This window comes from Silene latifolia, chromosome 1 (assembly GCF_048544455.1).
Source record: "Silene latifolia isolate original U9 population chromosome 1, ASM4854445v1, whole genome shotgun sequence".
Classification (NCBI taxonomy): Eukaryota; Viridiplantae; Streptophyta; class Magnoliopsida; order Caryophyllales; family Caryophyllaceae; genus Silene; species Silene latifolia.
The window spans coordinates 28142168-28202078 of record NC_133526.1 but is presented as its reverse complement, the minus strand read 5'-3'; the positions used below and the strand labels follow the sequence as shown (position 1 = coordinate 28202078).

General features: G+C 38.0%; 2 protein-coding genes, 1 long non-coding RNA gene and 1 pseudogene across 3 annotated transcripts; 3 read left to right on the top strand and 1 right to left on the bottom strand.

Annotated features, from left to right (window-relative positions):
• Positions 1–29767: 29767 nt before the first annotated feature.
• Positions 29768–30639, top strand: LOC141642773 (11-beta-hydroxysteroid dehydrogenase A-like; annotated as a pseudogene).
• A 3072-nt stretch (positions 30640–33711) lies between these two features.
• Positions 33712–39516, top strand: LOC141657417 (uncharacterized). Its single transcript, XR_012548760.1, has 6 exons — positions 33712–33781; positions 33873–34004; positions 34183–34235; positions 36442–36552; positions 37333–37419; positions 39189–39516. It is a non-coding gene; the product is annotated as an uncharacterized LOC141657417 (long non-coding RNA).
• A 1199-nt stretch (positions 39517–40715) lies between these two features.
• Positions 40716–47402, top strand: LOC141601962 (dual specificity protein phosphatase PHS1-like). The gene is made up of 11 exons (XM_074422271.1): positions 40716–40919; positions 41171–41269; positions 41354–41499; positions 42096–42300; positions 42962–43138; positions 43239–43399; positions 44149–45214; positions 45629–45775; positions 45975–46202; positions 46454–46611; positions 46825–47402. Exons 1-11 carry the CDS (start codon positions 40869–40871, stop codon positions 47174–47176), a joined length of 2790 nt encoding a protein of 929 aa, XP_074278372.1. The 5' UTR covers positions 40716–40868; the 3' UTR covers positions 47177–47402.
• LOC141601967 (ATP-dependent Clp protease ATP-binding subunit ClpA homolog, chloroplastic-like) lies at positions 47381–52518 on the bottom strand. The gene is made up of 10 exons (XM_074422275.1): positions 52446–52518; positions 51384–51984; positions 50942–51057; positions 50709–50813; positions 50436–50621; positions 49750–49965; positions 49455–49672; positions 49274–49349; positions 49107–49196; positions 47381–48673 (listed from the first exon to the last, which is right to left on the bottom strand). Exons 2-10 carry the CDS (start codon positions 51961–51963, stop codon positions 47501–47503), a joined length of 2760 nt encoding a protein of 919 aa, XP_074278376.1. The 5' UTR covers positions 51964–51984; positions 52446–52518; the 3' UTR covers positions 47381–47500.
• Positions 52519–59911: the final 7393 nt, after the last annotated feature.

Below are 59911 nucleotides of genomic sequence, written 5' to 3'. Positions count from 1 at the left end.
TTCAGGTCATTCGTCCTTCAAAGAAATCAAATACTACTCCTGTCGCAGAGATGGTGGTTGGCAAGAATGGAAGAGTCAGGCCTCGAGAAAGACCGTTGGTGATTAGGTCTGAAGTGGTGCACGAGCGCCCAGCTCGAGGTCGTGACAAGAAGTATGACAAGAATGACAAGGGCAAAGGGAAGATGGAAGAATAGCCCGAGTCTTTATTTATTATTTGATTATTATTATTATTGTTGTAATAAAAAGGAGGGATTTTTAGAATCCTAGCCTATTCTATTTTTATTATGTAACGTACTATTATTATTAGAAAGCGAATGGAATAAAAAAGGTTAAATGGTTATGAAACCGTTGTGATTTTCTTTTATTATTCTTGTCGAATTTCAAATGCAATGCAAATGTCCTTCTATTTACATTTTAGATATAATGGGTTGAATCCTGTGAAGGATTGCCTACGTATTCACTTAAAAAAAGCGAAATCAAACCCTTGCGCGTAGTTCGAGTAAATGTAAAAGAATAATTGTTCTAAGCAAGAGCTTGTAATGAACATAGAAAATAAGCATGAGCTTTTGCTTGTTCTCAAGGTGCGAATTTAGTTTATTTGATGATATGAGGATGACAAATTTGTCAAAATGCAAGAGCACAGTGACACTTAGCTTATTTCAGCCCGGCCAGGGGCCGTTTATTTAGTGCCACAAGAGCGACACATGGGTTTACGCGAGGCGCGTGTGTGGTCCTATTCTAGGCATAGTATCGTTTCAGTTGGTCAAGGTTTGTGGGGTTTGAAAACTCATTCCCATCTAGGTCTGTGATTCTAACCGCACCCCCTGGGAGTATGGATTTGACTAGATATGGTCCGGCCCAATTAGGTTTGAATTTTCCCCTTGGGTCGACAGGTAAAAGAGCTCTAACCGATTTGAGTACTAAGTCTCCTTCTTTGATGTTTCTTGGCCTAACCCTTTTGTTGAAAGCTCGTTTGATACGTGCTTGATATGTTTGGACATTATGCAAGGCGCGTAGCCGACGTTCATCCAGGAGGATGAGTTCTTCATATCTATCCCTCTTCCAATCGGCCTCAGGGATTTGTCTTTCGAGTAGAATACGCAAGGATGGTATTTCTAGTTCGACTGGTTGTACGGCTTCCATGCCGTAGGTCAAATAGAAAGGAGTAGCCCCAGTGGGCGTCCTAACTGATGTACGATACCCCCATAAAGCAAAGGGTATCTTGCTTGGCCAATCTCTGTAGTTGTCAGTCATTTTCTTGAGAATTGTGACAACATTTTTGTTTGCTACCTCTACCGCGCCGTTAGTCTGTGGTCTATAGGGCGAAGAGTGGTGATGCTTAATCTTATATTTGGCTAGCAATTGCTCGGTTTCAGCTTGGAAGTATGACCCATTATCACTAATGATCTCATGTGGGCAACCATATCGACAGATGATGTTGTTTTGTATGAACTTGGCCACATTTTTAGCCGTAAGACCAGTGTAGGAAGCCGCTTCTACCCATTTGGTGAAGTAGTCAATTGCTACTAGAATGAAACAGTGACCTCCTGTTAAATTTGGGGTTATCTTTCCGATTATGTCAATTCCCCATGCAGAAAATGGCCAAGGAGATGTCATCGTATAGAGCAATGAAGGAGGGACATGTTGTACATTCCCGAAGATTTGACAATTGTGGCAATGTCTTACGTATTTGATGCAATCAGATTCCATTGTGGTCCAGTAATATCCCAAACGTGTGATTTTCTTTGCCATCATAGGCCCACTCATGTGGGGACCGCATTCTCCATCATGGACTTCTTCCATCACCTTTCGTGCCTGTGAATGATCAAGGCAACGTAGGACTACACCAAGAGGTGTTCTTTTGTATAATTCTCCTTGCATCAGAATGTATTGGGAAGCTAATAGGCGTATAGCACGTTGTCCCCTCTTGTCCATATCCGGTGGATAGGTACCATTGAGCTTAAAGTTCAAGATTGCTTGGAACCAGGGTTCCTGCGCGATTTCCTCTTCATCGGTGATTTGGTGGACATAAGCCGGTTCTGACCGTCGTTCGATGCACAAAGGCATGTCCATCATGTGGTCTGGCATATTTATCAAAGATGCAAGTTTCGCAAGAGCGTCTGCAAATTGATTTTCCTCTCGAGGTAGGTGTAGGTATGTTACGTGATCAAAGAATTGAGCGACTTGGTCTATCCTAGCCTGATAGGGTGCGAGGCTTTCACTTCGGATTTTCCAAGATCATGTAACTTGGTTGATGATCAGTGATGAATCCCCATGTACTCGGAGGTTTTTGATTCCTAAGCTTACTGCCGCCTGTAGTCCGATGAGACAAGCTTCATACTCTGCAGCGTTGTTTGTCACCTCGAAGTCGAGTTTGACAGCAATCGGTGTATGCTCACCTTCAGGAGAAATGAGCAACACTCCTATTCCGAACACTCTGAAGTTTGATTCTCCGTCAAAGTATAGATCCCAGGAGTCTACATCTGTTTGAAGTATATCCTCGTCGGGAAATGACCAAGTATCTATGGTTTGTGCGTCGTTGATAGGATTTTCCGCGAAGAATTCGGCGACGGCGCGAACTTTTATGACTTTCGGTGGCACATATTTGAGGTCGAATTCTGAGAGCATCAGAGTCCATCTTGCCAGACGTCCGTTGAGGACGGGTTTTTCGAAGAGGTATTTGACTGGATCCATTTTGGAGTATATCTTGATGGAGTAGCTAAGCATGTAGTGACGTAGCTTCTTCGTTGCCCACACAAGAGCGAGGCATGTCTTTTCGAGTTGTGAGTATTTGCACTCATATTCCAAGAACTTCTTACTTAGATAGTAAATTGCTCTTTCTTCACTTCCTACAGTTTGAGCCAGCATAGCACCCATGGCAGTTTCGGTTACCGTGAGATATAAACCAAGAGGTTGATCTCGTTGTGGCGGCATGAGCACTGGTGGTTTAGCCAATATCTCCTTGATTCGGTCAAACGCCTTTTGACAATCATCATCCCACATGGTGTGGTCTGTTTTCTTGAGTTTCTTGAAGATAGGCTCACAAATCATCGTAAGTTTCGATATGAATCGACTTATGTATTGTACCTTTCCCAGGAATCCTCTGACTTCTTTTTTTGTTTGGGGTTGTGGCATTTCGATCAGAGCTTTGACTTTAGAAGGATCTATTTCTATTCCTCTTTGACTAACCACGTATCCCAGGAGTTTGCCAGATGTTACCCCAAACGTGCATTTCTGAGGATTGAGCCTCATGTTGTACTTCCGTAGCCTTGCGAAGAATTTGCGAAGGTTCGCAATATGTCCCTCTCTTTCTTTGGATTTGACGATCATGTCATCTACGTATACCTCAACTTCTTTGTGCATCATGTCATGTAAGAGTGTAGTTGCGGTGCGTTGGTATGTAGCTCCGGCGTTGATTAATCCAAAGCGGCATTCGTATAGCAATAGGTTCCCCATTGGGTGACGAATGCGGTCTTATGCATATCTTCCATGGCCATCTTGATTTGGTTATAACCCGCATATCCATCCATGAAGGATAGTAATGTGTGGTGTGCAGTATTGTCCACTAATATGTCGATGTGAGGTAGAGGAAAGTCATCTTTTGGACTCGCTTTGTTCAAGTCCCTAAAGTCAACACAAACACGGATTCTCCCATCCTTTTTGGGTACGGGTACTATGTTAGCTACCCAGTCAGAATACTCGGAAACTTTGATGAACCCGGCTTTGAATTGCTTATCAACTTCTTCTTTAATCTTTAGAGCCCATTCTGTTCTCATTCGTCGAAGCTTCTGTTTCACAGGTTTGAAACCTGGTTTAATCGGAATCCTATGTTCGGCAATATCCCTGTCGATCCCTGGCATGTCTTTGTAGGACCAAGCGAAAACGTCTTTGAATTCATTTAGGAGGTCTATGAAATCGGCCCTTTCGGTAGAGCTCAAGGTAGTCCCTATCCTAAGTTCTTGGGGTTCTAGTTCGGTTCCTACGTTGATGGGTTCGGTATCCTCTATTACTGGTCCCCCTTCCCCTTCCTGTAATATTTCTTTGGCTACGTAGGGAGGTATTTCGGTTAAGTCTGGGTCTTGGTCATCCTCAGTATCATCATAAACAGAATTGCACTCGAAAGAACACAGAGAGTAAGCAGAACCTGATTTATTCATATTAAGATTTGAGTAAAGTTGAAACAAAGAAGCCAACTGATCCATGGTCAGTGGCGGCAAAGGGACAGTGGTTGGGGCATTTCCCGAACTACTGTGACTACTCGAGGCTAAGCTAGGAGGAACGAAGGGAGTGGGGATGACAACAGGAGTAGACTCTCTAATGACTTCTCTAGACTCCGACTCCGACTCTGACTCCGACTCCGACTCGAACTCATCGCCTTCTGGTTCTCCTTTGAACATCTCTCCTTCTCCAGTGGTGAGCTTGAAGAGTCTTCCTTGGTTGTTGGTCCATTTGATTGACTTTCTCCATCCTTTCTGCTGCTTTGTGTCGGTTTCTGTGATCAACGCGGTGGGGTTGAAGCGATCGTCCTGAAGTATCATGGTAATGATCTCATCCTGCGCGGCCCTAATGAATATGTCTTCTCCAAACAACAGATTAATGATGGAATAGTTCCCTTTATTCTCGGTTGCATGGATTTCATTTTCGATGGGAGAAATGAGGTGTGAGCAATCTAAGGTAGATTCATCACTTGTAATCACTAGAACTCCAAGAGGATTCTGAGTGTTGTTGGGTTTACCTCCTGGTGGTATTGGGAGTCGACCATCTTCGATCATATCTTGAAGCACGTGTTTCAACTTGTAGCATTTTTCCGTGTCGTGCCCTTTGCCCCTATGGTATTCACAGTAGGAATTTTCATCCCAGAACTTGGATTTCCTTTCGGGTTCGGGAGTAGGTCCAATGGGTTGGAGTTTACCTTGCTTCATTAGCCTCTTTAGAGCGTTGGAGTAAGTATCCCCAAGGTTTGTGAACTTCCTTGGTGGGGTAGTTTTCTTGGATGGCTCGAGAAGGTTAACCTCATCGGTCTTGCTAGTAGAGCCGTATGAACGACTTGTGGACCCTTGATATCCTCTACCTACCGTTTTGGACAAGAGTCCTTTACGGATGTCATCTTCAATTCGTGTTCCTAGTACAGTTAAGTCCTTGAAAGTCTTGATGTTTTGATATCTCAAATGGTTGGCATATATGGGCTTGAGATTATCCACAAACTTTTCCACAAGAGTAGCCTCATCCGGGCGTTCAACTAGTTGAGTACTAGTCTTCCTCCACCTACTTAGGAAGTCGGTGAATCCTTCTTTGTCATTTTGGGTAAGAACCTCTAGAGTACGCATGTTGACTTGGATCTCGGCATTATCCGCATATTGTTTCGAGAACTCGATTGCGGCGTCTTCCCAAGTAGCGACCTTCTTGTGATCTAAAGTGTAGAACCATTGCTTCGGGATGGTGTCAAGAGATGAAGGAAAGATCCTTAAGAACATCTCGGGTTTGATGCCTTTGATAGACATGTAATCCTTGAAGGCACGGATGTGGTTCAAAGGGTTCTCATGTCCCTTGAATTTAGGGATATCCGTCATGCTAAAGTTAGTTGGTAATTTGGAATTGACGGCTTCATACTTGCGATTGTTTTCCCAATAAATGTCATCCCCCTTAAGGTACATCAATTGCTCCTCTAGGTATTGGAGTCTTTTCTCAGCTGCAGTCGTCCCTATGATAGGATTCTCATCTTTAGACTCGTCATCGGAAAAACGTAGTACATCACCTTTAGGGGGAGGCAACCTTCCCTCTACATCAAAGATACGGCCTTCGATAAGTTCAAGGCGGTCATAGGTTTGTTCTTGAGTGATTTGCATTTGGGCTAGCGCGGCTAGGATTCGATCATTACTCTCTTGAATTTGCTGGAGGTTTGTTTCATCACTTGATCCGGGCATCTTGGAAACTGGATAAGAGATCGGCGACGAATCAAAACACGATCGACCATTCTATCACACTTGCTAAAAGAAGAAAAGTTTTGACTCATGAAGTGGGTGTGTGCCACTTGTGTTGAGTGAGTTTTGAAGAAAGACAAGGTCTTTAAAAATGTGTATCCTAGTCAACTGTAGTGTAGTTGTAGGAGTGGACTCGAAGTGAGGTTTTGAAATGGGCTTGTGGCCCGAATTTTGACGCGACAAACGGACGGAGTTTTGACCGGATTTTGCGCTAATTAAAGGCCTATTTCGAAATTCTTGTTTGAAAAAAGGATTTTGATTTTTTGAAAATTCGTCATGGTTTTGTTTAGAAGTGGTGATCACGTAGGGTTTACACATTTATACAGGCATTATAACGGGATGCTGAGTGCATTTAGAAGGGTTTTGGTTTAAAGGGTAGGTTGCCATACCGAACCATCAAACCCGAAGTCTGTGGAGAGGCTCGTGCCAAACAAGAGTAAGGCCGATTCCTAGTCCATTTCCTCAAGTAGTGAAAGTCCTTGACACAAACAAGAGTAAGCATCATGGTATGGATGACGTCAATCGCTATCCATCCTTAGGCCCAAATAAGAATTAGGACCGTTTAGACGGGACGATTGGTCGAATGGGTTGGGTTGGGCCTAGGAAGGCCGAATTACACGATCTAGGAAGACCGAGTTATGAAAACCGACAATTGTCTTGTACAAACTATTCCCTAACCTTGTTCGAGTTTCACCCTAGCTACACGTAAGTGTATGATCCCCAGCGGAGTCGCCAAACTGTGGACAGCGGGCCGCCCACGGGGGCGCTTGGTGAGAAGCGGAAACAAGCGTTTGCATTTTGTATAGAGTCGCCACCAATTTTTATGGGAAATTGGAACCGTTCGAATACCTCATGTCATGTCAAGACATAAAGTAGTGACATGAACACTAAGCAATCGTTACCCTTAGCATTCTATGTCTAGAATGACTCTCGTGGATGCCAATGAACACGGGTGCTCACGGAGATCTGGAGTAAGGGGTGAGGGTACGTATTAGGAAGCTCTTTTGATCGAACACCTAATCCCGCCCGCCTCGATAGCGGCCTCTACTAATGATTAGGGAAGTTATTCGTACTCGATATATCGTCGATTGTATGCATGCAATGCAACATCCAAGTTTTAATCCTAACATGTGAAGAATTAACTAAGTCGGTGAACAATTAATTAGCATACAATTGGGTCAAAGTTGGAATTTAAGTTCATTTACATGTGAGAACATACAAGAAATAGGATAAATACAATAAAAGAAAATTACAATAATGGAAATTACATTAATTACATTGGAATAGGCGATTTATGTCGAAAATACCTTTAAAACGGATGATTTGATAAAAAGAAATAAAAGAATGAAAATTAAAAGAACGAACAGGAATTAGCGATATTACGGATATTAGTAGATTAATACGTAAACTAATTAAACTAAGTCAAGGCAAAAACGGAATTCAGAGACAGAAATCATCCTGGAACAGGCGCAGCAGAGCTGCGTCCTTTGGAATAGGCGCAGCAGTTGCTGCGTCTGTTCCAAGGGTGAGTTCTGGCTGTGAAGCCGGAACTGCAAATCGTTAATGTTAATTGGTTAAATTTAACGATTGATTAAATTATTTGACTCGGATGGAAGTGATTAATGGATTATTTATCATATGAATGGGTCATAAAAGCAATAAAACATGAGTGAGACGGATGCAAACGGATTAATTTACATGAATTAACGAGAATTATTAACAAACAAGTTAACAAACTAAATCAATTAATTAGGTTAGATACAACGGATTAATGACGAACATATGATAGTGACGATAAATAACAGATGCAAATATATCAATGACGAATTCCAGAGACTCAATATTGATGAATTGAATCTCTACAACCCGGAATTGAATTAATGACGAAAACCCGCAAATATGAATTACTTGGGATTTAAGTCGGATTAGATGATGAATTATATGCTAATGAATGATGAACAATATATACATGTGAATTTATTATGTGAACGAAGAGTTAATCAAACGAACAAAATAAATAAAAGCAAGACGGAATTACAGAGGACGAAGAAGAAGAAAAGAAGCGAGGCTGCGGCGGCCTCACGAAAAGGCGCAGCAGGCTGCGCTCCTTCGAAAGAGCGCAGCGATTCTTTGCGTCTTTTCTCGATTGTCGATCTTCGAAAATCCGTGAAAAAAGGTTTTAAAGACGGTTTTAGAAATCGGTTTTAATGGTATCTTCGACGTAAACCTTACAATGAGTGATACGATAAATAAATACAATAAATAAAAGAGAGATTTACACCCTCAGACTTACATGTTGACGAAACGAGAAGGACTAAGATATCGATTAGTGATGCTCGACGCGAATGCAAAGAGAGTGCCCTCGTAAGAGGAAAACGATTAAGTTGATTGATTAATTAGATTGATTATTGTGGAGTTGGTCAAATTGGTCGGTCATGCAACGGAGAGAGGTGGTACCGGAAGGATCCGAGCTTACGTGGTCGAATGTTCAAGCACGTAGGCGCCAATTAGTAAGAACAAAGTCTAGAATGCAAAGGGAGAAGAGAAGGGCGGACACTCGCGTGAGAAATATGAGGAGCGAAGGCTCCTATTTATACTAATCACGTGACGGAATAGGGTTTCGGAGACTCTTTGGAAGTGAATCTCGGAAAGATATGAAAAAGATACGTGGAACATGCGAGAGAAGGGCTCGGGAAGAGGCGCAGCAGCCCACTGCGTCTCTTGGAAGAGGCGCAAAGACTGCTGCGTCTATTCCCAGGAGGTTTCCTCTCTTTGAAGAAAGATTTCCGCGTTTGAGTTATGGTAGGACGGAAATAATCCGATCTTCCTTAATATTTAACATGAATATTACGGGATATTATTTGCCAAAAGATAAGACTTGTAAAATATGGAATAGAAATATCCGGAACATTCCAGAACATTCTGACTCGGGATTTAACAGTTATCAGAAAATGGAGACGGTTTTTGACCCGGACTCCGAATGTACTCTAATTACTGCCAAAACGACCGTATCAGGACGTAAATGACAACTAAGAGGTCGACATTAATATTTGAGCAATCACTTGACGATAATCTTACGAACTGTCACAAATCGTTCCGCGAATCAAACATGCGGCCCAATCATCACCGGGTGGTTTGCGGGAGGTGCAGAAATGAGGTATCTACAAACGGTGATAGGTTACTCGACAAAATGTCGAAATTGCTTGTTATTATGTCGTTTTGTGTGCTAAATTTGTGTGCTGAATGTTTAGTTGCGGTAAAGTTTTACTCTTTATGAGATTTCAACATTATTTTCGTATGAAAACGGTAATTTAGTTGTGTTAATTTCAGCTTGTTCTTGTCTTAAATGTCGTCTTAAAATGACTCGGTCTTGGACCGTTTTGGGCGTGTAAGTGTGGTGTTTGTGGTGCTGTTTTTGGGACGGATATGCAGTGGCTTAAGACTTGATTAGTAGTCGTGGCCTCATCTCAGTCACGGTGCTACATTGACAGGGTAAATTTGGCAGTCTCCTGGCAATTTTTTTCATTTTGCGACTGGAGTAAAATGTTGGAATTAGCAGTTTACTATCTGCAAATTATATGGACACTTGAGGATACTTTGCGTCTGATTTTTGAAACCTTAGAAGACTATTGGTACAATTGGATGATACTTTGAGGGTAGGGTTCTGTGTGTGGTATTTGCAATTTGTTGTAGGAGTCTTTTCTTTTGTGCGTAGTGTTAGGTTCACAACAAATAAAATTAGAAACTGAGAGTACAATCTTGGGAGTACGGTTTGTATGGGCTGTTTTAAGGACAGTCGAGTACGGTTTAGGTGGTTGTTTGGGACTGAATTAGGTCATAAGGATAAGTGCTTGGGGCGGGTTTATGAGAACATAAAACTGGACATAAACTCGGTAAGTTTCGGGACTGTTTTGGGGCTTAGGAATGAGTGTCATTAGACAGTTTCTACTGTGTATTTTGGGACTGTTTTGAGTCAGTTTGGCAGGCTTTCTGGACAGGTTTTCTGGCTGGTCCGACATGTTTCATTTTGGGCAGCAATGCGGACTGTTTGGGACGGTGAAAGGGTAGTAGAAATGGACTGTTTTGGGAATGTCAAGCAGGGGATCGTGGCTGGCCACCAGCCTATCTGGCCTGGGCAGTGGCACGGCTGGGCATGGTTGTGGCCTGGCAGCCGCTGCCAAGGCTGGCTGGATGCGTGTTTAGGGCTGTCCAAATGACACCCTTGAGTCGTGTTTGGGTGCTGTCCAAAGGGAACTTTGAGTCGTGTTTAAGGATTGTCTCGGCATAAGTCGGTTATTTAAATTATTAAAACCCCGCCTCGTGTTTTATATAATGTAATTCGTTAAATATCATTTATTTTTATATTATTCTCACATTAATCATAAATGTAGAATTTATTATTTATTCAAGTCAAAATCCGATGAAATGTCTCATTTACCTATAATATGAATTTTTAATCCGTTCATTCTCATTTATTTATCGTATCTCAAATATGAGTGAATTATTCTACTTGTTTAATTAAATTGAGTCATTTATAATCGGATGCTTGTTTTGCTTATTATCAATGATTCATCTCCGTTTGTTTACATTTTTATTGAAGTGACAAATATTGAAGAAAGGGGTTACTTATTCATATTCATGATTATGATTTGGAATGAAATGTCTCACTTGGATTATCATCGGTTCATTACATGTAGTAGTCTCTTTCCAAGTTGATTCGTATCGCTTGGTTGAGTCGTATTCGTTTGATAATGCCTTTATGCTATACCGTATTGCTTGACTTATCTTTACGCCTCTTTCGGACTGTCCTGCCGATTGTGGGTTTAGCTCATATCTTCCGCCTCTTTCGGACTGTCCTGCCGATTGTGGGTTCTCGATTTCCGATCTGTCTTCGAGTCTTGGATGCGGAATGTTCTGCCGCATGTCGAATCGGGGACCGTTCTCGCGCCCGAGAGTCTCGGCGATTTAGACTAGGACTGAGTCTTGGGAGTACCATTGTCGTCCTACCAGGGGAATTATATTTTGATATATGAGTAGTAAAGGTCTTGCTTGGTTATAGATATTGGTATTTGTCTTTCAAGGTAAGAGTTATGCCTTGTGTTGTTTGTCTTGGTCCTATCGGATACTAGGGGTGAGCTATAAGCCCTCTAGTTGCGATATGATCGTCGGGATTGATGTTCCCATCCGTTCTTATGGTGAGATGCAAGCCATAAGTATGAATGTGACATTAGTAGCCACGTCCCGTGCAATGTTTGCTAAGTGGTTTTCTAAATAATGGCTGCGGTTTCTATTCTTGTAATTTGCATTGGTTGATCTCTTACTTATCTGTTTCACACGATTCGTATTCCAATCTCATATCTATGTTGTATTTCCTTGAAATGCGTGCTTTTGTATAAATGACCGTATTCTTGTCTTTCATATTATTTAATTGTCCCACATGATCAGTTGAATCTTTATTATGCTAATGTTGGCCTATCTTGTTCCATCTCAATTATTTGCCATGTTTACATATAAACTTGACATTCTTACCTTTTGTATGCATCTTATATGACTTACCTGTTTTAGTTCTTTGTTATGTTCGTTTTGACATTTTGTGGCTGGGAGAACCTTGAGTTACTCCCCACTGACTGTGGCGTTCATGTTTACATGAATGACAGGTATTAGTTGGTGCATTCGTGGGGTGAAGACATGTGTGAGCTAGCGAGTACTTTGGCCTTTTAGTCGGTTTATTAGGATTGTTTAGACTCCCCTTTTATTGTATTGTCATTCGAGGGATATCTTTTCCCTCACCTTGACTATCACGTTTGTATAATTTAAACTTTATTTCCGCATTCTTTATTTATGTTTTAGATTTTGGTGAACCCGCGCTTTAAATTTTAAAAGTTTTTTTTAAAATTCCTTAAAATTCCGCATTTTATCAGTTATATTTTCCGCCTTATCGCGGGGTGTCACAGTTAATCTCAATCATATGAATATAAGATGACATACCAACAGGAACGACGCGGCCTGCTTTGATGTCCTCACGGTAGACGGGACAGTTCCTCCTCCAATGTCCAGTCTTGTGACAATGGTGGCACTCTATGTCACCGCCCTTGCTCTTTGTCTTGCCCTGTGAGCCACTAGTCTCACCAGGCGCACTCTTACCGTTTCCTGGCTTCTTAAACTTTGGCTTACCTACAGCTAGGTCGCCATGAGCCTTGCCCTTACCTTTACCTTTGTTGTAAATCGTGAGAACATCCTGCTTCACGCTCCCACTCAATTTCATATCCTTCTCGGTCTGTACGAGAAGGGAGTGTAGCTCATGAGGACTCTTTTTCAAGTCATTCATATAGTAGTTTGCCCTGAAAAGGGCAAAACCATCGTGAAGAGAATGAAGCATTCGGTCAATGATAATGCTCTCACTGATTCTACAATTCAGTGTCTCCAGCTTCTCGACATTCTCAATCATGTGAAGAATGTGTGGGCTAACTGGTTGGCCCTTCTGGAGTTTCGCATCAAAGAAGCGACAGGTATGCTCATATGTAACGATTCTCGGTGCGTTTGAGAACTCGTTAGTGAGCGTGGTGAAAATCTTGTTTGCACCTTGGGCAATGAAGCGTCTCTGCAAATTGGTTTCCATTGCAAAGATGAGCACGTTCTTTATCGCACCCGCTTCCATAACGAAATCACTATAAGCGAGTGACTCGTTGACTCCTGCATTCGGGCCTGGGTTGACCGGTATTGGCTCAGTTAAATACCTGAGCTTACCGCCAGGAATGGCAGCAATCCGTAGTGCCGCCTCCCAGTCCGCAAAGTTGGACCCATCATTCTTCAGTCGCGTGGACTGATTCATTTGGTCCATGAATACTTTTAGCCAGGACGAACGATCTAGTGTGGCACTAGGCATTGGGATTGCGTTATTTCCAGTCATTTGTTGTAACAGTATTTATCGAAAATAATCGTGTTCTACACTGCGAAAGAAGAATAAAAATAATAACCATGTGCATCGTTTTGATTTTAAGTCTAATGAACTAATGTCATAACACGAAGACTCAAAACATTTATACAATTGACCTCCCTCAAGAATTATATAAATGATCCCAAGACTCAATTCTCTGTAAATTGATAAGCTAACCTTTTAGCTAATTCTACCGTTAGAATTCTTGGTCGATAAATTTCTGTAAATACTATATTTAGTCCATCATAATCACGAGAAACTCTTCGGACTATGATGTTGAGGTAAACTAAGTCAACACAACTACTTACCCAACGTAGAAGGGGTCATATTAGGCCTAACGACGAAGAAGGGATTCATAGATGTTTGCCCTTATAAAGACTAATCTCAATTTCCGTTTTAGAGGAAGATCCCATCAACTTTATTTTAATTCATTTTAAGTGAACTATAATCTAGCATGCAAGAATGAATAAACTAAGGTGATGGCTTATAGACTGTGACATCTGCATGTCCATGAAAACTAACATACAACCTATATGAGTCAATTTTCATGCATTTTAGTAGTAGGTGGTTTGATTTTAGGCGGAATATGATGCATAAAACTAACATGTGAATGAAAAAACGTAAAAACAGTAAAAGTCCTAGTGTGGCCTATCCTATCAAAATGAACAATAAATACAAGTTTGGAATCCATCCTTGGACCCGAGTTTATTACATTCTAATTTCAAAACCCAAAACTAAAATAAAATAAAGGAGATAAGGAGTATATTCTCCTTATTTTTGGTCTTTCCAAAAATATATAAAGTGTGTTAAATTGTCATCTAGTGAGGATCGAACCCATGACCTCTTGGCTTGTGTACCCTCACTATTACCACTATGACACATTCAACTTGTTGATATTAAATATAACTGATTATATTTAATTACGAATTAACAGATTAATTCGTCCAAGCTAACATTATATACATTTAATTAAATATAACTTATTATATTTAATTTACGAATTGACAGTTAATTCGTCTCAACTAATATTATTTAATTTTTATTAAATAATTATCTCATCAACACATTGACTAACTTTTTAGTCATATTGGGCATCAATGTGATTATATTTCTATAACCACATTTCTCAAACACATCATATAGGTGTGACCTTTAGGGACCAGTTGATCACCGCCATCTGTATGATAATAACGTCAAACTTTCTAGCAAGCCAACCGTTATTAGGTAAACGTTAATCAACTGATTAAATATACGAAGTATACCCTTGTGAACCTGTAAGAGATTTACAAATGTTATCACACTAATTTGTGGAGGACACAAGCTCCAACATTATTATTATTATTATTATGGGGATGCGCGCAACTTTCAATAAAAGAAAAATAAAAGTTTACATGAAATTATTATTATTATTATTATTATTATTATTATTATTATTATTATTATTATTATTATTATTAGAACTTAATTAGACATGAGATATTGTAGCATATTAGGAGGTTTTTGAGAGTTGTCACATGACAATTAAATACTACTCAAGTTAGTCTTTTAATGGTATTTTATAGATGATTTGACTAGTCATTTAACTATATTGTATAGATATAAATATATTTCAACGCGGATATCAGCAAGTCAAACGCATTTTGGCAAAAAATTGGGGAAGTTGATATTTTGAAAATTGTATATGTAGTTGATTCATATGTGGGTGGAGTAAAAGAACAGGGATTACTAATCCAATTTTGTTTTTTTTTTCTTAAAGAAGGAAAAAAGAGTGGATTAAAAAATAATTTATTGCTATGTGGCTTTTAGTCGATGTCTACATGACATTTATAATCCTAGGTGGCTTTTAGTCGATGTCTACGTGATATTTAATAGGTGTTTCAAGTAGCCTTTTAATAAAATTTTATAGGTTAGAGTGACACGCGGATTAAGATGTGACATTGCAAATGCATACGTGGCTTTTCCCCGCGAATTTCCCATTTTGACAATTATAATTTATTTAACCGTTTAATTACTTTATTTGATATTTTTGAATTATTCAATTTAATTAATTTTAGTTCAAACACGATTTTTATAAAAGTAATATATAAAAGCTTCTTTATATAAAAATACATATTTTTAGTCGGACAGTAATAATAGTGACAATAATAATAATAGTTCCCGTCTTAATTTCCGGCTAGCTATAGACCGTCACATTTTCACTTGTGAGACTAATCTTTTCTCGACCTATCCCATACCGACAACACACCACTTACCTTTTTCACCTAACTAGTCTAATAATTATCCACTCATACACTCACTCTACACACTACATTATTATTATTATTATTATTATTATTATTATTATTATTATTATTATTATTATTATTATTATTATTATTATTATTATTATTATTATTACTATTATTATTAGGGTTTTTTTGTCAAAAACTACCTTTTATTTAGGGTCATTTGTGAACAACTACCTTTCATTTTATTTCTGGCTTTCAACTACCTTTCATTTCTTCATTTTGCGAAAGACTACCAATAATCCACTTCCGCCGATAAAAAGTCAACTTTTCGGCGTTGACTTACCATTTCATGTTATTGAATATAACTCTTTAATTCATAACCCTAATAATAGATGATAAAGATTGATTAAACTCAACATTAATCACCTTAATTTGTCTATCTCTTACCCAAATCAAAGTCCTAATCACCGAAACAAAATCATCATTGATATTAATCTCAACATGATAAATAATTCTTCAACAATAATGATCTATTATGGCCATGTTGGCAAAATTAACTCCTAGTGTTAACTATTCGAAAATAATCATGGATTCACTCTTAGGATCAGTTATGTGCTACTATCTCATTAGTTTTCGTATACCCACCATCTTACCATAAAGAGAGAAAGAATGTACTTTAATATGACTTAGATGAATAGTAGGTTGATGAATCATGAGTAGTCTATAAGGTTGTTGAAATGTAAGGGTGAAGGTGAAAGTGGTAGTAAAGGTGACGACGGAGATGGAGATAGAGATTGAGATGATTGATGCGTTGGTATTGTTTTGAACAAACTTTTGATAAGGTGTTAGACATGGAGATGAGCTTTTTCGGATTTTGTTGGGTGAACAAAGGGAGAAATATGGGTTATATGTGTGAAAAAGGGCGAAAAGAGCAAGTCAACGCCGAAAAATTGACTTTTTTTTTTGCGGAAGTAGAATTTTGGTAGTCTTTCGCAAAATGATGAAATGAAAGGTAGTTGAAAACCAAAAATAAAATGAAAGGTAGTTGTTCACAAATGACCCTAAATAAAAGGTAGTTTCTGACAAAAAACCCTTATTATTATTATTATTATTTATTGTTGTTGATTGCGTGCCCCCATCCCCACACTTTCCTTCTTCCTTCTTTTCGAAACCACACAACAGCATCAGCAAACATAACAGAGCCGTACAAGCTCCATTTCCGTCCTCTTTCGAACTCCGATCCCGACTCCATTTCTCAACCAAATTCCCTAACTTTTACACCATTAGCTTCCCCTTCCTCCCTCATTCTTTTAAGGTAAGAAAGCTTCGACTTTGTTGAGGTTTTGAAAAGGCCGTCTTAAATGACAACTCGGTTTCTTGTCTTAATCGACTCGTTTTCCTCCTTTTAGCTGAAGACTGAAGAAAGGCTCATGCTTATGGACGTTTTCGCTCTGAAATTCGTGAGGTTATAAGGTAACGGTGATAGGTTACTCGACAAAATGTCGATATTTCCGTCTTATTTGTCGTTTTCATGCTCTTGTTTAATAAAGTTCAATTCTTTACATTTCTCTTTCATTTGTTTGGTAATTTTTGTCTCGTATTGGCGTTGGATTGGGACTTTTTTGAGCCCCGGACTCTATTGTGAGCTTCGTCTGTTTGAGCTCGGTTGATAGCTCTCAATGACGGGTAAAATGGTTGCTTTCACGGTTGTCTTGGGTATCTCTGGGGTGAAGTTAAGGGTGCGTGTTCATATTTTAGTTGTGCTAGGTTCCCGTCGCAGATTAATGTTTGAAACGGACTAGTTTGAGGCGGTGTAGTGCTCTGTTTCAGGCTGGCTCTAGGCGGTCTGTTAGGAGGTCATTTGGGGCTGAGTTGAGTCGTAAAGATGCGTACTTGGGAAGGGTTTTGAGGACGTGAAAACTGGACATGAACCGTGTAAGTGTCGAGATTGATTTGGGGCGTAGGAATGAGTGTTATTAGGACAGCTTTCTGGGGCATTTTAGGACTGTTTTGGAATGGGTGTGTATGAATGGTTATTGGAGGGTGTTTATCGCAAATGTTGGCTGAGTTTGGGTCGTAATGGTGGCCTGTTTTGGTCGGATTGGGGACGGGACAGAGAGTAGTAAAGGTTGGTTAGTTCGTATGGGAAATGAGCATATGAATGAGTGTATATATATAGCCGTCTTGAGCATGCTCATATTTCCGTCTTATGGTTTACATGCTTGTTGATTCGGGTGAGTTTTGGTCGTGTTTGTTAGGCTGACCGTGGGCCTGGCTATGGCCTGGCAGTGGCCTGTTGTTGACCTAGCAGAGGCCTGGCCGTGGCCTGGCAGTAGCCTGGCAGCAGCCTAGCAGTGGCTTGCAGTGGCCTGGTTGTGGCCTGGTCGTGGCCTAGGCAGTGGCCTAGCTAGTCACGGGTTTGAGGCCATGTGTAGTTGGTTGTTAGGCCGAGTTTGAGGTTGCCATAATAGCTTTTGAGCCGTGTCTATAAATTGTTGGGCGCTAGTTTGGTTTATGTAAAATACTATTAATTCCCGCCTCGTGCTTTATATAACGTAATCCGTTAAATATTGTTCTTTATATATATGTATTTCTCTCACATGATTATATGTTTGAATTTCACATGAGCATTAAGTTGGGTCTAACATATCTTGTTTGTTGGGCTTAATGTGATTTAATTGTTGGGCTCCTTATAATTTGTTTATTGGGCTCATAAATGAGTCACTTGGACTTGGTCACATTTTATACCGTATATTTTATATAACGTAAATTATTCATTATCACTCATTATATCTTATTTAACTGGCATGTTAAATTATAAAATGGAATGTTTAGTAATATAACACAAGTATGAGATATTTATTAAAAGTACTGGTAAGAGTCATATTCTTGATAATGTCTTGTATTTTTCGGTTGTGAGAGTCTTGGTCCTATCGGATATTAGGGGTGAGCTATAAGCCCTCTAGTTGCGATATGATCGTTAGGATTGATGTTCCCATCTGTACTTATGGTGAGATGCAAGCCATAAGTATGAATGTGACATTAGTGATCCCGTGTCATATGACATTCTATCGTGTTTATATTTGCAGTATCATTCCTACTCTTATTGTGACTCAAGTGTGACGCTTTCCATTGTGTGACGACTTGACATTCCTTATTTACCCTTTCGGACCTTTGGTTACGGATATGTGTGCCATGTTTCCGGATTGGGTTATCCTTCCGCCTCTTCGGACCTTTTGTGACACCCCCATACTCCAAGTGCCTTACCACGACCACTTAAGGTATGAGAACGTCACCATCTCGGTTACCCGAGGCAATGATAATCAAATGACAATGAAGAAACATAATTTAAATAACAATATAGTTTAAAGTGATTACATGTTAAACTGAAATACAAGGTTCTCAGACGGTCTACTGATAAAACTATCAAAGCTATAAAACAGCGTCTGACACAGCGGAAGACTTCTATATGCCACGTGATGACTCGTCCATGCTATCTCATACGCGTCATATCATACCTGCTCAATAACTGCTCACCATACCCGAATGAATCACCACAGTTTTTAAAACATTTAAACGGGGTCAGTACTAATTACACAATCAAAGCCACACTGAAACAATCATACAAACAGCTCACACACAATCCCAGTCTCCATCTCCAATCACCTCATAACTGACTACACACTAAAGTGTGTAGGCCCGCTGCAGTACCCATCGTAACGAGATACTCCTCGCCGCCGGTGGGGACCGCGCGGCCGTTCCCACCTAAGCCCCGCTCATCTCCATCGAGCGATAAACCCATGTTCATTAATGTGCACATCCCTTTTGTGGCGGGTTCCACAGAAGGCGAATCAAGGGCGTGAAGCCACTCCCGCAAGTGACTCCACTCAGCCAGGGACGCACCCCGAAGAACACAGACAGATAAACAGCAACCATAATACAACATCAACAACCGTCTGAATCAATCAACAATATGAAATCAAAACCGTCTGAATCAATCAACAATCGCTAACTACAGCACAATCACCACACACATCATGTAACTAATACTGAGTAGCGAAACCCTACCTGGAATGCAACCACCACAGACGGTCTAGCAGCTAATCAAAATCGTTCTTCAATACAATCACCTCCTATCAAACATACAACCATACAATCAACATCTAATAAACACAATACTCCCAAAACCCCCAAATTACCCAATTAGGGTTTCAACTAAAATCAATGAAACAACATAAAAATTGTACTAGGACCTTACCCACAATACGACGGTCTCAACGGCATAAAGAACACAACGATCCGATGACTCTAGCCCTTAGGATTTTCCAACAACGCGACGAGAGAGAACTACCTAACTTCTTTTTCTTTTGAAAGGTTTAGAAAGGTGAAAAATGATTAAAGAAAATGACGGAGCCTTTTATATTAATCTCGCGTTATTAGCAAAACCCGTCAAAAAAAACCCATAAAACACACTTACTCGATCGAGTAAGTGACTTACTCGATCGAGTGCCCCCTACTCGATCGAGTACCCAACTTACTCGATCGAGTACCCTACAGGCAGACTACTGATTTGCGTCAAAAACTACTTACTCGAAAGAGTAAGCCCTACTCGATAGAGTACCCAAAGACTCATAAAACCGTAGTATTACACCTTTGGTTACGGACTGTGTGCCATGTTTCCGATTTGGGGTTACTCGACCTTTGGTTACGGTCTGTGTGCCATGTTTCGAGTCTTGGATGCGGATAGGTCACCGCATGTCGAATCGGGTGACGTCCATCCCGAGAGTCTGGATCCAGGTTTAGACTAGGACCGTATTATTATCGTCGTCCTACTAGGAGGTTGGAGTATAGGATGTAGTCTTGTGTGTGGTATCTCGGACATGCTTTAAAGGTAGCCTCTGAGCCGGATACTCCGTCTACACTTTGTGTTGGTCTTATAACACTTGTGAGTCGTGTCAATATGAGTTGGTTGACTTGGTTGTTCTATGCCCTTGATTGCATATTTATTCTAATATATCATGCCTATTCTATTAAGAAAGTATTATGCATGTCTCATCATGATTATCAATTGTATCCCCCTCGTTCTTTATTGTTCACATATGTTGCATGATCAATATGTTTAATTAAGTGTTTGTTTACTTGCATTTCGACATATTGTGGCTGGGAGAACCTTGAGTTACTCCCCACTGACTGTGGCGTTCATGTTTACATGAATGACAGGTGGTGAAGATGCTTACGTGGGGAAGACGTGTGGGCTAGCGAGAACTAAACCCTTGGACCTTAGTTTGCTAGTTAAAAACCCTTTATCTGTTTATTCGTGGGATATCTTTTCCCCGCTCTCTAGACTTGGGTTGTAATAACCTAAGTTCGCCTATTATTGTATTTGTTTCACTTCATTTGTGGCACCCGCGTGTTAGTCTTTAACTAATAATAAAATGTTTTTAAAATAGAACAAATTTCCGCTTTAATTTATTAGTTATATTTCCGCGTTATCGCGGGGTGTCATATACGTGGCATTGTCTGCGTGGCCTTTTGAGGCTAGCCTTTTAATAAGATTTTATAGATTATAGAAAGAAAACCAACAAATAAACATGAGTTAAAAATAATCCGTACTACATGGAGTAATAGCTAACTGATTAATGGAAAAAGGATAAGAACAAACCAAAGCAGCATGCAATTGACGAAACATATATATACACTACAATTGTTAGGCGCGAATTTGATTTAGACTCGACTTCTAGAGGAATTTGATCTTTGATCATCACTATGTATTATGATTATATTCTTATAAATTATTAGATCTACTCTTATTAGGATAATAATAACAATAGTATTAAAATTTGTTTGTTTATAAATATTTAGAAGTTCATAAAAGTTGTACTCTCTAATATCGCTCGGAAAGTTTATGCTTTATATATATGTATTGATTTCGATTCATGAGTAGCTAAATTACTATCCCTTTTCTTTATTTTTAGTTATGCATTCAATTATTATTTTTACTTGTTTATTTCGATTCATGAGTAACTAAATTATTATCTAGGGGAATGTTCCTAAGCATTCATTCATTTTCTGGGTCAGCCAACACTGCAAACTCCTCACTCTAGATAGAATGGCGAGAATGGGACTGGGATCTATCTCAACCTGTTTCATTTGTGGTCTGGAGGATGAAAGTCATGCCCATTTGTTTTATAACTGTGTGTATAGCAAGAAATGTGTTGGTCTTCTGCAGGATAAACTTCAGATGATATTCCCTGCAGTTAATATGGTCAAGTGGTATTCACTAGGAAGGGGTCGAAGTGGTTTACAAAGGATCTTCACTGGTGCTTGTTTCGTTGGTCTTACTTATGCCATATGGAATGCTAGGAATCATGCTCGTCTTTACTCTCATATTGTTGCTCCCTGGGTGCTCGTGAATCAGATTTGCAAGGATATCAAGTTGAGGTTTGAGCTAAGGAATAAGAGTCCTCTCAAGCAATATGACAAGGATTGGATAGATAATATGTCTAAGGCGCTTATTTGATTTTTGTTCAATTCTCATTATTTTGTAACAGTTGAAACTCATACTCTTGTACTCGATTCTTTTAATTAATATATACTTACCCTTCACCAAAAAACAAAAAAATTATTATCTAGGGTAGGGGGATCTAGGTTGTTAGCTTTTTTTTAAAGAAAAGAACAATTCATTAATAGAATGTCATACGACACTTACAAAAGATAAGGGGTCGTTTGGTTCGCTGCTTAGGAATGAAATGGATTGAAATGAGAAAATATGGAAGTATGAGGTTCTAACTCCATACCTTTCAAAACTTGTTTGGTTCATTGGAAAAATAAATATAAAGGGATGGAGTTTGAATCCATGAGGGGGAGCTGGGTATGAGATTCTAAGGGGTTGGAATGGAGTTAGAATCCATTTAACTCCATTCCAAAATGTTCCAACCAAACATTAGAATGAATCAAATCCATTCCAATGATGCCAACCAAACACCCCCTAAGTATAATCGAAAACAAATCTAATGGAAACCAAAGAAAAATAATTTTCTTAAAAACTAGGGATCTCAAAACAGCATCTAACAATTCGGCTCGTCCTATTATCACTAACTTCATGTAACTTTCGAGGGGATCATTCGTTTGATTTATGACCTAAAATTTACCTCCGCCTGATTACAAAGATCGTTGACAAATCACTTGTATCCTTTGAAAGAACACGCAACGAACCATCAACGAACTGCTACTCTTGACTATATTACTGATGAAACTAAAACCATGAATAAATGGAAAAACCCCGAAATAAAGGACTGAAAAACGATTCTCACCAAAAGGGAGACTTTTATTGAATAATAGAAGATAGATCTGCATACTATTGATTGAAATATGAAATAATTTTGGGGCTTACCATCGATTGATAATCAATGGAAGCCTCGCGTATAACTGGTGAATGATAGGTTTTTTAGAGAGTTTTTCTAGAGAGAGAACAAGATGTGAAGTTTATATCACTGATATTGTTAAACTGCTTTTACTTGTTGTTCAATTGTTATCCCGAATCTAATTGATTAATTATTGGCCAGGATTACTTAATTAGTCTTGCAAATTAGGATTATCGCCGACCAGGTTAAGACTAATATAGGCTGCGACAATTGAACAGACTTGACTTAATTATAGCGTAAGTTTAGATCTAAAGGGCATATTAAAGTCGACCAATCATATGACCTTAAACAACTTAATTGCTCTTTTAACTAGTTAAATCACACTCCCGGATAACTGCCCTAGTGAACCCAATCCCTATACTCTTTTAATATATTTGAATTCGTCTTTATTTATCTCGCAATTAGTTTGTTTTAGAAATCAACCAACCTTCAAGAAAATTGTTACCCTTAAGATGGATTAAAGAATTAGCAAACTAGATTATTACCGCCTCCCCGTGAATACGATACCCTTTGATGGGTGCATTTTATATAGTCTTTCTAAGCCTTATTTGCACACATTTCTATGTAATTTACGTAGTATTATGCTACAAATGTCCCCCGAATAGCCTACTTTGGTTTGTTTGGCTTTTATGGCAGGAATGTACCAAAGAAGGCAGAATCATGCCTTTTACTGCCCCTTTAGCTTACATTTTTGGAGATGGAAGAATTGGAGCAAGATTGCCTTTGCCTCGGGAAGCGTGAAGATGTTTTGTATGCCAAATCAACGGGCCATAGCTGACTTCAGTGCAGTATACTCAATCGAGAGGTTTTGCTGACCTATCTGTTCGATCGAGTACTTATGGATGCATAGAAGACCTCGATCGAGACCCTGCTGTTCTCGATCGAGAAGTGGTATTTTGGAGGTCCTCGATCGAGTATATTAAGTACTCGATCGAGAGGTTTTGCTGGAAGAGTGTTCGATATAGGAGTCTGGAAGTACTCGATCGAGCACTTTGCTATCTAATGCGAGATTTTCTCGTGTAATCTTATTTACATAATATCCTAGTTGCGTTTTTAGGTTAAATAAGTATCTCGCCTATATAAAGAGGGGACTTAATTAGGTTAAGCGCACTTCATTATCTCATACTTTACTCTTAATCATTCAGTAGATATTTCTCTTGCGGCGTTACTTTGCTCTCTATTTTCCGGATCTCAACTTTTGTAATTTCTTTACTCTCTTTAACTCAATTTAATTTCCTATGCTCCTTTAATCCTTTTGTCTTTTATTACTGTTAGTTTGTTAGAATCGTTATTCAGTTTATGCAACTTCGTTTAATTCATTGTTTTACCATGTTTACCATTACTTATTCTACCGTTGTTAGTTTCATCATGAATATGCGTAGCTAAATCCTTTTTTCTAGGATTAGGGGAGCCATGATAGTAAAGCAATGATGTTATAATTAGATTAGGAGGTTTACATGTGAGAATTGTTTCATAGCAATATAATTGTAATTGTTTAGTTGAGTGCACGCTTCTAAATTAATTAACCCGGTTAAGTTCAGACCTAGATCGGAAGATTGGAATGAATAGACCTGTTATGAACAATCACTACTACAGATACTGGCTATAACAACGGTTAAAAACCGTTGTTATATAAAAAAGCGGACGTTGTTAAAGGTTTTAACAACGGTTGGTTTTCTTAAGGAACCCGTTGTAAAATGTTTTAACAACGGTTTTAAGTATAAAAACCCGTTGTGGAAAGTGTGACTCAATTTTGGAGGGAAAGTTATAACAACGGTTGTAATATACAAAACCGTTGTTATAACTAAAGACAACGGTTTTTTATTAAATAACCGTTGTTGTTTGTTCTTAAAAAATAAAAAAAAATTAAATTAAATATTACTAGATGCATGCATAATTACGGCCCGTTATAATTCCGATGCATGCATGCATTATTACATACTGGCATCACTCTGCATATGAACGGACAATATGGAATGAGAAGGGTTAGTAATAAGATTTGAAGCAGCATTATTGAGAGAAATGATGATGATTATGGCACAACTTCCTAACATATATATTAATTAAAAAACAACTCAACCCACACATTGCTAAGTATATATACATTGCATTATCTCAACTAACATTTCCATTATCTCAATATATACATCCTCCAAACCCTAACTGCTAAAACAAATAAACTCCAAATAAATTAACCCTACTTAATCTTTCAAAACAAACTACAAACTCCAACAAAATGAATGATATCATCCTTAAGACTCTTACTATGATCGAGAACAACAACAGTTTCATCCGCCGGTTGCTCCATATTGAGGAAAGTTTCAGGAGCTACCTTGCGGATGCTCGATCCGTACTGAAGGACGCCAAAGAAGATGGCTTGACGGGAGCGAAGCGATTGCGGCTATATGACGATATAATAGAGATCTTTGAACGGAACCTCCAAATAGCCAAGGAGGAGAGGACGGATATGATAGAGGAGAATAAGATCCTCTATGAAAATATAAGAATTGCATTTTTATTAATGTAAATTTTTTTTTTAATTTATGTATTTATAAATATATTATATATATTAATTATGTTTATCTTGCTTCTTCATCTTGCTTCTTCTTTATTATGCGAACAATATATACTTAAAGAAATAACATAATGGTCGATAAAAACACATACATGCAAATGAAATAATTAGAAAAAGAAAATAATAACGGCGAGATTTACCTGATAATTACCGAACGTAAGAGACGATGAAATCAACAGTGACGGCGAGAAGATAAAGAGACGATGAGAAAGAGACGATGATAAAGTGTGTTTTGTGTTTGTGTTTGCTGGGTTTGTGTTTGATGGGTATGTGTTTGTGTATTAAGGTTTGTGTTTTGTGGCTGTAGCAGACTTGTGTTTGTGTGGTTTATAGTATGGAAGGTATTAACAACGGTTATTAAAGAACAACCGTTGTCAAATAAGTTTTAACAACGGGTTCCAAAAGAAACCGTTGTGATTACTTTTCAATAACTTTGCGTCAAATTTGCGCCATATTATTAACAACGGTTGTTCATGTGTAACCCGTTGTTAAAACTAATAACAACGGTTTTTATAACCATACCCGTTGTAATTAATTTTAGTAAAATTCGCGCCTACATTCTACAACGTCTATTGTGATTTTCGTGAATAAGCGTTGTTAAACGGGCGTTGTGGTTGCCTGGATTTGTAGTAGTGAATAGACTACTTTAACGAGGGTGGAAGCTAAGTTAGTAGTATTTTAGGGCGGATAGCGGACCGGAAGGACCTTTCCTTTACCCTTCTCACATCAGACCGACTGACCTACCTTTAACTGAATTGCGTAATATCATGGTGAACCGACATCCTGGCATGTTTCTCTCTATTTTAATTATTCCCTCTTTTATTGCTTTTAATATTGCTCATTAGTTTAGTTCAAATAAATCAAAACACCCCAATTTGTTACCGTAACAGACTAGAATAACAAGTAGATACAATAGCTTCCATGTGGAGTACGATACCCGACTTACCTCTGCTGCATTAGTTAGCGCCGCTTGGTTTTATTTTTGATAGGGTTGCGACAGCCGTGTCACCCTTACTTACCATTAACTATCGTTAACTATTAGTTGGTTCTGAGTTAGGTTTACTTTGATTTAGGAGATACGACTTTAGCCTTATCAAATTTCAAATTTGATAAGGCTAAAGTCGTATCACCTCAATCAAAGTAATCCCAAACGGACACTAAAAATGCAGATAGTGAAGTCAGGGGTCGAACCACAAGGAAACGTGACATACTGCTTATTACCTATGAGTAGATTCTAGATTATTGGGTCACAAAGTTGATTTATTTAGTTTATAGTAACTAAACGATTATAAATTAAGACGATATCAAATATATAAAACAAATCTAGGGATTCCGGTTCACAATGAATATCAATTAGGGTATTTAGGGTCAATTAACTAACATGAATTGACTATCTAACGCTATATGTCCAGTCGGTACTATATATCTTTTAGATTTGCACTTAGTATGCGGTCGCTATAACTAAGTCATTCTACCTAATTATTATAAGCCTTTCTTAGTATTAATCCGGTCGGTGATAATACTGTTGGACCGTGTCCTAGTTACGTTTTATGTTTTGATGATGACAAGTATATAACAATTGTTATATAAGTTTGCACGTAATTGTTTGTTTAGTCTTTATAGATTAACGAGGTTACAAATTGCAAAATGACGATTTGATAATTCGGTTTGAGTTCGTGATCAAGATGATGAAAGGAACTTACAACTGAAGAACTTTTTAAGGAAGATTAATTCAAGAAAGATTAGTCAGTAGTTAGTTCGTCTCTCCGTTACGATATTTAATAATTGTTTTGAGTTCGTCTCAAGTTATAATTGTAACGATTATAACTTGACACACTCATACTCTAAGTTATAGTCGATTGTACTATAACATGGGGTGACTACGTAACACGATATTTTCGGGAGAAAATTTATTTTATATTTTACAATTGCTAATTTGGATTTTATGAAATAAAATTTGATTTGTTTTTAAATAATAAAAACGTTTTCCTATTTTGAGTCAAAGTTGTATTTTTAAATATAAAGTAAGTTATCATATAAGATAGTCCTAATTTATAACAACCTATGAGTTGTAACAATATGTAATTATCTTAAGATGATAGTATATCATTCTACGTCCAATTGGCTGTGTAACAAACAATTGTCTTTGACTCAAACACATATACTCCGTAACTTTATCCTATTATTGTTGTTTTACATCAATACAAGTTGTCATAAAATCAATCTCTTTTGTAAAACAAATCTCACGTGTAGTTTGCCATTATAGGTAACAATTCTCATTTGTCTAGAATTCTTACTTTATGGTTGATTGGTTGTAGTATTTCAGAAGTGGTAATTATACTATGATACAAATTATTGATACCTTGTGAAAACTCTATCCTAACGTGAACGTTAACAAGTATAGCGATACTACAACTCTTATTTTACTTTTAGTATAAATAGGAGGTAATCAAAGGAATAAAAATTACTTTTCCAAATCTCTAATTTGTGAGCATAACTTTGTCTTTGTTTTAAAGAGCTTTTAATTGCAAGATTTATTTTCTTTTTGGAAAGTCGTGTTACTCAAGTCAACAATTGTTAAGTATCGTTCTGGAGAATAGTGGTCATAGATTTATCTGTTATTCGTTCAATTGTGTGAACAATCTTTGAGATACTCTTATTACTTTCTTTATAACGAGAGGAAGTCGAGTGTTTAGCGATACTCATTATTACAACTATAGTTAGTTGTAAAAGGGGTTGATTATTTTGTAATCCGTGGAAAGGTACTAAAATAATTAATCGAGAATAGTGGACGTAGGCTTCGGGGTGTGAAGCTGAACCACTTCAAAAATCCGCTGTGCAAGTTTATTTATTGCTTATTTTATTGTTTTTAATATTGTGTGATATTTGTATTAGTTGAATTTAATCGATAAATTCAAAGTATAAATATCATACAAATACAGATTCGATCAAAGTCGAAAAAGTGGTAGATACTCAATTCACCCCCCTCTTGAGTATTTCATAGGGATCCATAGACTCTTCAAATACTAATTCGCGACACTAACTAATTAACTCCGGCCGGTAATTAATCAATTAGATTGATAAACAAATAATAGGCGATAGTCGATCTAAGCAACTAATAAATTCATTAACCCCAATTAATATTCATCGATCCCCTTCAACCCTAGAAGGAGAATTAGCTATGCATAACAATAGAAAGAACGATAAACATAATTAAAGAAAACATAAGAATAGAGATTAAAAATACCGAACAATGATTAATTGGAAGATTAAAGGTATGAACGATCTCCGTAGCTAATAACATAAAAGAGTATTTGAGAAAAGTTCTAAACTAAACGAAACTAAGGTTTTAGAATAGTGAAAAGCATAACCTAATTATTGGTTAGGAGTTTCCTATATACTCCCTCCTATTCTAGATAACCCTCCTTATTCATGGGGGACACTAAAATTAAGGAGATGAAATTAAATAAGGTAAATTATTGTAGTGGGTTAGGTAACTGGAGAGAGGGAAGGTATTATGAGGTATTATTGTGGGTGAAGTGATTAAAATAAGTATTGTTGTGAGCTAAAGTGATTAAAATAAATATTGTCGTGTGATGAGATGATTAAAATAAGTATAAACTTTTAATAAATAAGGAAAGGGGGGAGGTATTCTGAATAAATAAAAAAGGAAAGGAGGAAGATTATTTAAAATAGGAGGGAGTATAATAAAACATAATCCCTACCCTTTAAAAAGAGCCAACTTCCTCCAACTGTAGCAATGAATAGTAGGGAAACAAGTGACCTCCCACCGTTGGATCCTCCCTAGCGATCTCCTCCGTCCACTTCTCCTTTAACTCACAACCACAAATCCACAATCTAACCTCTTTCTCCTGTCGTTCCACTTTACCCTTATTCTCATCCGTCTTTTGTTTCTCGCACACCGGTCGACCTCCCTCAGCAAAACCTAGGTATTTACTTCTAATACCAATTTTCTATTCTTTGTTTATATCAGATTTATCTCATTCCTTTCCCGTTATTGTTATGTTGTTAACGTGTTGTTGCCTCTGGTCTACTGTGATTTCCGTCTTCATAGTTTAGTTTAGAAATTAGGATTTGTGAATTAAATCATTTCGTGTGCAGTCTGGTTGTTGTGCTACCCTATCTGTCGCCGTGTGGGTTTTATTACTGTTGTTATTATTGTGGTTATTATTAGTTTTGTCGTTGCCACTATATCACTATTGCGATTGTCTTTGTTGTTATTACCGTTATTATTATTACGATTACGATTACTATTGTTAATATATAGGCTCGGTGTTGAATTTGATTTTAGAACACCGTATGGTTTACGAGGTATGCCCAGCGTTTGATTCTCATTTGAGTAAGGTTGCCTTTTGCTTGAAATGATGTACTTAGTAGTCAGCCTTATATCCTTCTCACTTCAACAGCCATCCAGTTGACCATATTATTCTATCATCTTATTACTATGTTTTCCCTTTTCTCATTAACGAGTACACCTGGGCTTTAATGCGAGATTGTGCTAATTAATTTATGCATTTGATTGTGCTCAAAGTAGCTACTGGACATGATCAATATTTTCAATTTGGTTGCAGTGTCACTAACATCAAGGTCCTTGATGCAAGATGGCCTCCTGGACTGCATGTGGGAAAGAGTTTACAAACTTCTGGAGATCAGTTTACGCTGCACACCATGCAATTCCGTATCTCTGAAGTAGCAGAGGCAAGATATTAGTCACGGTATCTGTTGGGGCTTGGTTACCTGTACCGCGATTAGCAATCTATACAGTATACAAACACGCGTCTCTTTTTAATTTACTACGACTCATAGCATTAATTCAACCACCCTTGGCTTATCATCTGTTGGCTTAATGGATCATTGGTTCTTATAGGCTGGCAAGGTAGCGGTGATCAGCTTCTTTGAGACATTGCGAACCGAGCTTGGAGGAGACATTGGGATTACAATTATGACTCCAGGGTTGACTGAATCTGAAATGCCCAAGGGCAAATTTCTCTCCGAGAAAGGCGAAATGGTTTTCAATCGGGAGATAAGAGATGTAATTCCTTATTTTTCCTCTCGTCGTGATCGAGTACTCCCTCTGTCACCTTATATAGTTTCTCATAGCTTTGGCTTGCTTGTTGACTATTGACGACAGTACAAATTAGTATAGCCCCGATCTTTAGGTGGGAAAAGGTGCAAAGGCAATTGTGATAGCGCTTGTCGTGGTGATGCATACTTGACAGTCCCGTCTTGGATAAGAGTCACGTTGTTGTGGAAGGTAGCTATGCGTGAGGTGCTCGAGTGGTGCAATTGAATGTTGTTAATAACGGACCGGCACGCCACCAACGGAAGCACCAACAAAAAGCTTCTGGATTACACTGGAGCGAAGAGTGTGATACTGTGATGTGGCCACCATCTATTCAGTAAGTTCCCATCTGTTAAGGCAATGTGTGTATACAAAATCCCCAAATGTGTGTGTTGGGATTGAATAGTTCTTGTTTCCGCTGTCAGTTAAAATACAATTTAATAGTTGGTTGTGGCCTGTGGGTGGGTCGTGTTGGATATGGCTATTTTTTAAAAACTTGGTCGTATTTTAGTGTCATGTCAGAACAAGTGTCATGACTACATGCAGGATATGTGGTACTGTGGTAGTGAAATGTCTAAATGACATAAAGACGAGTGACAATTATCAACCAACATTAGTTTCATTAAATTGATGCTGGAATCAAAGAAATCAATTATCAGAAAGAAAATGACATGGAAATATGTATTGACAATTGTTCACAACATGAAGGCTTCCTCGATCAACTTGTTGGGGCGGTCTTAGAACTCGCGAGTTCTAAAGTCCGAACTGGTATCCGATTGTACAGTCGAGAACGATACTAACTACGTTGTATAAGCTTATATCCCTACTAACTCAAAATGTCGAATCAAACGAACTCAAATAGAATGAAAAGTAAACCCACAACAAAAAACAACTATGTGAGTATGTAACACAAGCACGTACATACATTTTCCTAAACATTATACCATGTTGTTTTGTTCCTAATTTCAAGCCATAGTAGCATAAATAGAATCAATAAATACCCCTAATATCTAAGCAATACATACACACAAACTTTCGAATTACAATACGGAGAATCAATTGTTAACGTTATATGGATTTGACAAATTAAATAAGGTAAACTAAAAGAAAAGAATGTATGGAGGAGAGTGAAGTCATGATATTGGCACGGCTCAATCAAGATAAAAGGACTCAAATTAGCCCAAGTACTAAGACTCTTTAATTTGGTTGAGCGTATACGACCAAGTTTTAAAAAAATATAATTTTGGTTGGGATTGAATAGTTTGATATGCCTATTCTTTAATTTTCTTGAGTCGTGTTTATTTGATTGTGTGCTCAGTGAATCTGGGTTCTTCCTGTGAGGTGGCGGTGGCTCAACAGTTGTTGGTGAGTTCTCTTGCTTAATCAGATTATTACTTTAATGGAGTAACTTTGGTTTAATTGCGTGTAGTCGCTGTAGAGGCGGTTTCTAATTATTCATCTGTTGTTGTGGATGGTTAATATGTAGCTCGTGTTCTTTTTTTCTTATAGTGTGTTCAGAGTTTCTGGGTGATTACCGTGAGCCTGTAGTGGGTGAACAGCTGATGGTAAGCTTTGTTGCTTATTAGGACTTGTTAATTAGTAATTTCAGGTGCATTCTGGTTGTTGTGTTACCCTCTCTGGCGCCATCTTGATTTTGTTATTGTTGTTATTATTATGTGGTTATTAGTTTTGCGGTTGCCACTATATCGCTGTTGTGATTGCTAAGAAAGGTTAGGAGTACCATAGAGGTTTTTAAAAGTAAAGGGGCACTACGTAGAAAACCTGAAAACACAGGGGTACTATATAAAGAAAACCTTGATAATTTTATGCCTCACCAAAGGCAACAAAATATTCTTTATTATTTATTTATTGATTAAAAATTTGTTTGTTACTAAAGTCATTTATTAATTTCTTTATACCAGTGGCCTTTGTATATGATAGTAGTCTATTACTAAAGTCATGTTAATGCGTCTTTATTAATTTAATTTTCATTTATATTACGTGGTTTTACTAACGTGTGGCCTAAGGGAAAAATGAGCACCAAATGCTCGAGAACAGAGAAAAAAAAAAGCGTTTCAGCAACTTAGTTTCCCTTAAGGGTAAAAGGGACACATTAATGTTCACAAGAATATATCATGAAAAATTTCGTTTTTTCTCACCTATATTAAGAAATATTCACCAAAAAATACACATTAATGTTCTCATGTCTTTATGTTGAAAGAAGGAAGCATATAAAGGTGCCAGCTTAAATGGAGAGCATCTTCTTCTCGAGGCCCGGGTTGCCAGTGTGGCTTTGGATCTTCAGTGTCCTGTACCTGCCCGTCCATTACTAGGGTATTGTCTCATCCCCTACTTTATCCCTTTCATTTCCTGCTATAGTTTACACATTTAAAGTTGGTGTCAACAGTCTTTGTTAAAGTGAGCTCCTGTTTGATTTGACCCATTATTTTGACCAATGAGTTAAACATGTTGTAGTGTTTATTGGGCTTGTTTTATTTTTTCCTGCGATGGGGTTGCCGTTGGTCGAAGGACTGGGAACGAAATTACATGTTGAATTCCTCAGCATCCTTTTGTTATTGTCATGTGATCAGAGTTGTGGTCGTCCCTTTATTGCTTTTATATTCAGATTGTCGTTGTCGTGAGCTACGGAGATCGGGAGTATAAGGTGATGACGGGCCCTGATTTGAATTCCTGGAACAATTCTTGCTTGGAACTTGACTCGAAAATTTGGAGCTGCTGCAATTCATTTTTGACAAATCCCAGGGTGAACGCGATAATGTTCTAAATCGGTTTCGTAGTGGAAGTTCTCCTTTGCTGGTTGCAAGTTGGTGGACTTGATGTCCAAGAGAACAAGTTATTTCTTTTTAACATTACTTAAACTAGCATTGTCACTGGTGATTCGTGTTGAGCTCGGAGTTCTAATTCATGTCTCGCTATCTTCACTTGTGACTACTCACTATGAATTTGGTTAGGAGTCCGTGTGTTGTTGCTTTGGCTTGTGGATTGCTGGTTTATACAAAAAAAATAAAAAAGAATTTGATATCTATCTATACCTCTTAAAATGTGAGAAGTTACAGAATATTGCTTAGGATCTCAGTCAGAGGCTATGGTTATCGAATGGCTGAGAAGGTGGTTCGGGATGCAAGGGTTATGTGGTGGTGCTGAGCGGAGCCTGAGTCTCGGAGCCAGTAGTGCCGAGTAGTTGATGTTTTCGAGCTGGACCATGGTATTAGGAATTGCTAACGATGATGTAAAGGTATTCTTGCATTCCAATTAGGTTTACATATTGATTGTCATCTTCCTTTCAAAGAAACTCTATTTCATTGTACTACTTAAAATGTCAATGTTGTCCAACAAGGTTTCTATTTTCTATCACTTTTAACAATTCAAGATTCATCGTATTCAACTTCGTTTTTACGCCATCGCCTACTAAATTTAGACTTTCGTATAGCTAAATCAAATATTTCCCTCTTTCTTTGTAGTATATCCTTTGCTCCAGGTGAATTTCTGAATTTCATGTTGAGTTATGCTGAACTCTGATCCAGTTGGCCACGTAAGTGATGCAGTTTATTCATTCCATATTGGTTCCCTACTTTCAGTAGTACTCGGTATTATTTAGTTAACACCCCAATATTATTTTGTAGCTCGGTAAATATTTGTTGGCGTTGGTGCCTGGGTATCGGAGGTAGGAGAAGGAGATATCTAAGCCAAAGGCCGCAAGTGGTGCCCGAGAGTGCAAGAGATTTAGGGTTGCACATTGTGGTATTCCAGTTACGGTAATATTGCTGCCAGTTTAGGTTTATATATTTATTGTCCATTAGCTTCTGCAAAAAAACTTTCCGTAGTGTTGATTTTTACTGATTAATCATTAGCTTTATAAGCTAATGGTGCATTCCAGTGAGAAGAAATTGATTGAAATATCTATAATAAATGGGGTGAACATGATTGTTGCAGGTTTTTTATGGATTCGAGTGGCGCATCAGACCTCGGGGTGAAAAAAACACAAGGTTAGTCGGCAAAGAATGTAGTAAATTCGATTGTTTTAGATTATAATATAAGGTTTTTTGTCAAAAACTACCTTACATTTAGGTGTCTTTGTAAAATAACTACCTTTATTTTTTTTGTCAATTGCTACCTTTTGTATTTTTAGTACCTATTCTAACTTTCCGGCCAAAAAAAGTCAATACTCAGACATTGACTTAAGTTCACACATGAGAGCTTATGTTTATGTTCTTGTTTTCTTTATATCCCTCGTTCCCCTGCTTTTCTACCTCATATCTCCCCTCTTTTTTTACTTTCCTTTTTCTCACTCCTATTTTATTTTCCCTTCTTCTCTTTAAGATAAAAAAGCTTTTGAGGAGAATTTGTGAAGACTTGAATCCAAGTACAATGACACTTATAAAGACTTGAAGATATTGAAAAAGAAGATGAAGTACGAATTACTTAGTGTTAAAAGTAGGGTTTTTCTTAAAAATTAATACCGTTCAAATGCTAGAAGTTAACTCGAGTAGCTGAGAACATGGATGATGATGATGATCAAGACAAATGCAAGTACTTGATGAATTATTAACAAAGGTTTATACTTGTTTTGTTGAGAGAGAGGTAAGATGAGGGCAGTGTATAAGTTAGAGGAGGCACTGAAAGAGTGAAAGGTTGACTAGGGTTAAAAGGTAAAAATGTAAAACAAACACACAAGCTCTCACGTGTTGACAAGTCAATGCCTGAGATTTGACTTTTTTGGCCGGAAAGTTAGAATAGGTAAAGTAAGGTAGTTATTTTACAAAGACCCCTAAATGTAAGGTAGTTTTTGACAAAAAAAAACCTATAATATATGAGTGAATTTAATACACGGTGACATTCTTTGAGAGGGTGCTGAAGAGGAGCAAATTAGGAAAATTAACTTGCAGGATGTTTCAACAGAAAATCCTCCAATCCATCCATTGGCACATGACTTGTCGTGGATGTTGCCACGCCTTCTGAAATTATGTTCAGTTATTCACTCACATGAATTACCATGCTGTTAAATTTCAGACTGAAACTTGATCTAGGATTAGGCATCTGGGCTGATCGTGACTGTTGAGCCACAACTGTGAAAGAAATTACGCTAAATTTCAGTTCCAGTAACCTATAAGACCTTGATATAACTCGAGTGTGATTCATGTTGCATCTATGACGTAAATACTTTATATCACCTACTCCTTGTCGTGCAGAATCTTAAAATATGTCCATTTGGAGGCACTTAGCTTTGTATATTGTTGTAAACTTTATATTTAGTTATATAAACGTTCATATTGTCTTCGAATTTGCCATTCTTACTTCAGTGAGGCTAGCTGGATACCTATCACTGTCAACACAGAACCAGGATAGAGAGAAAGAGCCTAAGAGAGGGAGAGGGAGAGGGATCTATGTTTTGTTTTTGATCGAATTGCCTTCGCATTTGTAATTACTACTTATATGGACTACCTACATACCTATCGAAAGGGGGAAGGGGAAGAAGGAAAGGGAGTGGGAGTGGGATAGGGGGTTGGTGCCTTGGTCAAGGATAACATTGGTTTTGTTCAGCATTTCAGATTAGTTTTGCATGTGTAATGTACCCGTCATTTATTGAAGTTGACATTTAATTTGGAGAGTAGCTTTATGACTTACAAAGTGAGCAACTATATTCATTCTAATTAGATGTTGGACATTTATATGTGACATTTATGTGTGGTGGTATCACATTTTCAATAATTCTTGTCTGTTTAAAATATTTGCAGTTTTTTTATTTTTGCCAGATATGAAACTCATAGATTGGCTTTACATTATGGCATCAAGTTGAGAGAAGTGCATTCGGCATTAGAGCATTTCAAAGCATGTGTTCTGTATTTCAGTTAATCTACTTTGACATTGTAAACTAACAAGCTATTAATACCTGTGATTTGGCTACATTTCTTTATCTGATTGATTGGTAATTGGGCTCGACTTTGATGACCTTGGCGCATAGATATGCACTATATTATGTACAGCTTCCACATTTCTTGATCTGCTCTTTGTTTGTTTGTCTTTTAACTTGTTCTGGGGTCATTATGCTGGCTGAAAGCGTTTCAGGTTTGTTACAAGCGGGTTAATCTTTTTTCTCTGGTCTTTTGTTGAGAAAGATCTAATGATATCTCTGAAATTAGTGTACTGCTTCAGCATAGTGTCCTGAATCTCCTGATCTTAATTGTTTTGCAGAAGTGGTCACCTGGAATGAACCTCCTTTTAAATCATGTTACTAGAAATCTGAAATATCTTCCATCTAAGCAGAAACACTTTGATTAGGCTACTTTTCGTCAATATTACCAGGTGTGATTTTATGTTTTAAGTCGCTTTCCGTCACATTACTTAGAATTAAAGCTTAGTAGTTTTATAAAAAAAATCAACACAGGCATTTGAATATGCTTGTTTTACATTTTGTTTCACGCAAGTAACCAAAATTCTATTAAGTGCAGTCTTTGTGATGTCGTAGTTCCTAAATCAGAAACGGTTTATTGTTTAGATATCTGACAAGATTTGTGAATCAGGAGAAGTGTTGGGGAAGGAGGGAAAGGAGAAAAGGAAACAGAATGGGCAGGAGAGGGAGGAGATGGCTGAAACACCCATTGACTTTGACATGATTTAAAGTAAGATTTTTCTGAACTTTTCCTAATTTCCTATAAAATTCCCCAGATTAAAGCATCTATTAGCGTAGCAGCACTGGCTATTCACAATTAAACTATTTTTAGCCCAGTTTTCAAGGGTGGCATTGTCGTAGGGAAGGATGAGGGGAAGGGAAAGGGCAAGGGGATGAGGAGGGTTCATCTTAATTTTAGGATGACATGTGTATGATTACTCGCTGCTCTTAGACTCATAAAGATTGATTTGTATGCATTTAGTTAGTCACCTAATTTTGTGATTTATGAATTGCTGTGTTTAAGTAAGTAATTTATTAGTTCGAGCAAATTTAGTCCATAGTTCGAGTTGAGGGGTACTGTTACGCTTTCATGGACCAAGTTATAGAGCTTAATTGAACTTTCAGCTTCTAAAATGTTTGCTTACAGTGGCGCTGTTACGATTTCATGGTGTACGAATATTCGAAATCTGCAGGTTTACAAGCCTTCACTTTTTGAGGTCAGTCCCTTGTTTTCCTTCAAGACCGACGTGACCTTAAGCTCAGGATCTCTTGGCTTCAAGGTTATTCATCTTACCCTCTCTTTTTTCTTTAATACTTAGTGTTTTGGTTTCTTCACTTGATTTAAACTGATTAAATCATGTTCCATTCATGCATTCTTATTGTCTCGGTACTTTTGAAATCATTGTTAAGGTGTAGACGAAGGGGAAAAAGGAACAACTGGTAATTCTCTTAGGGCAATACTATCTTTAAGAATAGAATAGTAAACTCAATCAACTTTACTGAAAAAAAAAATTGATTTATTGACTATTAACTTTTTTCTATAGATTTTTATTTTAACAACTATAATTTACAGGTTAAAGAAGACTATATAGGTATGTTTTGTTGTGTAAATTCGGTTCGGTGTTAGCTTTGCACCATCTCACCACATAATAAATTCTCACATTTATTTTTCAAAGAATGTTAAGAGGATCGATAGAGGAGCAAGGAGTCACTATTGACCGTCAAAGTAGCGACTAATTTTCGTAAAATACCCATCAATGTCTAAGCTTTCTGTCTCCATTGCTAATTCATCCCCATATTTTTTTAGTTATTATAGGGCTTCAAGAGGGATTATAAGCTTGTAACCCATGCAAAAAAATGAGTAACGTCACATAGTCACATAAGTAACTCACTCATATTGTGTCCTAACTTCAAATAACCATATAAATATAGTATCTTTTATAACATCATCCATGGAGATCATAGGTAAACCACAAGAGAATCAGTGAGTTACCATAAACCAAGTTTCGTTGGAAGGACGTCGAGTGTCTTTTGAGTGCGCATTGTTATTTTTGTGGCGGTCTTGGGAAGGTGCAGTTGAGTCTGAAAGTGAATCCTTTTGTGAATGCTAAGTCAATATATTTTGTTAGAGCACATGGATTTGAATTGGATATGACTGAGTTGATATATTTTAATTTCACATAGGGATTCTCAGTTGGTGTGGTGTTAATTCCGTATGATATGACGAAGGGATATAGTGGGGGGGAGGTAGAGCATCTGTGTTTAATCTTGTTCAAATAGCTTTCTGTAATTAAATCTTGCTTACATGGGGACTAGGTGCATACCTATCGCATAGTCACAAAAACAAGAATGTTTGTTTGGCTTCGGTTCAGTTTGAGAAGGAAAAAGCGGAGAGAGTTCGAGAGAGGAAGGGAGAAACGCTATCTTTTTTATTGTTCAGATTGGAGAGAGGGAATAAGAGAGGGAAGGAAAGAGGGAGAGGTTGGTTTCGCCATGGCTCAGTTTGAGAGTTTGAGAGGGAAATGAGGAGAGTGTTGGGAATGAAACTCTATTTGGTTTTGTTTATATTGAGAGAGTGAGGGAGATAGGGAGAGGACAAGTGCCATATCATTATATAGGATAGGCTATATATCCTTATTTTTTTTAAAAATGTTTTTTTTTTCTTACCAAGACTTATTATATGGTTGATGAGGATGAGCCTATCTAGAAAAAGGCAATACGGTGCGCTGATTACCACTTTAAACTATATCCCAAATTTTCAATACCCACACCTACTTCATTTATCTTATTAGTTTTGTTACTTTGTAAGACGGAAAACGAATGTCTTCAGGGGTGGCTCCTACAATTAGAAAAACCCTAAAAAGTGTTTAAGAATGGCAAACCAATTGAACAATGTGAAATTTCTTGGAACTTTTTGAAACCTCAACATATTTCAAATGACGAATATATTAGTGATAATTTAGTCCCGATTGATTGAAAAGTTACTGATTTGAAACTTGACAGGCCGAGGATTATCCCAACGCTTCTGAGTTTATCTGTTCATATGCAGGATGGCAGCTTCTTTGATGCAAAATACGGGGTTTTACTTAAAATGGTTGAATAATCAACCGTCAATCTTATAGTGAAGGACGCTTGTGAGATTGTGTTATAGTAATTATTTTATTGCATTATATTTTTTTAGGTAGGCTATAACACTTCATTTTTTCGTGAATGCGTAAGTTATACCGCGGTAAAACTGTGGGTTCTACATTGTTCTATTTATAATCTCAAAAAATTGAATTTTGTAAGGCATTCTGATGCTTTAGCTACTCCGCATATTTTGTACGGAGTACTTTTTTTAAAAGTATTACAACAAGTTTGTAAGGAGTCGGATTATGTAAGGTATTCTAATCATATTGCTTAATGTGTTTCGGAAAGAGAATTTGTTCTCAAATACACCCCTATTACTTCACAATACTATTTAGCTAAATTGGGGGCATCTTGCTCGTTAAGGAGCTTTTTTAGGCAAGATTGCTAATTGTGTTGATCATCCTAATTAACTTGTTCTTTATTTCAATTTGCACCGATACCTTTTAAAAAAATTGTGTACCTTACTCGCAGAGGTGTTTCGCTTAATATTTTACGACTATTGTGTCTCGGGTATTTTGCATTACCGTCGTTTTTTAGCATGTATAATGTATAGTGCTTATTATGATCCATCGGCGTTTTTGGCTAGATGATGGACAACATCCTTTTCTATTCCATTCATCCTCTTGCGGTTAGATAAACAATTTGACAAATTGGGGCACCGCGCCCGGGAGGGCGCGGAGCAACGACTAGTAATAAAATAAACCGACTTAAAAGGAAAGTTTCATAAAAAGTGTGTCAGGCCAGGATACTCGTTCGAGTATTGACACACTTGATCGAGTGATTTCAGCAACTTTGGCTTTCTTCGTGTTTCTTCTCTTCTTTTCTTCCATTCTTTCTTGATCCTTGATTCTTGTGTAATTTTTCTCGTACTCCGTCTTGCCGATTCCGCGGTGCTCTATATTATCCAATTGCTCCATAAATGCACCCAATCTGCATTAAAACACCAAAAGGCGGAAGTATCGACATTTCTAATATAAACGGCATATAATTAACATATTATTACACAAAACCGCATCAAAAGCAACTAAGAGAAGACATAAAAATGTATATAAATATGACTCATCACTAACCATATACCGGATATAACTCTAACCAGAAGGAAGGTGCTCTCGGTCCTCAACCCCATTTGCCCCTTTCTGCCATTAGTCGTGAACTCGTAATCCAACCGAAACTAATTGGAGTAACCCGTCCAATGATCGCATGCTCAACAAGTATCTCACTTGTCCACATTCCCACCAAATTTTCCGCTTAGAAATGATCATATGAAAATCTGTGTTTTTCGCTTTATTTTGGATATTCATCAAACATTTTCTACACATAGAAATCCGGGTTTAATAAGGCAAACTTACCAAAAAGTATGCTAACGGATTTATTAATAACTAACTTTTCAATTAAATGGCTTATGATATTTACATTAATATAAGACGGTTTTGCATAAGATGGTTTTGAACAAGAGTAGCTGTTCACTTGTTGTTCAAATAGTCCATCAGATCTCTCAAAAAGCGGGAAATGTAACATGATTAACTACTTTTCAATCCACTTTCCAAATTAATATGGAAAAAGAACCGTTGCCTGAATTTCAGTTACATTTGAATCCAAAATGAGAAATGAAGAGCAAAATAAACAACCAAACATCATTCCCATGCTCCAGGTTTTCCTCTTTCTCTTTTAAAAATTATCTATTTTTTTCATTATTATTATTTTCCCCTAAAAAAAGCAATGTTCTTTCAATTAGGGTTTCTCTTTTGCTTTGATGGGTATCATGTGTTTCGAAGAATTTATCAAATCCCCAACTGGGTTTGATCTTAAGTGATCTGATTTCATCTGGGTTGTTTTTATTTTGTTGATTTTTCGTCGTTATTTTGAGAAAGAATTGAAATTGTATATATGCCGAAAACACAGGAAAAAGAAGAGGAAGAACAGCAACAAATTGAGAGAAAACTGTTTGATCCTGGATCTGATGAGCCTGGAACTCCATTGCCACTTACTGTTACCTCCAGGGTTTGAATTTTGTTGCTTTTTTACGAATTCAGGTCGACTTTTTATGGGAAATGTTGAATGTTTAAATGATTTGAGTAAATGCAGGTGCTTTACATGTTGGGGGACTTGACAGCAGGACCAGCTTTTAGGTTCACACAATGGTTGGAGTTGGTTCGTAAAAGAACGGCTCAATATCGTTCCTCTGGCTTCCCTCATCGCCCTCCCAGACTTTATGTTGATATGCCCTTGAGGTACTTTTAAGGTGGCGAAACGTTAGGGTATAAATGTATAATGGCAATATTATGAGGCATCTTCACCTTGAATTGTCGAGTATTTTATTAACTCGTTGATCTTGTGTGAAGGATGACAATGTGATTAACTATTGCGAGTGCTGTGACCTTTTTATTTGTGTTTATATTGTAGCGGATGTCAGTTAATCTAGCTAGTAAAGTTATGAGCATTTGTACTAGTAACATGTATTCGAATCCCGTCAGCATCAAAATTACCCGTGTGCTCCTTTAATGCCAAAAAAAAATTGTAGCATCCTGAAATTGTAATCCTTATGAATTTGATGATGATCCTATGATGAGTTTTAATGTAATCCGAAATGATCTGTTTTAATGTGAATAATTAGGCATTGTATTCAGAAAATTTACAGCATTATATTTTCCTGTATGCTACCTGCTGTTCCGAGAATACTGAATTTTTTTTCTTGCGTATTTAATATTATTTCTGACCTTAATCTTCTTCCATTGTACATAGTTGCAGTGTCGTAGGTGTAGTTAGTGTAGTGAAGTTAAATTATTTCATAGTTTATGTATTGGCAACCTGTAAATTGATTTTATAGTGCAGGGGAATCAGATTTTGGACTAGAATACTCGACAGCCTCTGAAAAACCCACTGAAGTCAGTCTTTGGCAGAGACTTGGTAAAGCCGCAATGTTGGACATTGAATCGAACTTCTTATGTTGGGACAGCCTTTCCTCACTTCATCATACAGAACACAGTGGCAGCGCTGAACAATCTGATGATGATATGTGCAAAGCCCTTGAGGTATGAGAATATAAATACAAGATCACTGGATATTGGATATGATAAGATACGAACATAAGTTGATATATTGGTACATACTAATGTGGACATGGTGATCTACTGATATCCTTACCATCTATATTGGTTGCACACGTCTTTCCCCCTACCACATGCTTTGTTCCCTAAATTATATAGGAGTACTTTTTGCTGCTCTTGTTTCTTATTTAACATTCATTGCCTTGTGTGTAGAGTTCAACCAAGTTGGCTGGTTTAGTCATTAAGGGTTGGTAGCCATAGCTTAGGTTTGAAACCCTTGAGCATCGAATTACCCTTGTGTCTCCCTTTACACCGAAAAGGCCATTTATTTTCCTTGTGTTTATTTCACCCAAGTGCCTTAATTTTGTTGTGTTTTGACTGTTCATCTTTCTAAGGAAGTCACGATTAGGGCTGTAAATTATCCGAAATAGCTCATAGAGCCCTCGGAATCAGTCCAGCCAAAGGGATGGGATTTGGTCAAATCTTGTGGCATTTTATAAGTTGGCCTAAAAAAGAATGTAAGAATACCATATTTTGCATATACTCCTTATATAAGTTGTAGATTCACTAAATTTCACTTTAAATGGGTTAATTATTCCGTTATCTGTCATTTTCAATTTAGTGTTGTTTCCAAACTTCATTACAGGTCACTGTTAATTCAGGCGGAGTTGTTTTCTTTGCCTTGTTCAATCAACCTGTAATCACCGATTGCAAATTTAATGAAGCGGCTGCTGTGATCAAGTTTTCGTCTTCAAGAATGGCCACCCAATCAGAACGCCTTGGCTATGAATTTGCTAAGTGGCTTGGGGTTAGAATTCCACAGGTTGTATTTTGGTTATAAAAAATCTGGATCTCACTATTAGTGTCTGTAATGTTTAGTGTCAGTATATGATTCTTTTATCAGTTTTTCCATACAAATTCAGGCTCGAGTCATCCACAATACCAGTGCAGAGTGGCTCCGGATTAAAGATGCTGCAGAAAAAGCCAAGAGTGCAGCTGTTTTAGAGGGGGATGAAGTCGGTGAAATGACATGTTCTGAACTTCTGGAAGCTCTTGAGTTAAGCCGATGCCTTTTTTTAATGAGGTATGCATTTTTTTAAGCCCCATTTGTAATCCTGGTATAAATGTATGATGTAAAATGGCTCACTAAACCGTATTCACTTCTTTATTGTTAAGTAGCAATTGATTCATGCAAAGTTTGACAGAATTATTGTTACAAGTCAGGTAATGATAAGGTTGCATACATTAGACCTTGTACCACACCATAGTCAAAAAATCTTTGAGGCACTGGCTTAATCTTGTTGTTGAAGTCTGGTAGGCGAAAAATTCTGCATGTGTATTTGTGTAGTGTAAATTTATTCACTTTAACCACCAACTTTAGACATTTCCCTTTAAAGTCTGGTTGTTGCTGAACTTCTCTTTGAAGTTTGAACTCTACCTAATACTCTAATAGGCAAGAGAGAGGGAGATGTCTAATCAAGTTTAACCAGTGAATTCAGAAGAGTTTCCAGGTAGGTCGTGTTTTTCCGTTCAATTAGTCTCATGGTAGGTGGTTTTACACCAAGATATTGTAAAACCACATCTGTACCCCTACCATAAACAATTGGAGTTATAGAAAGTCAGTTTATAGGGTATATGGGTAAAACAGTTTATAGGGTATATGGGTAAATAAGTATGTGGTTTACTATAATGCTTATGTACAACCATCTTACATTAAGTATTTGTGTTTTCCATTATGCTAATTGGCTAATTGTGATAACACATTTCTAATATTATGTATCTTCTGAAGCTTCTGATTTAGTTTTTTAAGAGAAAATTTTTTCTGTTCCGCAGTTATGTCCATGGTTCTCCATTGTTGGAGAGCCAAAATGCTTTCGACTCCCCTGAAAGTGCTGAAAAGATAGCAGCTGCACTAGGAAGGATATTGATGCTGGACCTAGTAATCCGAAATGAAGATCGATTGCCATGTAGGCAGCTCGGCTGGCGTGGAAATTTCGCTAATTTATTGCTTGCTGACAGGCCCAAGGCAGCCTCCACAGATAGGGATTGGCTGGAGGATGCCTATGATTCTGCAATGAAGCGATACAGACCTCGAATGGTCAGAGCTCTTCAAAAGGAGAGAAGGTCAACTTCTGTTGACAGCAGAATGAATACTCATAATCCAGATTATGATTCACCGAAATCTGATCTTCCTAGTGCTGTGGAAATAGCTGCAATAGATCAACAGAAGCATGTAGAAAATAGTGAAATTAGTATAGTAGCAATTGATTCAGGCGTTCCTAGACGACCGCCAGTTGGAAAACGGATTAATGACCACACTAATTACCCAAAGCTGGTGGAGCTTCTTTTTAATAGCTCCAGATACTCGTCGGGCCTATTACATGAAATAACTGGAGGAAAACTAGGATCTCCAGAAGGCAATAAGAGAAATGAATCTAGTTTGATGGATGTGGGTCTAGTAGTTCAAGCTTTTCGCGGTGGCTTTCGTGAGGCTTTAAGTGACCTGCAGGGGTTTCAGATATTCCTGCTTGCACTCAACCAAAAACTGGATGGGCTGTTGCGCGCTTTTATGGGAATTATTAATCGTACCCCTTCAACTGAGTTAGATAAAGAGGATTTCATGGTCCTTGAGTCACCAGTGTCTTCTGGAATCCACTGCCCTTCTTCGACTTCTCATACGAAGTATCACACTGGAAATCATAATGCTTCAGACTCAAATGACCTAGAAGTGCATAAAACTGTATCTAGACAATTGTCTTCAGGATCTAGGGATCATTTTGACACTATTTCTCCAAGCTCGCGAGAGAGCTCCCTGGGAAAATGTTCAAAGTGGAGTAGTGAACCTGTTCGTAGCTTGCGCTTGACAACTAAGCTCAGAGATTTCCATAAATATGCAAAGGTGTGTGTTAGTGAGAACGACATTTAGAGACTGCTACTGAGATTTTTTTGTTCTTTTTCTGCTTGCTAGCCGAAAAAAGAAAATGTTTTTTTTTTTCTTACTTTCTTCTTTCATGGCTTTTATTACTCCATGGATTTATTGTTCTAACCGTCTAATGGAATTAAGCCCCTATTAGTAAGAAGAATGTAAGGTTGTGCATATCTGGACCCCTTTGCTGCCGAACCTAGACAAGCGCTCCTGGAGAGATGATGAAATAATATGAAAGCTTACCATATGCAAAATCATGCTTTGTTTTTATCGTCCCTTTTTGCAATTGTCTGCGATTACTGGTCGTTACTCTTTGTTCGTGTGCTGTTTAGATTATCATGTTTTATTGTTCCTACATATTCATATCTTCATGTTTTAGTCTTACAGGTTGATGCTGAGATGAGTAAAGAGCTGGAGCAATGGAATGAAATGCTGCGAAATGAAGTTGTTAAGTTGTGCCAGGAGAACAACTTCAATACTGGTTTCTTTGAAGGGAGTGAAAACAACACCGTTGTTGATGCTTATGAACTTAAGGTGAAAAAGAATCATACTAGTATAACCCCCTTAAAATTTACGTCGTTTTCACTTTTGTACATCTGGCTCCATTTGCAAGATCTCGAAATTATCAAAGATTGAGGAGAGAATCTCGAAAATGCGTAGCTTTTATAAAAGAGAAACAGGTGTACCTGTTAATCAGGACAGTGATCAGATATCTATGTATGTATAATTTCAGGTGAGATTGGAGCATATCCTAGAGAGGATATCTTTGATATCAGATGCAGCAAACACAGAGAAACCAGCTCCAATTACAAGTAACTTGTTCATCAGTGGAGCATTGGCAGCAAAATCCGTTTACACCCTTCAGCATTTAGGGATCTCACATATACTCTGCCTTTGCTCCAATGAAATCGGACAGTCAGATGTGCAGTTTCCAACTTTGTTTGAGTATCGAAACTTCTCTGTAAGTAGTCATTCTCTCTCTGGCATTAACTTGACATAATTTTCCAGTTCTGCATTTCCACAGATCTATCTTACATTTTTGAACTCTTTATTTTCCTCGACATGCTAAGCAGCAGGCCCGCCCTTTGATGGAAATGTACTGATAATATAGCATTAAAGTTCTTACAGTACTTTTTTGAACTCTCTTATCTAGTTACAGTTTGAGGATTCTTGTTAGTTGTTACTGCATTCGTAACGAAACATAATGGACAGATCGGTGATGAGGAAGATTCGAATATCAGCAGTATATTTGACGAAGCATGTGACTTCATTGATGATGTTGAAGGAGCAGGTGGCAAGGTTTTGGTTCATTGCTTTGAAGGAAGAAGCCGAAGTGCAACAATTGTCCTTGCCTATCTAATGCTCAGAAAGTAAGTTGAACTCACCCTTACACGGATTAGCGAGTTTAGCTTTAGCTTCACCAAATTGGGTAGATCTTGTTGGCACAGTTTCGGGCGGTTCTGGTTATATTTTGTCAGCTGTATTTGAGAAAATGGGGTGACATTATTTTATGGTCGACACATCTGAGTGCAGTTTAGTCGATCTTGGGACGAGAGCTAATCTCCTTATTAATTGTGATTCAGGAACTTTACATTGGCTGAAGCATGGAATGCCTTGAAGAAAGTTCACAGTCGAGCCCAACCAAATGACGGCTTTGCTAGAATACTGTTGGAACTTGATAAAAGATTGCACGGGAATATTTCTATGGAGTGGCAACAAAGGAAGCCATCAATGAAAGTATGCCCTATTTGTGGGAAGAATGTGGGGTTGAGCACAAGTTCACTTAAACTTCATTTGCAGAAATCACACAAGAAGCTGTCATCAGGCAGCGTCGACAGTGCAATGACATTGGAGATACAAAAAGCAATAGATGCACTCAAAATGAGCCGAGGAGGCAGCGCTAGTCCGTCTCAGAGTAGTCGGCCACTTGCTTGACTTAGCTTCAACTGTAATATGTAGTCCACTTTTATACCACAAGTCATTTTGGGATTTATGTATCCTTACTCAAGCAAATGCTATCAGAGTATCGGATGTCTACTAAGCATGTACGAAAAATACTCCATCTTGTTTACCATTTAATACAAGATCAAAGTGTATTTTATATCCTTCTACTGATGTTTAAGATGCATAGCCATTATCTTCCTTTGAAAGGGGATGTTCACCTTCAGTGTCTATTTTCTATCACACAAAATATGTTATTCAAGTTCACAAATAATTAAATAAATAAAAGTCACTACTTCTAGTACTCGAACTTTAAGTTTAAACAGGAATTAAACCGGGAAAAATAGCAGAGCCAGAACCATGCAGCACAAGTACATTTCCAAGAGAATCAACATCCAGAATGACAGTATCGCCGGCATTGATTTCTCTAGCAAGCATCTTCTCAGCCATACAATCGACCAAAAGCCTCATAATAGCCCGTCTCAAGTGCCTCGCTCCATAACTCGGGTTATAACCTTCATCAACCACTCTCTCTTTAAACTTATCGGTAACCTGAACTATTATATCCTTTGCTCTAAGCCTCCTGAACACTTGCTTCAGCATAATATCAGCAATATCCTTGACCTCGGGTTTTGTCAGCTGTTTAAAGACGATCATGTCATCTAACCTATTCAAAAACTCGGGTTTAAAAAACTGCTTAAGCTCCTCAATCACTAGGTTCTTGATCCTGCTGTAACCACCATCTTTGTCACTATAATTTAGACCAAAACCCATTGCTGAATCATTATTGCCCTTTTCAATCACTTTGCTTCCGATATTTGATGTCATAATGATGAGGGTATTCTTGAAATTTACTGACCTACCCTTATTGTCAGTCAATCTACCATCATCAAGAATCTGTAGCATTATATTGAAGACATCAGGGTGGGCCTTCTCAATTTCATCAAACAGAAGAACAGTATAAGGCCGGCGTCTGACAGCATCAGTCAGCTGTCCCGCTTCAGTGTACCCTACATAACCAGGGGGTGAACCGATAAGCTTGGAGACTGTATGTCTCTCCATGAACTCGCTCATATCAAGACGGACCATATAGTCTTCGGACCCAAAATAGTAAGAAGTTAGGGCTTTAGCAAGTTCTGTTTTGCCTACACCAGTTGGGCCTGAGAAGATAAAGCTTGCAATTGGACGGTTGGGATTTTGTAGGCCCACACGAGCACGACGAAGTGCACAGCTTATGGCTTTAACTGCTTCTTCTTGGCCAATGACTCTGCCATGAAGATTCTCTTCCATTTTGAGGAGAAGGTAACACTCTTCAGAAGATGCCTTTTGAACTGGTATACCTGTCCATGAAGAAACTATTTCTCTGATGTCGGATTCTGTCACAACTAAGCCAATATCCTGTGTTTTTGTGGAACCAATTTCCTTGCTCATGTATTTAAGAGCAGAAATTTGTGTCTTCAGGTCCAGCTCTTTGTCGCGCAACTCAGCAGCCTGCTCAGATTAAAAACATGATATAAACATGAGTTGGGTGCGGTAGCAGTCAAAAAATCGCGGTATCAGGCTGTCAAAAATGTAATCCAAGGGGCCACGGCAGATGTAACTCCAGAAAATGCTTTACCAAGTGATTAATTTTCATATTTCTAGTCTATATTTTCTCTCTTTTAACAATATAAGTTGCTGAAAATATTCTGAAATATATATTGGCTGCGGTTTTCAGAAAAAACAGCGTTTTTGCACAGGTTCAGGGTGTTATATGACAGTAATAACATTAGATAACATAACCGGGCAGTTCTATACCATGATGCAAAAAATAGCAATAATCACAAAAGAAGTGAACTTTTTATTGCAAGCATATCAATATATAAGATGAATGATTTATGAGAATCTAAGAAATGACATCGGATTTGAAGGAAGGAAGTCTTACAAGTTCATAGTTTTCATTGCGGATAGCATCCTCTTTCTCTCTTGTTAACTGACTGGCTACTTTCTCTAGTTCTTTTACTTCTTGAGGAAGCTGGTAAGAATGGATAAAATGTTAGAACCTGAATACTTGCTATGAACGGAAATGAACAATGAAGCGTAGACAGATACCTCAGCATGGCGCAACTTCACTAGTGAACCAGCTTCATCAATCAAATCAATCGCTTTGTCAGGAAGAAATCTGTCGCTGTATCATTTTATTATTTGTCAGATCACTACTGTAAGGAACCTGGTTTTGACGAGGTAAGGAGTTGGATGATCGCAATGGAGAGGAACAAGGAATGTTGTGTACCTGATATACTGAGATGATAGTTGTACAGCTGCAACTATGGCTTCATCAGTGTAAGATAGCTTGTGGTGAAGCTCGTATCTCTCACGAAGCCCTCTCAGAATCTGAATGGCTTCATCAATTGTAGGTTCAGGCACTTCAACAGGCTGAAATCTTCTCTCCAAAGCTGGATCCTTCTCTATATGTTTTCTATATTCATCAAGAGTTGTTGCCCCAAGGCACTGCTCAATTCAACAAGCGCATTAGGCATGTCAGATAACAACATTTACGTGACTTATCATATTCTGAGCACACCTACCTGTAACTCGCCCCTAGCAAGAGCAGGTTTCAAGATGTTAGCAGCATCCATTGCCCCCTCAACTGATCCAGCACCAACCACGGTGTGTACTTCATCAATGAACAGAATGACATTGCCAGCCTCTTTAGTTTCGTCAATCAGCTTTTGCAGTCTACCCTCAAACTCACCCCGGTACTTAGTTCCAGCAACGATACGACTCAAATCAAGAGAGATAACCTGAACCGGAATCTTATAGTATCAGAGGAAAAAAAAAAAAAAAAAAAAAAGAGAGTTCCAATCTAACATAAAAGCAAAAGCACTACATAGAACATGAATGTAGAAAAGTATTTGACCAATCCGAGTGTTCATACTCTTCTGCTTATGGCGGATAAAGAGGGTCTGGCGGATAAAGAGGGTCAAACTGACACAATGTATCCGACAATGCTACTCAAAAACTCGACAAATATAAGAAGCACAAGCAGTATAGTGAATCTTTTGCATAATTACATCAAACTTAAAAAGTTAAAACCACTACATTCAAAGAAAAAAAAAAGGTTCTCTAAATATAACTATTGCAGGAGGAGATGCTTTAATCAGAAGACAGAACATCAAATGCAAGATTTTAACTTTGTATGTACTTATATACAGAAATTAGCCAGTTGGAAACATTGACAATTCGTGACATGATGAATAATAAAATTATGTACCTCCTTTCCCTCGAGTGTCTCTGGAATATCACCGATGGCAATTTTATAAGCAAGGCCTTCAGCAATTGCAGTCTTACCAACACCTGGTTCTCCAATGAGACAGGCATTGTTTTTACTACGACGACTCAGTATCTGTATAACACGCTCGATTTGCTTCTGCCTTCCAAAAACAGGATCCAATTTCCCCTTTACATAGGAAATGATTCAGTTCAGAAACAATGTTTATAAATTACAAGGACAGAACATTAGCATATTCAGGAGCAAAATACAAACCTCTTTTGCCTTGTGTGTCAAATTTGTGCCATACTCTTTCAATGTTGGCATGCTACTCTCTTTTTTGACGGTTTCCTTTTTCTGACCTACCATATTTATTATCGTCTGCATAAAAGCCATTGAAAATGTCGAATTACTAACTGACAGTTTATAGTCTATAGATAAATAACATTAACAAGGTGTGTTAACTACTTAACTATTAAAGGCAAAAAGGAAATGTGCATCACAGTTACCTCTTTTCGAATTTCATTTAGATCAACGCCTAAATTGTCAAGAACGCGAGCAGCTACACCCTCTCCTTCATTTAACAGTCCAAGCAGCAAGTGTTCACATCCTATGTAATTGTGGTCTAGCCATCAAGAATAGGATAATTAGGCCTCATATAAAAACTACTCGTATATGAAATTATTGCAGTAGACGGTATATATGAAATTCTGTCCAAACTATAAGCATCATCAGTTACATCAAAATTACCAACTATTAAACACAAAAACTTGTATGAGACAGTCTGAAGTACGACTGCCTCATATAAAAACTCGTGATCAAATATCAGTTTAGCTATCATCCATCAGAAACAAATGCTGTAATAAGAACTTCCAAAGAAAAACCAATAACATCAAAACCCGAAAGTAGAATTTATATACCAGTACTCGAAAACAAAGCTGTATGTCTTACCAAATTTTCGAGCCTCTTCCAGGGACAATTCCAAAACACGCTTAGCACAAGGAGTAAAAGCAATTTCAATAGGAATTAAGCCACTGCCTTTTCCAGTAATCTTCTCAACTTCGGCACGAGTCTTCTTTAAATTAATCCCCTTAGACTTAAACACCTTAGCAGGAACTCCATAGCCCTCACCAATAAGTCCTAACAGAATATGCTCTGTCCCCACCATCTTCATACTAAGCCGCCTCGCCTCCTCTTGACCAAGCGCTATAACTTTAATAGCTTTTTCAGTAAATCGCTCGAAAATTGCCCTAACCACACCCGCCCTTGATTTCTCTCTACGCGCCCACATTGCACCCGTAACCTCCATATTAAAACCCGTCTTCCTAGACACTCCCAAGGAGTCTGACAACGCGTTACTGCTTCGCAAACCCATACTATATCCTACTTTTAAGGCTGGTAATCTAGGAGGTCTTATAAAAGTCGGAACTGTAACGAAGTTTGACCCTTGAAGATCCTTATACCTTTCATTGTAGGGGAACTTTTGAAGAGGGGTAGTTATATATGCCCTAGTAAATGCTATGGCAGCCATTTTTGTTTACAGCAAGAAAATCTGCATAAAGGGTTCAAAACAAGTTACTATATCTAACATTAAAAGAAAACATCGCTGAAGAAATACAAATTCTCGTGTAAGGCGGACTCACCCTGACTAAAAAAAATAAAAGATCAGATTTTTGTGTGCAGAATCAATGCCCTAGTAAAAACTACAAGTCTACAATAAGTTACTTTATCAAACAATACACGAAACCATGTTTGAAGAAATACAAATTCTCGTGTAAGGCCGCCTTACATAAGTAGCTGAAAAAAAATAAGATCAAGTTTTTTGTGTAAAGAATTTATGCCCTAGTAAAAACTACTACAAGTCTACGAGTAACGAGTAGATAAATGCATAATGTAAGTGAGATATAGTGAATTTATTGATAGAATTCAGTGCAGAAGAATTCAAAGAAAAAAAGGTCAACAAAGAACAATAAATACAATGATTTCAGTGAAAAATTAAGAAAATGTATTCACCTGATGAGTTAATGTGTGGAAGAACGTCTTGGAGGAACAAATAAAAGTTATGCGGAATTATGGTGGTTTATAAGTATCACAAATTCTCATTATAGACGGGGCATATCCGTCTATAATTATAGACGTACCAAATATCCACCAACTTTAAGCAAAACAGACCAAATATCACTACCTAACGCCAAATGTCACCAGTGTCATTTCTTAAGCTACAACAAGTAGTTTATTACATTGAAATGGTACTTGTGACATTTAGCGTTAAGGTGGTGACATTTAACCTTTTTTTGCTTAAAATAGGTGAATATTTGGTCCGTCTATAGCTATAAACGGATATCCCCGTCTATAATGTGACGTTTTGTATAACTATATCCTGGTAGTATAGTATCACCAACGTGGCTTTGTGAGTCCGGTCAATCAAGCTTCACCCATTTTATATACACAAAAGGTATGGGTTTGGATTAGAATAGCTAAACCCATACCTATTGTTTGTTTCATGTTTTTTTTGTATTTTGATACTCATATCCTAGGTAGCACCAAAACGGACACGGATATGTGATACGGCATTCCATGAAATTTAGGAAACAAAACACGTTATTTAAATTTAATAAAATATATATTTTATAGTTGAAAACATTCGATTTTATTTTTGTAAAAGTTTTTTATATTAAATTTAAATAAGTGAATTTAAAACTCGCCCTTGATTATAACTCATTTATTTCCCATCCAAATCCATCTTCTAATCAATCTCTTTCGACAACTCATTCATCGTCTAAAGAACATTTTTTTGCCCCAAATAATGTCCAAATACGACGGACACGCGGCGGACACGACCCAAATACCGTGGACACGCGTTGGACACGTGCCTAAATAAATATACAAAGTTAGACACGGCTTTAAAGGTGTCTGACACGTTTCGCCGTATGTCCGACGAGTGTCGGTGTTGGACACGGTGACGGACACGGGATGGCCGATTAAGAGAAGTGTCCGTGCTACCTAGCTCATACCCTAAATCCATGAGGTATGAGTTTCTCATACCAACGGGGAGATGAATATGAAAATGATACCTTTGGGTATCAAATAAAAAGAGAATTAAAAAGAAAAATGTTGTGAAAATATCTATATTTTTTAAATACTCATAAAATTAAATTGTTTTTAAGACTTTTTTCGGGAAAAATACAAAGAATGATTTTTTTTCCCAACATGTTTAATATATTTAAGAACAAAAATATTATGATATTAAAAAAATTAACATATATAAAAAAATTATATAAAAGGTTTAACTAATTAATACATCAAAACTTAAAGTAGAAATACGAGTAATACATAAGTAAATTGTACAAAATTTTATTAATAAAATAAACATACAATAAGATTTGATCCCTCATTCCAGAATTGAACCAAACACAAGGTATGAGGAATCGACTTCCAAACCCATACCACCCTGGTTTGATTCCTGATTCCATACCGATATCTTTGTGCGAACCAAACACCCCCTTATTAAGGTTTTTGGTTCAAACATAAAAGGTATGAGGTATTAGTTTGTACTTTGGAATGAGTCAAACCTATACCAAGTGTTTGTTGGTCAAATTTGGGGGTTTCATACTCATATCTCAAACCCGTGAGATATAGGAGTAGGTTTCTCATATCAAAGGAGAGGTGGTGTCAACGTATAATCATAGAAATATAGGACTTTGATTTATTTTTTTAGTAATAAAAACACATTTTTTTTAATTATATAATTTTTTATTTCCATATTTTTAGTTTTTTTTTTGGTTATGAAATAATCTATACTTATTATTGTATTATCAAATTTGAAAAAAAAAAAAAATAGCGGGATTTGCTTTTTTTATTTATAAATCGAATTTGGTGTCGGCAAAAAAGCAGAAAAATACCTTTTTTTGCCAAGCCTTGCCATGGCTCGATTAGGATCAGTCCCGACTTCTTTTGTGTGCGAGGCTTGACTTGATTTATAAAAATGTAGAAAAATTGATTAAATTTACCCATTAATCTTAAGGAAATAATCGTGTGGGATAAATTATAAATATAACCGGTTTTAAAAGAAGTTTAATTTATGCCCGCTTTTTTTTTACAAGCGACTCAAATAACAAAGCGGACCATGAACATTATATATCCCCTCCGTCCTGATTAATAAGGCTCTGTTCTTTTGGACATAATTTCAGTTGTTATAAGTTCAGTTCAGTTCAGTCCAGTTCAGTTCAGTTTAGCTCTATTAAGTTGAGATAAGGAAGATATTACCAGATTATGAGATGTTTAGGTTATATTTCGGATCCTTTCCTCAATGAGGGTTGAGGAGTATTTATAGACTTTCACCTTTTGTCACGTAGTGGCCAAGTGGCCAAGTGACTAGCAGGTGGAAAGACCGATCTACCCTCGGCCGATGGACCCATGGTAGGCCGGCCGAGGGGTCTTGGATATGAGTACGCGGATATGTACCCCGGCTGGCTAGTTGCCTGGCCGAGACCAGTGACAGCCGACAGGTGCGACGGCTAAGTCTGTCCAAGGTGTTGACTTCTTTGTGGATATCTTTGACCTTGCTCAATATGTTGACTCGGTCAGCGGGTGCAGAATATGCCCCATCAATTTGCCCCCAGCGTAGTCTATGCCGTGGTATGGACCTTCGATGAGTGTTGAGCGTATTCCGCGCAAGAAAAAATTTCTGCCCCGGCTTCTCCTACCTCGGCTTGGTTCTGCTTAGGCCGTACCGTATCCCCTCTCCACATGGATGTGTAAAGGGCATCAAATGTGGAAAAGTAAGTGGCGCTGGCCGAGACCGAGGTTGTGAGTGCCGTGTGCTTTTGATTGCCTCCACCCGGTGCTGCCAAGCTTGGTTGAATCAGCGGGCCGTTGGGCAAGTAGATACCAAGGAGCGTGTTGAAGAAGATACGTCGATTGGCATTCTGTCAAGGAGCGTGTTGAAGAAGTTTTGTAACTGTTTGTCGATTGACATTCCATGGCTGCATGCTTGACACGTGGCTCGGCGTTGATTGGTTGACGCTTCATGGGCTTTGCCCTGATTGGTCCGTTTCACGGGCTTTGCTCTATAAATAGAGCAGTTAGCCTTGGATTTTGGCCACCAAAATCTTATTTTCTGAAAAAATTTCTTCTTTCTAGCCTTCTTTGACGAAAACTTCTCTCTAGTCTTCAAACCGTTACTCGGCGTAACTGTAATACCCGCCCTTTTAGGGATCCCTTTGACCAGCGTTGACTGTCCTTGGGGGCGGGAGTAACCTTAGGGAAGTATGCCAAACCATCTTGGGGTGCGTTTTAAGAGTGGTACTCGATAGAGTAGAGGCTACTCGGTCGAGTAGCTAGGGCACTCGATCGAGTAGGGGGTTACTCGATCGAGTATGTTGGGTACTCGATCGAGTGCCTGGTTTTCAGCGGGGGTTTTATATCGCGTTTTGTTAAATCCGCAAATCACTTTCGCCACTTTCCTCCTATCCTTCAGCCGCCTCTCTCCCTCCCCTTTCACCTCAAAACCTCCATAGATGTCTCTTGAAGATTCTTATGCCTTAGGAGGGCGTCCCTTGAGTCGGGTAGCGGTCTTTTGCCTTGTCTCTCCCTAATAGGTATGTCATAATCATCATCCGTGCGTTTGTTTCCATAGTTAGGGTTTTGCTTGTAGTAATAGATATTTGCATGATGGTAATAGGCTTTGCTTGTGCGCTGGGTGCTGTGTTTGTCGGCATGGATTGGTTGCGGATGCGTAAAGGTAGGTTCGCCTACTCAGTTGCTGTAGATCGTCTAGTGTGTCGGTCGTTGTGATAGTGTTGTGGTTGCTTGACATAGTAATTGTATTGTGTTGTGGTTGTGGTTGTGATCATTGTGATGGTTCTCGAGATGCGTTCTCGGCTGAGTGGGGTCACTTGCGGGAGTGATCTCACGCCCTAGTTTCGCCCTTCGTGGAACCCGCCACGGAAGGGGATGTGCACATTAATGAGCAGGGTTATCGTTCGTATGATGAACGGGGCTTAGGTGGGAACGGCTGCGGTCCCCCACTGGCAGGGCTGGTCCAGTGGACAGTCGGTGACAGAGTTGATTGGGTTGTGATACTGTGGTTGGATTGGTATTGGCGTCTGTATTGTTGTTTGTAGTTGTCGTTGTCTTGTCTTGTCTCAGTACTGACCTTGTGTGGTTGTTTGTTTGTTATGTGTCTGCCGTGATCCCTTATGGTGAGCAGTCGGTCTTAGCAGGTGTTGATGTCGTGGATAGCTGGAGTCCGGGCGGGGATGAGTCTTCACGAGATACGATGGTCATAGCGAGTAGTCTTTGAGTTGTACCTTGTATTGTATTTTGGTTTGAATCACTTGTAATAAAGCTTAATAGTTCTTTTATTGGCGTTTGATAATTACTTACCTCGGGCAACCGAGATGGTAACGCCCTTATATGCTAAGGAAGGCCTAGTTAAGGCTCCTCTGAATATCGGGGTGTTACAAAGTGGTATCAGAGCGACGATTTTGGAACCTGTAACAAATGAATTTAATGAACGTAGCGAGTCTAATAAAATGAACCTGGTGTATGTGTAATGGGAGCCCCGGCTGATGCTAGATTTTGGGTGAGTAGGCGCCCTCATTTCAAAATCTTGGCCCCATGACACTTAAACCAGTCACACGGGATGGGAATGTGGAGTCCGTGTCTCAATGTGTACTAGGAATGTTAATTGTGCCGGAGCTACCTCCGGTTAAGTTTTGTTAGAATTAGTAGCGGTGTGATAGTAATGTTTGGATTGAATATGGTAATTGTTGATGAAGTTATGAGTTCTTTGAATGATTAGTGAGCTTATATGATAGCTATGTGATGCGTGACGAAATTTCTCGTCATGGAAATGCGTAAAAGTGTGAAAGCAAACGTGTAATATGAATAGTGAACACGTGGGTAGTTGCCATAGAATTCATGATGACGGGAGTTGTACGTGAGGTTATAGATCCTACCGCGATGACTATAATGATAATTATAGTGTAGGTGGGTAATGACCCGCATCAAGTATGTGATAATGTGTATATGCTTCGCTATTTAGTTGGAATTTTCCGTTGCGTAATATTTGATTTAAGTAAGATAACTTGTTTACGATAGAATGTGAAACATAGTAGATTAATTTGTTTTGAAAAGTATGCATTTATGTAATACGTGAAAGAATGAACTAATATTGATTTAAATGTCTCAATTTAGTAGTAATATATATAAAGTAAGCTTAAATGTAGTACGATGATGTGATTATGTTTACGGAAAGTCGGTAGAGTGTAAACCGAGTAGGGTAAAGGTTGTAGTGTACATGGGATAAGCTTCATTTGTTTGGCAATATGGTAGATTTTGTTAATTATGGTAATACGTGAATGAATTTGATAATGAGTGCGAATTCGAACTTAGTTGGAATCGACACGCGGTGTTGTTTTTGCAGGAATCTTCAAGTTACTTCGTTCTTTTGATCGAGCACTTAGCTATACTTGACCGAGTGCGAGTGCGTACTAGACCGAGTAGACCTCACTCGATCCAGTTAGGAGGCTATAACGTCGGAATGTGGGAAAATTCCCGCAGTTACTCGATGATTTAGCTCCTACTCGATCGAGTAGGGTGGTACTCGATCGAGTACCCTGGCACTCGATCGAGTAGGTTATCATGCAAGCATTCCTACGGGTTTTCTTAAAACCCTTTACCTTTCTATTTCTTCTTCTTATTCTTCCATATTTCGACACAACCATCCTATATCACTCTCAAATCCCTTAATCTCTCCCAAATCCTCTCTTTCTCTTGGGTTAGTAGTGATTCTTGGGGTTGATTTTCTTGTTTAATTCGTTTCTTTATCTTACTAATCAATCAAGGTATGTTATTCTTCTTAATTTATGTGATATGTTACTTTGAATGTGTTAGAATGATGAGCTAATCTGAAATTTTCGATTCACATGATGTAATAGTTGCTTTAGATAGTTGGAATATGATTCACATGCCTCTTTTTCCATGTTTGTTGGTGATTAATTGCTGTAGATTAGATTAGAAAAGTTGCAAAGATAAAATCGAAATTTCTAGGGTTACAAATTTGAAATTGATTTTTGATTGTTTTACATTGATTAGATGGTGGAATTAAGTACTATACATTGTTTATATCATGTGGGAAAAATGAATTTTGATGATTATCACCTTAGAAAGTTGCCTTAAAACTCCGTCTTAAAAGTGCCTTATGGGAAATTCGTGACTTAGAATTTGAAAATTGATGTGGCAATTGACAATATAAGCATGAGTTGAACCCCAATATGATAATAGAAACAATGATTGATGAATACATGCCGCAATTTTCACAGCTGTAAAGACCGTCTGAAAATTTCAATTGAGTTGTTTTACATAATAGTGAAGGGTGATATCGATTTATCATAAATTATTCATTCTCCTGAATTAGTAACATGTAAATAGCAATGTACTAGAACAACCCTTAGAAGCATGATAGGGTACTCAAATTCGCTGAGCATATGCGGCCATCATGATAATTACTTGCACCACTATGGTTTAGGAGTAATAATAATGTGAACTTGTATGTTGGAATTGTAGAAACTGCTAATGAGCATGTATACTTATCTTAATACTCAAAGTAACAACGTGAAATACGTGCTTCACATGCTGAGAATTGTTGGTAAATTGGTGTGTACCTAGCTGAGCATCTAAGTTTGGTGGCATGATTTATGTGCTTTAAATATGGAGCTGGCTGATGAATTAGTAAACTTACCAAGTATATAGAACCCAAATTACGTGAAATATATGCTTGCATGTTTATATAAATTGTTTGAACATATGTCTAAAGCAGATGCCGAGGCTAAACCTTGGAACCCGTCAGAGTAAACGGGGAAGGGTTGATCCACTCGAGAGGGGGGAGGCTAGTGGACCGGTAGTACCTTGATTTCGAGTACCCTTATGTTGTTTTTGTTGACTTTAAGCAAAGAGAGCGTTTTGTAGCTTTACAAAAACGCAAGATGAGACCCACAAAGTGTATAGACACCGGTGTGTTAGAAGAGTTGGAAATAGAGACGGATGTCCGTCATATTTTCGAGACCTTGGGGTTTACGGGTTTGACCGGCTGAGGAAGCACACTTACCCTTTTCTTACCCTAGAATTCATGAGTTCCTTTAACTATGACCCAGCGGGTCAGACTGTCGAGTTTAGATTGATGAATACCAGCTTCTTGTTGACCATGGATTTGTTTGCCTCTCACCTTGGGTTGGCTAAGCCTACCAAGGACTCCATCACCGACATTCCAGCTGAGTGCGGCGTCTGCCGCCTAATGCCTTGCTTGACTGGGAAGCAAGCTCCCACCGCGAGCAATATGCTGATTAATGACGTTCAGCACATCACCTTGAGAATCTTTCTCCGTTCCCTTTCAAACCTCCTCTATGACCGAAAAGATATCAGTAAGTTGAATAACCATGAGGTTTTACTTTTGTTCCGGGTGTAATTCCAGAGCA

Bases quoted from the DNA above. Each gene is read 5' to 3' on its own strand.
- LOC141601962 (XM_074422271.1), top strand. From the start codon at position 40,869: ATGAGAAATGAAGAGCAAAATAAACAACCAAACATCATTCCCATGCTC. The intron at 41,270-41,353 runs GTTTGAATTTTG...GAGTAAATGCAG, and splicing joins CACTTACTGTTACCTCCAGG to GTGCTTTACATGTTGGGGGA. The intron at 42,301-42,961 runs GTATGAGAATAT...ACTTCATTACAG, and splicing joins ATATGTGCAAAGCCCTTGAG to GTCACTGTTAATTCAGGCGG.
- LOC141601967 (XM_074422275.1), bottom strand. From the start codon at position 51,963: ATGGCTGCCATAGCATTTACTAGGGCATATATAACTACCCCTCTTCAA. The intron at 50,622-50,708 runs GTTTGTATTTTG...TCCTATGTAAAG, and splicing joins TGACACACAAGGCAAAAGAG to GGGAAATTGGATCCTGTTTT. The intron at 49,966-50,435 runs GTACATAATTTT...ATTCCGGTTCAG, and splicing joins AGACACTCGAGGGAAAGGAG to GTTATCTCTCTTGATTTGAG.